This window comes from the organism of the source record quoted next, unplaced genomic scaffold (assembly GCF_019419815.1).
Source record: "Pyrus x bretschneideri cultivar Hongxiangsu unplaced genomic scaffold, Pyrus_bretschneideri_v1 Contig49, whole genome shotgun sequence".
In the NCBI taxonomy this organism is placed as follows: domain Eukaryota; kingdom Viridiplantae; phylum Streptophyta; class Magnoliopsida; order Rosales; family Rosaceae; genus Pyrus; species Pyrus x bretschneideri.
The window spans coordinates 1,052,973-1,124,515 of record NW_025999786.1 but is presented as its reverse complement, the minus strand read 5'-3'; the positions used below and the strand labels follow the sequence as shown (position 1 = coordinate 1,124,515).

The window sequence follows — 71,543 nt, the reverse complement described above, 5'->3', positions numbered from 1 at the left end:
CATGAGAGAAGATGAATCCCTTAAAGATTATTTTACTAGGTTGTTTGATGTTGTGAATCAAATGAAAACTTTGGGTGAAGAACTACATAATTAAGGAGAGACTTGTACATAATTATTAATAAGTTTGACAAGATCCTATGATTCTATGGTGAATGTTATAGAGGAAACTAAGGACATTGACACACTGGATGCACAAGAAGTTATGGTCTCCTTGAAAGCTTTTGAGCAAAAATTAGAGAGGCATGCTGATGTAGCCACAGAGAGGGCTTTTCAGTCACTTAGTGTCAATCCTAGAGAGAGGAGTTCAACAGCTTAATTTTTCTGAAATGAAAACAACAAGAAGGCTAGACCTTCTTACACTAAACATGTGGTGCACAACACGGGGCTTCAAAATTGGAAGTAGACCTGATGTAGCATCACCACTTGCATTAAAAGAAGTCATTAAAATATATTTTTTACAACGTTGCCAACTGGTGGAATCCAACCAAAGCTCCATTTTGGGTATTTTCCCACTGTTTTAAATTATACGCTATTAATGTTCAGAGATTGTGGTTTATATATTTCAAGGAAGTTATATATACATAAAGTCATAAACTGCATTGCAAATAATTAGTAAAAGAGACATCAAATAGGAAAGTTTGACAACGTTAAGCTGTAAACATATATAAAATCTTATTAAACTCCAGTATGTCGTTGGGGTACATAAACGAGTCCGATGTGTGATCAGAAGCTCCCATTGATTTACATAATACCTAGCTAAGAATCTTTAGGCTATCAGACATCAGTTAACATGAATTTGTAACCAAAACAAGGCAAATACCCGCATAGCTGGACACATTGGACAACAACTTTGATAGAGAATCAAAGCTCTTACAGGAACATATGGTATTCTAGAGAAAGAAAAGAGAGCTAGAAACGCTGGCAGGCCAGTCACCAGCATGTATCCACTTCAATTGTCCTTGACGCGCAGGTGATCCAAGCAAGGCATCATGTAGGCAGCGGGGCTTGCCTGAAGTTCCATGAATTTTTCATATGTCATTCCAATGTACTTTGCTTTTTCGCCTTCCTTTTCTAGCAACTCCGAGATCGGTAGAGCAGGTGTGTCCAGTGCCGGTCCATGTGGTACTGCGATCGATATCCTCGTAGCTGTGTTGTTCACAGTTGCTCGATGCCATACGCTCTTGTACTTGTCGTTTGTCAGAATCTGCATTTGATCGCCAACGTTAACAACAAAAGCGCCGGGAGCAGCTTTCACCAAGACCCATTGATCATTGTGCTTGACTTCGAGGCCACACATATCATTCTGAATCAAGAGTGTCACCAGTCCGTGATCGGTATGAGGAGGAATACCGATAGCCAGGTCGGGCTGTGGGCAAGCCGGGTAGTAGTTCGCGGCCAGAATTTGCAAGCCGCGATCCCAGTTCATGGCCTTCGCAATGTAATCGGCCTCCAATCCCAAGCTCTCCGATATTCCATTCAATATTTCGGTTGCCACTGCATGGGTTCTTTTACTGAACTCCAATGACACCTCGCTGTATCCAGCAGGTTTGTAGAGTGAGTTGAACTCAGGGTGTGCTATGACCTTGAGATAATCCCTCCAGAGACGAACTTTGTCAATTGCGACGTTGAAACTGGTGCCGCACTTAATAGGGTCCAGCAGGTTCCTTGTTTGGAACTCCTTCTTCTCCTCCTCCGGCAGCTCAAAAAATCTTCGACACGCGTCGATCATTTCTTTCATCAGGCTTTCGGGTACACCGTGATTAATCACCTAAAAGACATCAAGCGCATGGAAATATTAATTTATGTTTCATTACTAATGACCATTTCATTTTATAACTATTTCACTTTGAAGTTTTGTGTGTGCGCCTGTGTGTGCGCCTGTGTGGTTGGGGGAAGTGTTACTGGCATTTCAAAAATATCATTCTACACTCTTTACAAATGTATTTTTCTTTTTAAATATAGAAAATTTAAAGTGCAAAATGAGAAATTTAAAGTGTCAATGACAATTATATATATATATATATAGGAATCCTTTCCCAAGAGGGATTCCCATTTTTAAAAAAAAAATAGGGATACCCTTTTGGTTGTTAGACTTGACTTTAATAAAATTTTGTGGTTGAGATTCTATGGCATATGATTTATTCTCAACCACATAATTTCATTAAAACTAAATCTAACGATCAAGAGGGTATCCTATTTTTTTTTTTAAATAAGGATCCCTCTTGAGAAGAAGCCTATATATATATATATATATATATTGAAAGTTAAAAGGTAAAAACCTACTAGTAACTATTTCAGTTTTTTATTTTAACCAGAGTGTTTTACAAAAATCAAATGTTTGAGTAATATATATGTACTGCAAAATGACAAATCTGTGAGTACTGTTCTAAAAATTGACCTAGGCGGCCACCTAAGCAGCGTCTAGGCGCTGAGTGGTGGAGCCCTGTTCTGATTTTGGGCAAGGCATTTGGAAAAATCAGTTGGAAGCTAAGCAGCGCCTAGGTGGGGTAGGCAGGCGTAGGCGGCCCCTAGGCGGAGAGCTAGACGGCACCTAAGCGGTCCTAAGAATTTTTTTTATATATTTTTTTTTATTACTTGTGTGCTTTTTTCTTTTTTGGTCTCATGGTGGTATACTAATGAAAATGTTGTAGCTAATTTGCAAATGATGGATTTACTACAAGTTCATCCAATACTTATGGAGATGGTGTACCTAATTTGCATTTTATCATGATTTTATTATCCATACAAATATAGTTATTTTTTAGGTGTAAATAAGTACTTATTTACAAGATATATAATAAATTTACATAAATCCGTCTAGGCGCTAGGTCCCTGCTCACCGCCGGACTAGCGCCTAACGATTTTTAGAATCCTGCATGTGTGAATATACCTGAAAGAAGCCCCATTCTTCGCAAGCTTTGCCTATTTTTTGGATCATTTGTGCCCGTTCATCAGGGGAGGCAGAGGTGAGAAGAGCAAAATCAATGATGGGGATTGAGTGTTCTGGGTCGTTCTCATCTCCCTTGTCGTTGGGATCCATGGTGTAGGCGTACTCGGAAGGTACATAAGTGAGAGCATCTGAGTCGGCCAGGGTTTTGATGCTTGCTACCTTGGGTTCAGATGCGTCCACTGAAGTCACTGTAGGTGCCATCGGTGAAGGGAAAGAGGAAGAAGCTGAGAATACTAGTCTTAATTTGTATATCCAGAAGAAGGGAAGTGAGGGAAAGGAAGGTTTACTGACTTATAGTGGTGTGGAGAAATATGGAAAAAGGAAATGGTATTTATAGAGCAAGATGGCAGGATAACATATAACACTTAGGAAATATTCACACCGCAAGCACTCATGACCCGACAAGGTGGAGGTTTTTTCAATAAGCTGGCCAAAGCTGACCACCTAAGTTTCAAATTTGTTAGTCAAACAACAATAAAATATATGAATACATAACATATATAATTATAGTTAATCTACATGTATATGCAATATAGTAATTCTAGGATTCCAGATTTTGTAGGCCACATCTAAATTTTTTCTTTAAGAAAAATGATAGAAAGTCTAGAATTTTATAAACCACATTTAAACCATTCTTTTAATATTAGTGAGACCACTTCTAAATTGTTGTGCCTCTACTTCAGTTCAAAAGATCATTGGGATGTGATATAGAAAATGTGGTATTTCTAGAATCAGGATCCTCTTCGGATCATTTTTGTGAGGATTTAGATTGTTCTTTAATCTTATCCGTTCATCATAAATCGTGCGATCAGGTTTTTTTTTTTTTTTTTGAAAGGAAACGATAGCATTTTATTCAGAGAATGATAAATCAAACTTCATGGAAGAGGGCCTCCACAATCACATCTGGAGGCTCCAAATCAACAAAAATCACTAGAAAAGGAAACAGCCAACTTGGCCATACTATGTGCCATAACACACCTGCGAGTCCACAAAAACCCGCAAAAGAGCATGGATATCTTCCACCAGAAGATCAATCAATGAAGACCCTTGGATGCGATTGCCAATAGCCTGAACCACCTGCAATGAGTCACTCTCCACAATAAATCGTGCCAAATTCCTATTTGCAGCCCACCGAACACCCTCACGTACAGCAAGTAGCTCCACCATAGTAGGGTTCAATGCATGGGATATTTTACGAACAAAACCTCCAGCATAGCTATCGGCTTCTTCGCGAAATACCCCACCCACATCTCCCATATTTGATTCAGCAAGGAAAGAGCCATCAACATTAACTTTTACCCACTCATGTGGTGGGGGACTCCAACATGACGGTGCTTCAAGAGAACGGGAAGAGGCGACAGGTACAATGAATAGAAAGTTTAAAATAATTTCTGACCGTACGTGCAATCATTTTTTGTCATGCACTATTTGTGTTTAATTTTAAATAAAAAGTTTAAAATAATTTTTGACCGCACGATATACAATGAATAGACACGATTAAAAGATCCCCGAGATCCTCACAAAGAGAATCCTCATCCGCATTTCTAGCATCACCTTTTCTTTAATTAATATAAGTATGGTCTACAATATAAGTTCGACTCACTTCTATTGAAGAAATGGTCTAGATGTAGAGTACAAAATGTACTAGTAGAACGTAGAGAAACCAAAAATTTTCAACAAGGGACTGCCTATGAACATGTTATATAATACATTCACTATCAAATAGTGAGATATGCAACAAGAAAGACACAACATCATATTTAGTCGTTAAATAGTAGTGAAGAAAATAGACCAATATATTTTTATAAAGAACCCAAAATCCATAATCCAACTGTCATCTGGTTTAGATTTAGATAATTTTTTTGTAGACATGACCTTTGAGAAAAGATATGAAAAATAAACGATTCGGATTGTTAAAATACATTAAAAATGAACATCACAAAAACATGTGGTAAAGATGTGTAAAAAATGATATCACGGTCTATCCCTATTAAGTAAATACATATAAACTAGTGAAATGTGGAAAATATGCTTTATTTTGTTTTGTATTCTTAAGATGGAGGAGAGATGGGAAGGATGTATGCATGTATGTAGTTGATGAGAAAATTAGAAAATTGTAGGAATTCATTTCAATGGGCGTGGGATTAGGGAAACCAGAACCGTGTTCAGTTGGAAACTTTGACAACGGAGGCACCGACGCAAACCAATGAAGCCAACACATCATCGTCATGTGCCTCCCCCCTTTGACCAATTAATAACACATGCCTCGTGCTCCTTGAGGTCAAGGCAGCCACCAGAGCCAATTAAAAAAAAATTAATGCGCACAAAGACATGACAAGAGGCTACTGACTGATAATAACTATAGCTTTTACATAATTTTACTTTCTCAAACATTAAACATTGAACAAGAATGATGCAATCCGTATCTCTAAAAACCTCTCTTTTGTTGGTGAACCATATACCTAAAACCTTTAGAATCGGAATGTATACGTATATTGGATTCTTGAATTTTATTTCCCACAATAAACAGTACCTTAAAATCTTTATATATAAATCTGACAACTTCTTTTGGAGTCCTAAGCTTCACCAAAAAAATAAAAATGTCCCCAAAATAAAAAATTTCAAAAGCAATCCAAAATAATGCACTAAATAATGCAAGAGTATTTTCGTCATTTTAGTAGTGTTTTTTTAATAATTAATTCTTTTTGTACAATTTTTTTTTAATTAGTATCTCACAATAGGCTAGCAATGATGTGATTCAATCAGTTGTTCATTAAATATTATTTTATCTATTTTTAAACATATTCAAAACATCTTAAGATGCGTGTAATGCTGGTTATAAAAAAGGTCATTCGCACGCGCATAATAATGTGATTAAATAAGTTGTCAAATGATTTTTTTTTTTTTAATAAACTATATTATCTACACTAAGGGGAAGGGGTGGGCTTAGCCTCACAATAGGCTAGAAATAATGTGATTCAATCAGTTGTTTATTAAATTTTATTTTTTTCTATTCAATTAGGAATTTGAGAGATTTTAATGGAAGATTTGTATTATTTTGAATGCATTTAAATTTGAAGATTTGTATTGTACACTACACAGATTTCGAAATTTAAACTCATCTAAAAATGAAAGATAGAGTGATAAGCATCACTATCACTTAGTATGTCATTTCCTTTGGATCTATAGCCGGATTTCCTTAGCTATGGCGTTTTCTACTAGAGTAGTCACCTCAAGTTTCCCTCCAGTGCCCTTTTCTTCCCTAGAAAATTGAAATGGGCAAACAAAATCAGTGGTGGTGAGCAACTTTTGGAGATAAAGGACGAACACCAAAAGAAATCAAAGTCTCCCTCACTTGCTGAATGATGTTTAATTATATAATTAAGTAGCAAACGGATTCTAGGTAAATGACTGAGTGATGCAAATTTGACTCTCTGATCAGTCTTTCTTTCCGATGTTTATTTATTTGGATATTTTTTATACAATGGTATTATATAATTAAAAGGTGGAGAAATAATTACTAACTATATATCTAACCCACTAACGCTATAATTTTATTAAAAAATAAAATAAAAAAATTATTCAGTATCGAACTCATCATTCACGATATTCAAAACTAGAACTTCACATACTATTGAAGATGAATAAACTATTTTTTTCGTTCTTTATAATAATATATAAGAGAAATTTCAATACATTTAATAAACTATTAGCCTTTTCATGCACACGCTTACGCGCATACAAAATGTATTTTTTGAATCAGCGCGTGCTATTCACGACTTACACGTTTTAAATGTATTTATATGCGTAAATTAACAAAAGAAAAATCAAACATTTGAAGTAAATGAATAATCTTAAATCATGCTAGAAAAAAAAAACCCCTCATAAACCAATTAAAGCAGCTGAATTCACATAATAAAATCGGTCTTTATTAAATTTATATTAAGAGTAGAGAAAATAATATTTAATAAACAATTGATTGAATCACATTATTGCAAGCTCATTGTGAGGCTAAGCCCACCCCCTCCCCCTTAGTATAGATAATATCGTTTGCTAAAAAAAACTAATGTGAAATCCCATTCCCGGATTTCACTGTTATAATCTACATATTTGTATTATTGAGATTTTATATTAATTTATTTGAAATTAGATTTCAATTAAACTAGTAACGAGAAGTGAAGTTTGGAAAATTATTATTTACTCGTTGACCTTTTCAAGTGACAAGTAACGTTTTCGAATAGACCTCGAACCCATGAACGCATAGGCGAAAACCGTTTGCAAGTCCGAATTATAACGGTATAGTTACAGACGTTTGAAATTGTGAACTAGAGATTGTGGGAAATATTTAATTCCCACATGTGGGTTAAAGGTTAAGTTAGTTTAATAAAAAGGGAACCAATCAGATTTTTAAAGAGGGGGAGGAGTGACCAATGGGGGAGAAGAGAAAGGAGGGGAAAGGAGAGACCCGAAATGGGTCATTTTTGACCCGAGAACCACCATTTTTGACCCGGCCATATCTCCTCCATCCGACTTCCGTTTTGGGTGATCTTGGTGTCCATGGAAAGCTCTTGATGAGCCCTACACCTTTGTAGTGTTAGATTTCCCAATTTCTATCCCATTTTTCCAATTCGAAGCCACAAACCCACGGGTGTTCCAACAGCTTTATCCCTTTTTCCGGTGCCTCCAGCAAGTTTCACCGTCCATGACCACCACCAAAAGACTCCCCTCAACCCCAGGAATAAAGCCCAAGTGGTGTTGGAGGCGTTGGAGTTCGATTGGAAGCCGAATTGGAAGCACACCCACCTTAGGGTTTCGGCGGTTTATGGCCAGTTTGGGGTGTTTTATGGAAAAATTGGCATTGGTCGCAGGTATAAAGTTTACTCTACTCATTGAGATCTTCATTCCTGTAAAATTTGGTAATTTTTGGAAATAGTTAGATTTTTTCCGACAAGTCGGGGCGGCCGACTGCCACCCACGGCAGCGCATGCAGCGGTGCATGGCCAGGGGGCCGTCAATGTCATTATTAGGCTACATTATATGCCTTGAGCTCAGTTTTGGTAATTGTATGATATAAGTTGATGGTTGGAACCTAAATTCTCAACGATACGTTAACTGGTAAAAGTGTGAATCGACGATCTAACCATTGGATCGTCACCAAACCTTAATGCGTGATAGAACTTAATATTTGTGGATCATAGAAACTTACGGATCAGGAATCTGACGTACGGATCTTCCCTAATTAGATTTGTAAGTTTGTAAAATAAAATGTCTACCGCCACTAGAATTGGTGATTGGCGAAAATCCAACCGTTGGATCGTGATGAATTTTAGTATGTTGTTCTAGGAACATAATGTGGACTGTGGGAAGTTATTGATCCAAAATCCGATGCACAGACCTTCAGGATCAAATTTCGCGGAGTTGTGGCCCCTAGTGTTGACCGAGAGTTGACTTGTGGTCAACCCATCTCGGAGCGTTCTAAATATTAAAATTAGTACTACAAGACTAATTGAAAGTTAGTGGGTCTATTTTGGTAAGTTAGCGACTTGAATATATGAAATATGATTATTATCTTAATTTCTTATATTAGTATCATTTGTGAATATGAATTGGTCTTATAAATGTGATTTCTATTGAAATGTGAAATTTATATATTTAACCATAGACCTACGCTAATAAAATATGATTTGGCTTGTGTAGTGATGATGTTTGTGATATACATATGTGTTTAATTAACTTTTTAATAATGTGAATGATAATTATGATGAATGTTATGATAATTATGGGATCTAAATATTGTTTGATAATTATTTGGATATGATTGCCAACTAATTACCTATTTGAACTTGGCACCATTACCTAGCATGAGATGGAGATGAAAGCCAGGAGATGAGTTAGGTACTTTAGTAGATCTTTAGTAGAAATAGTAATTGAGGGAATTCCTCGTGTTGTGCTCCATATGACTAGATGCTAGTTGATAGGTGGAATCAATAGCAGGTATACGTATAATTATGTTTAATGTGTGATGATGAGATTGCACCACATAGTTATGGTACATGGATGGTCCTGCTGGGTTTATCCATGATAGGGGACCATATGTATTCAGGGGTGATCATGTTTGGTATATCCGCTATAGATGATCACTACATGCACGACGAGTTTATGCCTATGGTCTTGCTTGGTTTATCCATGATGGGGGACCATACGCATTCTAGAGGTGACGACGATTGGTTGTACATGGTACATTTTTAGGCGATCATATTTGGTTTGGTTCCGTTGAGTAGTCCGGAACCCGAGGTTGTTGAATTTCATGGGGTGGCCTAAAATTCCATTGCTTGGAGAAGTAGGCTTGGCCTAATTATGTAACTCTGGCCCTAGTTATATATATATATATATATATATATATATATATATATATTTATGTCAATGGTTTCGAGAGTCTTGTAATTGAGTTAGAAAAGATGTTGGATGTCTGAGTGACTCCTTCAGGATTTTGATGATTCGATTATGATTTCATAAGGTATGAATTTAGAAGATATGAGAGTGATTGTTTTACTTTGATCAAATTAATTAATTAATGCAGCTAGAGGATGGTTTTGTGTTAGTCGGCTCTTAAATATGATGTGCCTTGTGAATTGCGATGTCATGATGAGACATAATAGTTTATATGTTGGATGGGAGAGATATCATGTTTTCATGGGGATTGGTTATGTAGCTGAGTCCAAGAATTACATGTTGTCAGGTTATATTGAATGATTGAGGAATGCTATGCTTTTCTGCTGGAACTTAGTGGGATAAACGTCTAATTTTGTGAATGGTGAACTACAAATGGCTTGATCCCTATTGAGGGTACGTAGGCAGTCTAACGAGGAGGTTAGATGCAGCCATAAGGTAAAAGAAAGATTTCTTTGCACTTTGATTCTCAAATTGTGATTGCCATATTCCTGAGATAGGGTATGCGAGTTATACGAGTTTTTGGGTGACGTCACGTGTCGATCCTGGACGTATGTCGGGATCGGGTCGTGACAACTAATAATAATCATTTGACAACTAATTTAATCACATTATTATCCACTTGTGAAAGACCTTTTTTTATAAACGACATTGCAGGGCTCTTAAGATGTTTTGAATGTGTTTAAAAATAGAGAAAATAATATTTAATGAACAACTTATTGAATCACATTATTGCTAGTGTAACATCCCACATCGCCTAGGGGAGTGGATCCTGTAAGCCTTATATATATATATATATATATATATATATATGCCCATCTCTTCCTAGTATGAGGCCTTTTAGTGAGCTCCCAAAAGGCTTCATGCTAGGAAGAGATGGGCATATACATTTAAGGCTTACAAGATCCACTCCCCTGGACGATGTGAGATGTTACAGCTAGCCTATTGTGAGGTACTAATTATTAAATGGGTAGTGTTTGCAACCATGGTTATGTGTAGGGGACTTCAATGAGGTTCTTAGTCAAAGTGAGCAGTTGGGAGGGAATGCATAGGGTGAAAGGCATATGGTAATATTTCGTGATGTGGTGAATCATTGCAATCTGGTGGACCTAGGGTTTGAAGGGAATGAGTATACTTAAGGTCAGAATAGTGAGGGAAATGTTAAGTGTTGCCTTGATTGTGGTCTTGCTACACAGGAGTGGCGCAATGCACTAAAGTTTTGCATTTGAACCCCTCAAAATCTGACCATTTGCCTCTAGTGGTGGAGGTTCATACGTCTATCATAGTGGGACAACGGAAGGAGAAGCGATCTTCTTTCAAGGATATGTGGTTGCCGGGTGAAGGTTGTGATGAGGCTGTCCAGAAAGGTTCGAGCTGCGAGATAGGAAGAGTGCATCTTTTCAGAGTTTGTTCCAAAGTCAAGGCGACAAGGATGGCGTTACTCAGATGGCAGCGTAGCTCCCTTGATAACACTATGAGGGACATTGGTGTAGTTCGTGACAACTTGGGTGTTCTTTTCGAACAACCCTATATGGATCATTTTGTAGTGAAACGAAAGAACTTAACGGAGGAACAGGATAGCCTACTCTCTAGGGAGGAAACTTATTGGAGGCAACGTTCACAAGCTACATGGTTGAGGGATGGAGACAGAAATACAAAATGGTTTCATCGGAGGTCTTTTAATAGGAAACAGAATAACCATATTAAAAGGCTGAGGGATATGGCTGAGGTTTGGCAAGATTGTCCCTAAGGTATTGAGGATACGGTGTTGCACTATTTTTCCAACATTTTTACTTCATAGGGGGTGTTGCCAAATGCCCTTCACTCCGTGACCGACGCGGTTAAGCCCAGTGTTACTTTCGAGATGAATGAGATCCTCGTGGCCTCTATCACGGCTGAGGAGGTTAGATGTGCTCTTTTCCAGATGCATCCTTCGAAATCACCTAGTCATGACGGTATGTCATCGCTATTTTATCAAAAGTTTTGGAATATTGTAAGGGAGGATGTGGTGTATGCAGTTCGTGAGTTTTTCTCCACTAGGAAGCTTTTTAAGGAATTGTGTTTTACATATGTCGTTTTGATTCCAAAGGTTAAAGAGCCTCAGGACATGACTCAGTTACGGCCAATTAGTTTATGTAATGTTCTCTACAAGATTTGTGCGAAGGTGATTGCCAATCATTTGAAACACTTTTTGTCTAAGTTGATTTCACCCTTCTAGAATGCTTTCATCCCGGAACGATTTATCTCTGATAACTCTCTGGTGGCGGCGGAAGTGGGGCATTTTTTACACAATAAGAAAAGTAGGAAAGATGGTTTCCTAGCTCTTAAATTGGATCTTAGCAAGGCCTATGATTGTGTTGAGTGGCGTTTCTTGGAAGCGAAGTTGTGTCATCTAGGCTTTGAGAAAGCATGGATTCGTCTTGTTATGGCCTGTGTCTCTTCAGTCTCATATTCATTCTTGGTTAATGGTGATGTGAAAGGGTATTTGGTATCGTCTAGGGGCCTAAGACAAGTAATTCCTTCTTTCCATATTTTTTTTTACTTTGTGTTGAAGGATTATCAACTTTCATTGCGCAGAAGGATCGGATAAGGGCGTTCCAAAGGATTCATATTACAGAGTCGACCCCGTGTTTACACCATCTTCTCTTTGCAGATGATAGTTTTATTTTTGCCCGTGCTTCACTAGAGAATTGTACGGTTGTCCAACGCATTTTGGATGTGTATACTCAAGCATCGGGTTAAGCCATAAACTTCCATAAAAGTAGGATTGCGTTCAGTGCTAATGTTGGGCTTACCTTTACAAGAACAACTAGCTTCCTTCTTAGGGTACAAAGGGTGGACAAACATGATCACTACTTGGGTCTCATGTCCTTTGTTGGGAAGAACACGAGGCAAACATTTTCTTTCATCAAGGAAAGGATTACTAAAAGGCTCAACAGTTAGAAAGGAAAACTCTTAAGTAGTGTAGGGAGAGAACTACTTGTTAAAGTTGTCACTCAAGCTCTTCTGGCTTATGCTATGCAAACTTTTCTACTTCCGAATACCTTTTTGTGGAGAACTCCAGCAATTAATGGCCAAGTTTTGGTGGAGTGGCAATATTGACGCTCGTAAAATTCATTGGATATCATGGAATAAAATGTGTAAGGCGAAGTCTGAATGGGGGGTTTAGGTTTTTAGGATCTCTATGCTTTCTATCTTGCACTACTATCTAAGCAAGGGTTGTGCTTAGTGCAGTAGCCAGACTCCCTTGTCGCATAACTATTAAGAGCTAAATATTTCCCAAATTGTTCTTTTTGGGAAGCAGTGGAGCACCCTATGCTTCATATTGTTGGAAGAGTATTTTGAAGTCCTATTTTGTTTTGGAGGAAGGTACACAGTGGGCCATTGGCGATTGGGCCTCAGTGTCAGTTTGGTGGGATCGATGGATTCCTCGTCCGTGGACATTTAAGATCTTTAGACCACCACCCTCGTCTATGGAGGATTTGATGGTGACTGAGTTGATTTTACAAGAAGACAGAGCTTGGAGTTTTGAACTTCTAAAAGAGCTGTTTGATGAAGAGGAAGTTCGTTTAATTAGCTTCATTCCATTAAGTTTTCGTTAGCGCCAGATAGGGTCATGTGTCATTATGATAAAAGGCTGTTTTTAGTAAAAAGTGCATATAATATGGCTTTAGGGAGGTGTGCGCCAGTGGATCGTCGTCGTCAAGTGATGGTGGGGCATATCATGATCTTTGGCATGCTATTTGGAGGGCTCGAATTCCACTTAAGGTTAAGATTTTTGGATGGCGTGTTAGCAATGATATTCTTCCTACACGAACAAATCTTGCTACAAAAAGAGCACAGATCGAAGCTTCGCGCCCTTGTTGTGATGCCCCGCGAGAATCACTACAGCATGTACTCTGAGATTGCAGCTTCACTCGAGCAGTGTGGTGTGCAGCCTCATTGGGAATGGGTGTGTCGATTTCCTCCACAAAAGCTGATAAAGAGTAGTTGTTGCACCTGCTCGAACAGAAAGGAGTTGATTTTGATGTTATTTTGATGTTATTTTGATGATGTTATGAGCTCTTTGGATGGAAAGGAATAAGTTGTGGGAAAGGCAACTCTCAGATCCCATGGAAGTTGCCCAACACACTCTCAATTGGTTGCAGGACTTTCGCCATGCTAACCTTCAGCCCAGCCATGTGCAACTTCCAAGACTGCTCAAGTGGATGGCCTCTAGCGATTGGTGGTTTAAATTAAATGTCGAAGGGTTGCGAAGGTGACGGAGGGGGTTGGTGCTGAGGGTTTTATAGTGGCTGGTACGTGGCATTTCAAGGGATGTTTGTCAGTGAAGCATGTTGAATTGCTTGCTGTTAGGGAAGGGTCAAGCTTGCATCTCAGTTTGGTTTTCTTCGAGTGCAGGTTGAGACAGATTCTGTTGAAGCTATTGAGGTGCGCAAGAGTGATCTCATGGACCTCTCCAACATTGGGTTTTATAGTTACTGAATACAGGAGCTATTGACAGAGTTATTGACTGAATACAGGAGCTATTGACAGTGTGGCTCATTGCCTTGCTAAATTAAGTTTGGTAGAAGGTGCTTCAATTAATTGGTTTGAGGAACCCCCTGATGCTATTAGGGTGTTTCTCAACCAAGATATGTATGCTTCTTAAGTTATTTTCAATAAAATTATCTTATTCACTTTAAAAAATAAAAATTAAAAAAAATTAATAAAAAACTTTCTAAAACAAAAATGTTAGGAAGACCACAATTTACATTTAGGTGTAACATTAATGTGGTAAGTTATGCGTACATGTCACGTCAATTAATGAATTTATCTTATTGAATGTCAGTTGCATGAGTAATGCAAGGCGAACCACATTTATACAACATTAATATAACATCTCATGTGGCAAGTAATGCATACAACCAACATTTAATGAGATAAATTTATTAATTGACTTGAAATGTATACATAACTTAACAAAACAAATGATACACTAATATAATACAAATATGTGACCTTTCTAATTTTTTTTATTGTATACACTATTTGTCACATAAGATAACATTCCTAATATAATATAAATATGTAGTTATTCCTTGTTGGTGAGTCGTGACATAGCATAGCATAGAGGATTTAGTTGTTGCCAAGAACAAAAAGAATACAAAATTGAGATGAAGTCGAAAACGACCTGCGAAAGAAATAATAAATGTTATTGGTTGGTTGATAGAATTTGTCATGGATTAATTCAAACTCGAATATCAAAATACCAATGATGATTTGGACTAGGAGAACTATGTTGATGGAACGTACCAAGAGCGTATTATGATGACTTTGACTCTATAAAGATAGAGTAATACTAAAAAGACCTTCTACTTAAATTATGTTTTGTAAATTATATTGCGTAATTATTAATAATTCAAATTATTATTAAAATATTGATTAATATATTTATTTTGTAGTGGTGACATATCATATAATCACTATTATAAAAATTTCTGTTTAGCTCCGTCTAGGAGTTATGGGCTAGACACCTTCCCGATTAATCCCAAAATATTTAAAAATTAAGAAAATGCGCCTAGACTTGCTTAGGCATCCGCCTAGCCCACCTACCCCATCTAGACCCGCTTAGGTCACGAATCTCACTTAGATAGAAAATCGATTTTAATTTTGTATTTTATTTTTTCAATAAAATGTAAGAGACTTATTGAATACTTGAATGACACACCCCATATTTTCAATATGTTATGTTCATTTTATTTTGTAATTTATGTATCCCAACACAGCTATGTTTTTTTTTAAGTATAAATAGACTCTTATTTATATAATATGTAATGAACTTACTTAATCCGCCTAGGCGGCTAGGCCCCAGCCCACTGCCAAATTAGCGTCTAACATCTTTTAGAACCTAATTTATAAATTTCATCTAAAAAATGGATCTACCTAATTTCAGTCTCCATCTTAAGCCGGATTTGGCTTTTATCCAAACAAAGAAATTTTATCAGAACATATAGTATGTAAGTGGTATCAGAAATTTTATCTGCAATGATCTAACTTTCTTTTATGTTTCTCCATTCGTTCATGATTTTTGTTTGGTTTTTTTCTTTGTTGAATGGTGATTCTTATAGCCACTTAATACCTTCTTTTTTAATTTCGTATTTAATTTAGGTTTGTTGATTTGATGTTTTATGTACTAGTCAAATGTGTTTGCTTATCCTCAGCGAAAGATTCAAACCTAATTAGTCAAGGAGAGATGGCAACAATGTAAGCCATATAAAAGTAGAAAGAAGAAGGCAGCAATATGAACAGGAAATTAAAATGTTGCAGCACTTCTATGTTACTATTAGAAATCAAATCAAGTCAACGGTGCATGGTTTTCTGACGAAAGCTGTCATCCTCTCTTGGTACATGATCAGTCGCTGGTCTAAGAGGATGATCAGCGACATTGGGACTGAGACAAGGCCCAGACTCTTACGGGAGGCAGCATTGGGGTATCTTCCGGGATTTGAAATTAGGGCAAAGAGAAATTGTTTGAGCATATGTTCAGCCCCTCCCTGGGTTTCTTACGAATTCAGGCAAACATTAGAACCCACTTTGACTGGATTTTTATTGCAACCTGAAGGATTCGTGCTTAAAGGACAAGAAAGTAAAGCATGCAAATTGGTTAAGTCATTATATGGACTTAAACAAGCACCAAAACAATGGCACAAGAAATTTGATCATACTTTGTTGACACATGGGTTCAAAATAAATGAATCTGATAAATGTGTCTACATTAAGAGTAATGATAAAACTTGCGTTCTTGTCTGTTTGTATGTGGATGATATGCTCATAATGGGAAGCGATAAAGATGTAATAAACAAAACAAAGAAAATGTTGAATTCAAGTTTTGACATGAAAGACTTAGATCAAGCCAATGTCATTTCAGGAATTCAAATTAAGAGAAATAGTGAAGGGTATGTCCTTACACAGTCCATTATGCAGCAAAAAATATTACGAAGGTTTGGTCAATTTGACTGCAAACCTGTTGCAACTCCTTTTGATGATGGATGCAAGTTGGAGAAAAATAAAGACAATGCCATATCTCAATTTGATTATTCTTAGGTAATTGGAAGTCTAATGTACTTGATGAATTCAAGTAGGCCCAACTTAGCTTATGCAGTAAGTTGGCTTAGTAGATATACAAGTAATCAGGCACCAGAGCATTGGGATGTTTTAGTAAGAGTGTTAAGGTATTTGAAAAATACACTTGACTACGGATTACACTACACAAAGTATCCACCTGTTGTAGAAGGCTTCAGTGATGCCAATTGGATTTCTGGCACTATAGAATCCAAGTCGACAAGTGGATATGTTTTTACCTTGGGAGGTGCAGCGATATCTTGGAAATCTTCTAAACAGAAATGTATAGCTCGTTCCACCATGGAGTCAGAGTTTATAGCTTTAGACTTGGCTGGAAAAGAAGCCGAGTGGCTCAAACATTTTCTGGAGGATATTCCAGTGTGACCAAAGCCTGTAACTATTATATGTATACATTGTGACAGTATGGCTGTGCAATCAAAGGCCAAAAGTCATGTATACAATGGAAAGTCGTGACACATCAGGCGTCGGCATAATACTCTTAAGAAGTTGCTCTCCAATGGAATAATATTCATTGATTATGTAAAGTCAAAGGAAAATATAGATGATTCTTTGACAAAAGGCCTACCAAGAGAGCAAATATTATTTACATCGAGGGGAATGGGTCTCAAGCCAATTCAATGAATCAAACTGGGCAGAAACCTAACCTAGCTAATTGGAGATCTCATGATCTAGGTTCAATAGGTAAACTGGTTGAGTTTGATTTAAAAGTCCACACACAACTTACCCATTCTTATGATAAAATGTGTGTTGTCTGTTGAAGTTCGAGGGCTTACGTTTTATACATTTAATGACATTAATATCTTGTTTTCAAGAGGAATATGGCAGACTAGGAGTAAATGGGGCCGCATTTATGAGAATTGAAATGGCTAAATTCTCTAAAGCTCTTTCGAAATCTGGGATCTGTTCAAGGCCAAAAAGAATACAACCGTATGAATTGACGTGTAGCAAACATGATATGTGTGTAGCATATTGTCTTAGTTAACTACTGCGGTGAACAATCCAAGATCTTCCACATCATTGCGTCACCAAGTGACCCCAATATGTTTTCACTAAGGTAAGTTCAAGTCCAAAAGACAATTCATCTAATGCATATCATGTCTATTCTCTCTCAGTTTTAGGCAGCCTAATCATACATTTACATTCAAATGTGGGGTATTGTTGAAAATTTTGAGTAGAAATTTCATTGGCCATTCCCAAAAGGTTTACTCACTTTATAAGGCTTTGTCCCTTATAGATAGTGATTAGAGTGATAAACCATGAAGAATGAAATTGGGCTCAACCTTAAGGTTGGGCTTTTGACACACCCCAACCGAGATCATGGCATGATGGCCGTCACGTGGAAGTGACGTAACCATATGCACAGTGCGGAAGCTAAAAAAAAATAATAATAAAAGTACGAATAAATAAAAACCAGCTATACACAAAGTAAGAACATACATGTGCAAACGTAAGTGTGAGAAACAAAGTTCAGAGCACGGAAGACCTAGTGCAGTCCGAGAGAAACGACACTAAATAAACACACCCAAAGGTGGTCCTACACTGGTGATAATCTGTCAGATATGCGGGGAAAATCCTCTGGGGAGCCACCACAAGTGCTAGCCAACTAGAACCTGGAGGGGTGCAAAGCAGAAAGCGTGAGTGGGCAAAAACAAAGCTTTTCAAAAACCATTTCATAAACAAAGTTCTAACCTCTCGCCGTAAAACCTGTATACTTCCCAGCAAATAAAATATATATATATATATATATATATACACACACACATAAGTCATGCTCAGAAATATGCCGTGTCAAAAGCCTCTAAATAGAATGCAAGTACTCAGGTAATGCCAAACAATGCCATGTAATCTGTCAGCCGGAGTCACCTAACATGACCTGTACTGCTGAATCTAGAGCTCAAATCTCCAACTCACTAACTACACCTGCACACGAGTCGGAACCACCTAAAGTGGTCTGTACGACAGGACTGGGTGTATAATAAATACGCTCAAGTGCTACGATCACGTGAAGACTAGGCGAATAATCGCGGGTCACCTACGAGTCGGAACAACCTAAAGTGGTCTGTACGACAGGACTGTGCACCTAACTTGGATCCAAGATGAGCGTGTGGTGCGGGAGGTGAACATCACGTAAAGGACTGTGCCCAACTCTGGGCGGGAGCACTAACACCGGGGGTGCAGGTTATGAGCTCTCTATGCATCTCATATCACCACTAAGCAATAAATATAAACCATAACTTACCTGGCACTTACATGTGCGTCCGCAGCACCAAACACACATATAGATATGCAACTAATAATGCATAAGCAACGGCAAACATAATGCATGGCATATAAACGTATAAACATTTCATTTCACTTTCTGGGAAAAATATAAGTATATAGGTATATACGGAAAACCAAAAACCCACTCACTGGTATGTAGAAGGGTTGTAACCCCCTTGCCTCGAGTGACCGCGCTCGTCCTCGGGATAGGTCTCACCTATATGCGAAACAACTATAAATACGTTAATTTTAAAGCACATAACCAACCATACGAAATAACTTCTCATACAATGCTCAAATGGGTTGTATGAATACACCAACATGATCTACTAAACCTCAGGAACATCCCCATATTTTCAGAAAAAATTTCCGACGCCGCACGTGCCCCCACGCGCCGGCCAAGGCACAGCCACACGCGCCGCCCACACGCAGGCACGTGACTAGCACACTGACGACGTTAGTTAACGCCGTCAGGAATATTCCGTTAACTCTGACGGATTTCGTTAACGCCGTTAGGAATATTCCGTCCAAACTGACGGAATATTCCGTCATCTTCTTCGGCCAAACTCTGGCGCCGTCGCCGGCACCAGAAAACCGGGAAAAATTTAAAACTTTGTATCTTCTTCGTTTTTCAACCAAATTTCACAAAATTGGTACCAAAATGAAGCTTACAACAAGAGGAACAAATCCATACCACTTTCAAGTACTAAAACCCACGAAATCTCGCCAGAAAAACACCACCAACTCTGGCCAAACCTGCAACTCACGATCCCGACGTCCAAAACCTTCAAACAAACCACCATGAGCCTCCTAAGGACCTCACCAAGCTTCTTACAAGCTTGAAATTCCCAAAAACACAAGAATTAACGTGTGCATGAACAGTGACCAAATCGGGGGATCCTGAGTTCGACGTGAAAACGAAGGTATCCTTACCTGAAATGGGTATGGTTGAACTCCTAAGGACCTCATGAGCACAACTGTGTAATTTGTTTCCTCGATCTGTGAAGATATCAAGGGTTTTGGTTGGTGTCCGTACAAAAAGAATAGGAAAGGGAGAGAGAGAGAGGGAGAGGGACAGATAGGGAGAATAGGAGAGAGGGATGAGGATGATGATGAATGTGTGGCTGGAATGCAACCAACCAAAAACCCAAAACAACCACACAAACAACAATTATCCATTAGGGGCAAAACCGTCATTTCACCCCTACGGTACAAAAAGTCTGGGACGGGCTGTCAGAGCTTTGGGATGTACTAATTAATTGTATATTAATTAATAATTAATATATAATTAATATTAATTAATATACAATTAATTATCAAAAGATGGGCCTTGGGCCTTGGGGCTTTGAAAATTAAATTCTTTAATTAATTATTTTTAATTAATTTCGAATTTAATTAAATTATTTTTTATATGAATAGACTCATCTTTTCAGATGAAGTCTGAGAGCGTATGAAAATATATGAGAAACAGATGGAGCAACACACCCCTTGCGTTGAACAGTCGCCTCCCAAAAACATGTATGTTGTGAACAAACATATGTTCACTATAAATACATGCATCTGCATATCATTCAATGCACTGAAAATCAACAATCCTTATATACCAAGCATATTGAGAGTACCACAAATAAATTCGCCATAAGTCTAGTTTTCCGGTGCTGGAATTCTAACTTAAATCGTTGAATCCTGGTGAAGCAGACATCCATAGAACTACAAGCACTGAGTAGGGATGAAATTTCTGTTTCAAGGACATTGCAGTACATAAGCCTTGATCTTCTATTTCTCTGCTTAAATATTATTTCATTCTGTATATTCTCTGTACTATATTTATTTGCATTTATTATTAGTATATATAAGTTTATCACAGATTATTGGCATATTTCCAACAATCCACACCATTACAGAATTGATCTAATCACTAGCAGCACATGGAAAACGTGATTTTAATTCAAAATCTCCAAATCGAAACCTTAATTTTAATTCAAAATCCCCAAATCAAACCCTAATTAAAATTCAAAATCTCAAACCAAAACCCTAATTCACTTTCAAAACCCCCCAATTTCGTGGAATTTCGAAACCTAATCCCCACTTCAGAATCCCAAATCAAAACATTAATTAAATTTGACAAATTAAAGTTAAATTTCTTATGTTGTGCACTGCAGCCATCGGAGCCTTGGAGGGGAAACCGTGAAAGACAGAGAAAAGTGTCGAGAGAGAGACTCGAGTGAAAGGAGTCTCAACAAAGAGAGAGCCAATGTGTGGTGAGGTGTCTCGTTTGGGACTACTTTAAAAAGCAGTTATGCTCAAAAACATTTGCAATAAATGTGTTGTCACATTAAGTACTTCAAGTGTTTTTTGAACCCGAAAATACTTTTAACTTTTTCTACCAAACATGAATAAAAATCCTTTGCCACTTAGTACTACGGTCTAGTGGTATTCCTCTTTTACTTGTAAGTGAGAGGTCTTAGGTTCGATTTTCGCCAAAAGCGAGTTTGAACCACATCATTGCTAGTCCATTGAGAGACTAAGCCCACCCTCTCCCCCATAGTGTAAATAATATCGTTTGTTCAAAAAAATTAAAAAATAAAAATCATTTGGACATTTTAAAAGAACTTCTAAATAGACCTTTAAGTTTTAGGAATGATATTAAACTGTTTTCTCTTCTCGACATTATAATCTATAGTACAATACCTTGGCATATAAAATGTGCAGGATAAAATGGTTTACGGGCACCATATATTGTCACCCTTATTACCAATTTCCAACTATATTTAGGGAAAACAGCAAAGGATCAAAGTTAATGCAAAGTCCAATTCAATTCTTTATTATTCAAATTCTATATAACGTTTATATATAGGATTTGAAACTCAAGCTCTCTTACAACAAAAATAGAGGTGGAGTGCTACTGGACCATTTGATCATTGGCAATCTAATTTATTTCAAGTCATGAAATATGATACAAACTATTAATAAAGCGTTCATGTCATAAAAAAAGAGGCAGAAATGGTTATGGAAGAGGTTGAAAATCTTCCAGAGGTTGTAGAAAGCGTGGCAATTTTCGGAAGAGGTAGCATATGAACTTCCTCATGATAGCAAACTAAAAGAAACTGTTTTGACCGTAGAACACGCTTCCAAAGTGGCAGCTCACGATATAGATGAAAGCGTATACGTGACATTTCATATTTCTGACGGTGCATCTGCAAAAACATATAGAGAGATGGAAGAATTGAAGCAATACCTCGGCGACACGAACAAGACTCTTGTAGCAGTAGAGCGGCAGCTAGAGCCTGTTATCGATAAGACTGCAAAAAAAAAAAAGCAATGAACAATTCCAAAGAAAGAAAGTAATCCAAAACAAAAGCTCCATATCCATGCTATTTCTTCCAGTACAATTTCGTGATCAGAGACATTGACAAAGTGTTAGGGTAAAATTGGCAATTCCTGACATAATGCCTGAGTCTGTAATAACTTAGACTTGTTATACATTTTCAATTGTAATAGTTTAAGTCTAGGAAGGGTTCTCACACTTTCGATGCAAAGATGTTACCTACACGCGATAAATATTCAGGTACGTTTGCATGCATACATCCAACTACATTCATCTATATCTCATGTTATTGTTTTTGAGATAGGACTCTTAACCATTGTGTGGTTTATCTCTTTAAAATATCTTATTCCTTTATATTCGAGATTTTAAAGCATGCAAAATAGTCTAATTGCATTAGGACTAATCTGGTGGTATTGAGACTTTTCAAACCGTGTTATCAAAACGTGTTTGGGTGTTGGTAGAGTTATTGATCAATATGGATTGTATTGTAATCTTAGACAAAACGTCTATGCATCAGATAAGAAGGAAGTGTCGTGCTTTTTAGTATATATATGAGAAGTCATGGACGTGTTCGGGTCAGAACCATTTTATGCATAGAAACTGATTTTATTGAAAAGGATTTTTGAAGAAACATTAGTTGGGTTTTTCGTGTGCGTGGAAAAATAATTGAAATACTGTTGTTTGCTTATGGTTCCAATAGCATGGGTTTTTTAAGAGAAGATATTATTTTTCATGCTGTTTTTCTTTGAGGTTTTAAATTGAATATCAATTATGGAAATGAGCCTTGTGATTTTCGTAATTGATTGTTTTCCAAACAAACACTTCATCATATAAACATTCTGCATGATCGAGTTAGCATTGTGCAAAGTTCGAGGGAAAGGTGATTAACGGTCGCGTTAGTACCGTGCCACTTCAACTCGAGGACTGAAGAAAGATCGAGTAGCAAAGCGCGGAGACAAAGCTGCCAACTGGTATGAGTGTCTAGTTGATGAGTTTTGTAAGTCTTTATGTATTCTTTCTTTCTTAGTGCTTCCTGGTTTTGTAGCCCGAGGATTTTCCCAGTGGTGGGTTTTGCCTCGTTAAATCCTACATCATGTGTGTGCTTTTTATATTCATGTTGAATATTTGTGTAGGATTAATTTAGCATAACTGATTAATCGAAACCATAATTTGCTTTAGCGTTAAGTTGTCATTTATAGATTAAGTTAGTATCCATCCTAGGACTTTCACAAAGGTATGATCAAACTCGATCGTTCAACTTGTCTAAAATCATCTGCTATTCTGACTGCGCAAGACTGGGTAAACCACCTTAGTCTGGGAGGGGGACTAGGAGGGGTTTAGGCCCGATCCAAGCAGAAGGAATGGCAGGTGTCGCTAAATGAATATCATGTTTTCTAGAAGTCAATATACATCCTTTTGGATTTATATAGGCCCTTTGCAATTCCACTTAGTAAAGAAATAGTCAACATATAATTAACAAAGTCAGCAGTGGATAATAAAATTTGATGCATGGTTTGGAGAGACATATTTCACTAGTATATTTTTCTTCAAATTATCACCTAGATTAGCAAATGGCATATTCGACGTAAACATGAACGGTGGGGAAGAGATAATCAAAGTTCCCAACAGCTTATGTGTATATATATATTCGTACCGGAAAGGAGAAAAAATGACTGGTAGCATTACAGTGAACATTGGTGAATGTCCTGGTGCTTTTGCAAACTCTTGAGCATGGTCACTTTTGTAAATGGTGAACCGGATATATCTCACTGCAGGGATCCGAATTTACAGATATTGATCTCAGCAATCAATCCATCCATAAAGCCGCAGAGCTAAAAAACCGCACTTCTCAAGAGCAATTGCTTGAGTACGATTCCATCTTTAAACAATTTGTTTTCCTCATCCAGTCGGGGCATTCTTCTGCAGTCCCTGAAGGGCGAGCAAGCTGCCATGTAAGTATCTTTTGTTGCTGCCAAGTAAAGGATACATTAGCATTTATGTATCCCAACACAGCTATGTATTTTTTTAAATATAAATAGACACTTATTTATATAATATGTAATAAACTTACTTAATCCACCTAGGCAGCTAGGCCCCATCCCACCACCCAACTACCGTCTAACATCTTTTAGAACCTAATTTATAAATTTCATCTAAAAAAATTGATCTACCTAATATTTATACGTATTTATGGCATAAGTTCGAAAGGTTTAAAGAGGAACTGGCCCATGTCGACCCTAGCTAATTAAAGAGGAGGTGGGGAGGTACGCAATAAAAATGAAATGTCACCTTCCGTGCATGTTGTTCTTTTCTTAATTTGGGTACCCGCCGTTGGAGAATAGACTTTTATACCGTATTTGAGATTTTACACTTAATGTTATCGATGTTTTTTTGTTACAAAAACTTAATATCTAGTAGCATGTAGTTTTTTTTTTTTTTTAACAAATAGTAATAGGTAGTTAAGTTGAGTAGCTTGCCTTATGTTTCTATTTGGATCCAAATTTACACCATCGATCCGTGCAATCAAGGCCGTTGAGTGAGCATAGCTCTCAATCGTCGGATGGAAAAGTAGAGATAATTTTTGTCATTATTAAAAGTTAATATTATGGTTTTTATCATAATAATTATCTTTTAATAAGAATTATCCTAACATCTTCTTCAACCAGATAAATAGGGTGCGAATTATATCCCGAAGCAAGCGGTACAGTTTAAATTGAGTTGAGATGCGTGTGGACGTGTGGATTGGATATGCTGCAAGATGATATTAAAGATGCAGAAGCCTAGATAGGCTTGGCTTTTGGGGGTGATATGATAAGCCTAGGATTTGATGGTGATGGAGTTATGATGAGGTAAGAAGCCTAGATAGGCTAGACTTTTGATTATGAGCTTGAAAAGTCAAGATGGGCTTTTATCTTGTTTGGAAAGCCAACTATTTGGATGAAAGGTTGCAGACTTTAGATGAACATGGAAATAGTGACGTGATGTAGCAGGAGGTTTACCATGCATGAAGAGATAAAAGATTATGATGGTGGGACTGAATATCCTTGGTAGGATGCTAAGAATTTTAGTCAGATGGCAACACCTGTAAGACTTGGAGATAAAATCACAGTATATCAGGTTGCTGCAAATGAACACATGGCTTCAGTTTGCGTGAGATGGTACGACTAAAGCATGGGCTTTGCCCTGCGTAACGTAAATTGCTTTATGAGTTTGAAAAACGATTGGATTCTGCAACAGGTGTCCAACAAGTGTCATCCGCCAAAGCTAGTATAGCAGTACTATAAATACAAGGCAATGTGCACCATTCGAGGGACCTCCAATTCAACACACAAATTGCCCTGCGCAAACCTCTCAAACAACTTGAGATTTTTTATTTTCTTTTTTCCGCCGACACATCTACAGTTTGGATAAACAACACTGTGAAGGCAACCGGCGAACACCTTCAGTTTGGATAAACAGCACTGTTGTCGTAGAATCAACCGACCGCGAAGCACCTTCAGTTTGGAGAAACAGCACTGCGTCGAGGCCGACTGGTTATCTATCCAAGTCTCGGTCGAGAAGGATTTTCGAATCCTTATTGGCAGAGGTCATCTCATTAGCCCTCTCGGCGAAGTGAGGTGTTACCAGGTTACTACATTCGGCACCCTGGTAGCCGAATTTGATATTAAACTTCGCTGAACTAGCAACCTTGTCTTCAGACTCTAGAACCCAAATGCCGAGATTTGTTCCTTCCTCAGCCGCAATCGCAAGATAAAGAAGTCAGCAACGCAACATCAACAAATTTTACTCCTCGGCCAAGCTCAGCCGATGAGTTGGCAGGCCCCACATCAACCGAATGACGTAGTTAGCTCATTAGTTACTCGGCCTGCGCGCCACGTAGGCTTTGTAATTTTTAGGGTCAACAGTTTCATACATGAAGAATTAGTATTTGGAAAAACCTGCATTAGTTGAAGTTAACGAGAAGTGCTACAAACCTAATCTAATTTCAGTCTCCATCTTAAGCCGGATTTGGCTTTTATCCAAACAAAGAATTTTTATCAGAACATATCGTATGTAAGTGGTATCAATATTGAATTTATCTGCAATGATCTAACTTTGTTTTATGTTTCTCCATTCATTCCTGATTTTTGTCTGTTTTTTTCTTTGTTGAACGGTGATTCTTATAGCCACTTAATACCTTCTTTTTTTAATTTCGTATTTAATTTAGGTTTGTTGATTTGGTGTTTTATGTATTAGTCAAATGTGTTTGCTTATCCTCCATGTTCAGAGAAAGAGTAAAAGATTCAAAACAATTGACTGGATATATATCTTAATTTCTCTAGGTAGTTAAGTTCGCAATCCCACGTAAAGTTGAATGGATTAGTTTTGGACCTATAATAAGGATGAATTTGACAAATTTTAATAAGTTTGAGGACATCATTTTCACCTCGCGCAAAATTTATGGACCAATCGGCAAGTAGTATTTTTAAGCAGGGACGTGCTCTCCTTTTCAACAGTCACAATTATAATGAAATTGTCAAAGTATTAACATTTGACTTGTCGATCACGTTATACTCCAAGTCGTTCGATAATGAAATTTTATTTCCAGTTTTCATTTTATTTGAAAATTAAAAACTTTTTTTTTCTTTTTTTTTAAGTGAAACGATAGTGTTTTATTAAGATAGCAAAAATCAAGCAATGTCAAACAGGGCCTTCACAATCAAGTCCAGAGACTCCTCAAACCAACAAAAATCAAAGGAAGAAGAAACAGCCAATTTGACCATACAATGTGCCGCAACATTAGCAGTATGACGCACATAACAAACCTGCGAATCCATGAAGCCCCACAAGCTAACACGTATATCTTCCACTAGAAGATCCATGGGTGAAGATAAGTCCGGATGCTAACAGCTTGAACAAGCTACAAAGAATCACTCTCCACAATAATTTGAGCCAAATTATGTTCCAAGGCCCAACGAACACCCTCACAAACAGAAATTAACTCCACCATCGTGGGATTCGATGCAGGGGATATTTGACGAATAAAACCCCTAGCATAACTACCGACTTCATCACGAAATACCACACCTACACCTCCCACATTCGACTCAGCAAGGAAATAACCATCCACATTAATTTTCACCCACCCAAACCCGGGGGGGGGGGGCGGGGGGGGACTCTAATGAGACGGCGCCTGCAATGGACGAGAAACTGATCTGGTCTGGCCTTAACAAATTGTACAAGTTGTAGCTTGGAAAGATGAGAAATTAAAGCTGGATTAGCCACTTTGTCCTCCCAAAGCAAAGAGTTCCTAGCACGCCAAATACCATGCAGGATCATGAGCAGCAGAGCTAATTGGTTTGTGGATAACTGCTCCACACATAGCGACATCCAATCACACATTAAAGCATGAGCCGAAAGCCTTAAACCCATATTTAATTGGGAAGAGGCGAACACCGAACGAGCAAATGGACAATCACTGAATACATGTAGCACCAACTTCGAAGAGGAACTACAAAAAAGACAAATATTGTCCACGGCTACTCCCTTAAGCTCCAGGTTGGCACGGGTAGGCAAGATATCATGACAAGCCCTCCAAACACACATTTTCACTTCCAAAGAGCTTTCCACAAAGGTACACTACTCAAACTCTACTGCGAAGAGGAAGCCTCAAATCATCGGTTGAAAGTAACTTTATAAGCACTTTTTACCGAGAACAAACCTTTCGAATCGTAGTGCCACATTAATTTATCTGAGTGAAGTCTACAGCTTAATGGAGTAGCAAGAATCCACGCTACCTCACACGGAGGAAATAATTCCTTAACAAAATTGAGATTCCATGAAGCCAATTCCGCATCAATTAGATCAGCCACAAACTCCACACCACTAACCGAAGAAGGAGGCATGAGAGGATGAAAAAGATGGGGTCACTCAAGCCACCGATCATACCAGATCCTTATCAAATTACCATTCCCTACCCGATAGCGCAATCCTCTTTCAAGGATTAATCTAGCTTCCAAGATGCCTCGCCTGTGGATGCAAATTTCCGCCTTCTTCTTCTTGGACGAAAATGCACCTGCAAAACAATTAACACATTAGGTCAAGGCCAAGAGCCTCACGCACCCACGCTAAATGAAGGGCTTTGGCCGAAAAACCTCTAATGCTAAAGTTAGAATTTGAGGGAAAAGTGTTTAGAGAATTTGGAGAATTTTGCAAGAGGATTCAACTTAGGTTTTTGGAGAAAATGAGGTAGTATTTATAAGGGTGCGGTCGGCCCCCTTTAGAAAGATGGGAACCGGCCACATATGGTGGTTTTTGGGTGTAATTGCAAGATATTATGTCAAAATAATATCTTGCAATCAATTAGGAAATTAATTAATTAATTTAGGTAATTAATCATATTTTGAATGAATAATTGAAGGTTACCTTGTGAGGAGGATTTGATGAGGATGGATGAAATAGGTTTTGAATAAATACCCATTTTGATCACTTTTAACCTTGATTGTGTCATGATTGTCCGCCGTTTGCGCATAGAAGTTCCGGTGTGCCTTAAGGGTAATATTGTCCTTTTTCACCCCTAAAGTACATGTGTCGCCTCCATAATTTTCTTGATTAATTTTTACTCCACAAATGCCCCCACACCTGTAGGGTTGCTCGTAAAAAAGGGCAGAAGTGTAGAGATCTCCAGCTTTGATGCATATTCTCACTTGGAGTTGGAATTAGATTCTTCTAGGAAAGGGAAATAAATCGCCTCCAATGCCTATTTAAGCCTACCTTAAGTAGGGGATTAAATCAACTTCGGAGGGAAATTATTTTTCCCTACAAGAAAGAAAGAAAACTAGAGGATATTTGTTCCCCCTCTCCTAGCACTCTTCTTTGCTTGCCTGTGCAAAGAACCATCTTCCATTGATTTTTTTTATCTTCTCTGCACCGCACCAATGTAAGAAAAACTTAATTCTCCTTATCTTTTTCTTGGGTGGTGCTGCCACGGAGCAGCCGTCGAGGTGGTACAGCACGTCGGCTGGAGTCGGCTCGGTATGGGCTGAGGAAGTGGTGTGGCATGGGCTACTGCTTGTGCTGCAAGGCTTGACTGAAGCCAAGGGCTGGCTCGGCATGGGCCGAGGAAGTGGCGTGGCATAGGTCACGGTTTGGGCTACCTCATCTAAGCTGCTTGCCAAAAATGAGGAAACTGTTTGAGTTTGATTTCTCAGCTGTCTTAAATGGAGCAGTCAAGGATGAAGCTACCAAGATCAGAGCTATTAAAGATGAAGTATCGGATGAGCGAACTGTTAAGTGCAAAGTGGTTGTTGCCCCCTGATCATTTGATGCCTAGTTGGTCTTCAAGCATTCGATCTTTTGGGCTATGTGGCCTTCTCGCACCAGATAGCTTACCCATATGGGTGTTGGGGAATTGGTTTATCTTCTCGCACTTGAGAGCTTACCTAAATGGGTGTCGGGGAATTAGTTTACCCTCTCGCATTGGAGAGCAATTAGTTTACCCTCCCGCACTAGAGAGCAATTAGTTTAACCTCTCACACTGGAGAATATGGGTGTCAGGGAATTGGTTTACCTTCTCGCACTGGAAAGCAATTAGTTTATCCTCTCGCACTGGAAAGCGGACCCATATGGGTGTTAAGGAAAACTGGACTACTGGACAACTGAAATAATCTTTAGCTTGAGAGGTCTTGTTTGGTAATCTGCTTAAGACTTCGAACTGCTTGTGGAACTTGCATAAAGGTGCAAGTGGGAAGCGCATCGAGCTGCTACCAAACTTTCTCCAAGTATTGTGCCATAGTTAGATTTCATCGTGTGCCATTCTGAGGCTTGGTTGGTGAACAACTGGAATCAGAATCTCTAGCAGAGGCTGCTAATAAAGCCTTGTCTTCTGCTCCGTCATTTGATTCTTTGAAGTTTGGAATGTCATGGGCTTGGTCGGCACGATTAGAAGCCACAGGGTAAGATCGACAGGGTTGGGAGCCGTGGTGCAAGATTGGCATGGTTAGGAGCCATAGTGACAGATCAATGGCTACCGAGAGCCATGGAACAGGTAAGCACGGCTGTGAGCGCAGAGCTGGGGCTGGCTTGGGCCAGGTTGTGCGCAGCAAGAGGAATTAGACTACTAGGTTCATGATGCTCGACTACTGGTGATATGCTGCTTTAATATTGAATCATCTAAAGTGTTAAGAACAAGGTCTGCCCCCGGTTCTTGGTGCTTGGGCTGGTGTGTCATTCTGGTACTCGTCTGCCCCGGTGCGCCATTAGGCTGACTGCTGCATTTATCGGAACAGAATTAATCTTTGTATTCGACAATTTATGTGGAATAGTCTCATCCGCTTGATCTTGTCAATGAAAGGTGACTCGTTTATGTTCATCATGTCTCAGTGGAGCACCTCGTCAGTAGCTTCATTACGCTGGAAATCAAGCAATTGTTTGGTCATGAGCCTCTCAACTTCTTCCTAAATTTTCCTCTAGTGGGGCAGCGGAGCTTCATGCTCCCCCTGTCATGACCTATTGGTCTTAGCCTTCTTTTCCATGTGTTTGGCTCTTCTATGTCGCGACTACGATACATATGGTACGTTCCTAGCAGGCGAGGGAATTACTCACAAGCTGCCGGTTGAACTTAAGCCAGATTGTGTGACTACTTTTCTCCACCCTTCATGCTGCCCACTCCAATGTGAGGTGGTGGATGCTCTATGCGGGCCTAGCTACAAATGAACATTTCACCTAAAAGGTTGCTCATGTTGTTTATCGGAGCGTGGCCCCAATCGTGAGTGTATGCTTGCCCATGGGCCTAACTAAGAATGCACGTTCCTCTGTGCACTAAGACGAGAGTATACGAGATCTCGGGGGCCTAGTCGGGAGTGTACATTACCAGAACGCTCGATTCATGACTGGTCGAGTAGCTGCTTGCTGGGACGCTGCTGGAGAGGTTCTTCGTCTACCTTTGTCCTACTTCGAGACACCTTGTCTGGGGCACTTTATATCTTAGTGAGCTGCAAGAGTTGATTCACCAAGGTCGTCTGCTGTGCGGAGGCGCTCGTTAACTCTATGACTTGTTGAGACAAGTGTTGTTCACCATTTGGGTTGGAAGAGCTTGGATGGAATGCATCTCCTTGAGTAGTGGAAGTGTGGTTAACTCGGGGCGTGAGATTTGAGTTGGGAAATGCCAAATCGGAGGAAAAATGGGGTGGAAATGTCCGTGGTTCAATTGTCGGCCCAGAAATTTGGAACCAAGACAGTTGAACCGATCTTGGACCGACTTGGGCTGCTTGGGACACCATAGGAGTGGGCTGGACCATAGGAATGGGCTGCGGCACACGTGCATGTTGGGCCTGGGCTGGGCTCATAAGCACGCCAAGCTTGCACTGGCCTTGGGTTAGGCCTGGCAATTATTGACACGACCCGATAACCTGACACGACACGACACGAAATTAACAGGTGTTCGGGTCGGCACGATAACGAATCGGGTCGTTATCGGGTAACCCGATAAGCACCTGTTAAGATAACGGGTTGGTTCGGGTATACACGTGAGTAACACGATACACGATAAGCAAAATATTAATTTTATAATTTTATAATTTTATAATCCTAAAAAAATATTATAATAATTATATATTAATTTAACAATTTTATACCCCTAAAAACTACAATAATTATATATATATATATATATATATATTAAATTAAATATTAAAAATTGGTGACCACTAAATCGGTTTAAATATACATACCATTTAATTTCTTAAGTGTTATACGTACAAAATAAATAAATTTAAATCTACTTAATAAATATATATATATATATATATATATATATATATATATATATATATAGACACCATTGAACTTGATGGGATACAAATTCTACAAAACTAATTTGAACAATCCAACCGTCAAACTTGTTTGTATATGCATCGAGATCGCATCAGCAAAAAATCGCAAACAACAAACATTCAGAGATCAAGTAACTGGACAAAACTTTTCGACGGTTATCAACGAAAAATCACGATTTAACGGTTATTTTAACTCCGATTTTGATGATTTTTTATAGCTACACTCCTTAACCCTATATGAATACAATTAATGAACTCGATCTTCAATTTAAAATATTTACACTAGTGGATACCACAAAATCTTATGTTATATTTAATGAAAGTATGAATAAACTCTTAAGTGTTAGTGAATCTATTATTTTGATGGGATACGCATTCTACGAAACTAGTTTCAACGATTCAAACGTCAAACTTGTTTGTATATATTTCGAGATCGCATACGCCAAGAATTGCAAAAAATAAACATTCAGATATCAAGTAACGGGACAAAACTTTTCGACGGTTATCAACGAAAAATCAAGATTTAACGGTTATTTTAACTATGATTTTCATGATTTTTTATAACTACACTCCTTGACCCTATATGAATACAATGAATGAACTCGATCTTCAATTTAAAATATTTACATTAGTGGATACCACAAAATCTTATGTTATACTTAATGAAAGTATGAATAAACTCTCTAGTGTTAGTGAATCTATTGTTTTGATGGGATATGCATTCTACGAAACTAGTTTCAACGATCCAACCGTTAAACATATTTGTATATGCTTCGAGATCACATATGTCAAAAATTGCAAAAAACAAACATTCAGATATTAAGTAATGGGACAAAACTTTTCGACGGTTATCAACAAAAAATCACGATTTAACGATTATTTTAACTCCAATTTTGATGATTTTTTACAGCTACAGCCCTTGATCCTATATGAATATAATGAATAAACTCGATCTTCAATTTAAAATATTTACACTAGTGGATACCACAAAATCTTATGTTATACTTAATAAAAGTATGAATAAACTCTTAAGTGTTAGTGAATTTATCCTTTTGATGGGATATGCATTCTACGAAACTAATTTCAACGATCCAACAGTCAAACTTGTTTGTATATGCTTTGAGATCGCATGAACTAAAAATCACAAAAAACAAACATTCAAAGATCAAGTAACGGGACAAAACTTTTTGACGGTTATCAACGAAAAATCATGATTTAACGGTTAATTTAACTCCGATTTTGATGATTTTCTACAGCTACACTCCTTGACCTTATATGAATACAATGAATGAACTTGATCTTCAATTTAAAAGATTTACACTAGTGGATACCACAAAATCTTATGTTATACTTAATGAAAGTATAAACAAACTCTTTAGTGTTAGTGAATCTATTGTTTTGATGGGATACGCAAACTAGTTTCAACAATCCAACCGTCAAACATGTTTGTATATACTTTGATATCGCATATGCCAAAAATTGCAAAAAGCAAACATTCAGAGATCAAGTAACGGGAGAAAACTTTTCGACGGTTATCAATGAAAAATCACGATTTAACGGTTATTTTAACTTCGATTTTGATGATTTTTTACAACTACACTCCTTAACCCTATGCGAATACATTGAATTAACTCGATCTTCAATTTAAAATATTTACACTAGTGGATATCACAAAATCTTATGTTATACTTAATAAAAGTATGAATAAATTCTCAAGTGTTAGTGAATTTATCGTTTTGATGGGATACGCATTCTACGAAACTAATTTCAACGATCGAATCATCAAACTTGTTTGTATATGCTTCGAGATCGCATACGCTAAAAATCACAAAAAACAAACATTCAAAGATCAAGTAACAGGACAAAACTTTTCGACGGTTATCAATGAAAAATCACGATTTAACGGTTATTTTAACTCCGATTTTGATGATTTTTTACAGCTACACTCCTTGACCCTATACGAATACAATGAATGAACTTGATCTTCAATTTAAAATATTTACACTAGTGGATACCACAAAATCTTATGTTGTACTTAATGAAAGTATAAACAAACTCTTAAGTGTTAGTGAATTTATTGTTTTGATAGAATACGCATTCTACAAAACTAGTTTCAATGATCCAACCGTCAAACATGTTTGTATATACGTCGAGATCGCATATGCCAAAAATTCCAAAAAACAAACATTCAAAGATCAAGCAACGGGACAAAACTTTTCAACTGTTATCAACGAAAAATCACGATTTAACGATTATTTTAACTCTGATTTTGATGATTTTTTACAGCTACACTCCTTGACTCTATATGAATACAATGAATGAATTCGATCTTCAATTTAAAATATTTACACTAGTTGATACCACAAAATCTTATGTCATGATGATCGATGAAAATTGAGGATTTTGTAAAAGGAATAACATGCAAGCTTTGAGTTCCATTGGCAAGGTTTAAACTTTTGAGAAAGGTTTCACAACCTTGAAAACAAAAACTCTTTCATTTTGCATATCCTTGCACATTTAATATTTGTAATAGATTAGTAGTGTATGAATGTTTGTTTATTACTCTTATTTTCAAGTGTAGATGTAGTACTTAAACGACAAATGTGTTTTAATATTTTGAAGTAATATTTATGTGGCAATGTGTGGTATGTGCAAATTTAAGAAGAAAAAAAATACATTTTTCTTAACGGGTCATAGCGAGTCATAACGGGTCGGGTCACTTTACCCGTTGGGTAAAGTGACCCGACCTGTTAAGGACCCGTTAAGATAATGGGTATGACACGACACGACCCAGTAAGATAATAGGTGTTACACGAAAACGACACGAGCACGACAGACACAACCCGTTTGCCAGGCCTACCTTGGGCCCACGAGCGTTGGGCTGCTTCTCCTGCCGCACCTACTTTGGCTTGCGTTGCTGAGGTAGTGGCGTGGGCTTGAGCTCGTGGCTACCTCATTGTTCGCTGCTCACTGTGGGCTTGCTACCATGGAGTTGGCTTACTCCCTATTGCCATGGTGGTCCCCGTGGCTACCATGGTATTGGTGCTTTATGGTGGCAAAGTTGCTCCTCTTGCCGCCACGTTGAGCCTTGTGGATCGTCGTGGTGGGGCTACATCGCAAACTCTATCACTTGATTCGGATCTTTAAACGTAGGAAGTTTCGTTCGTTGTGGTTTCCAAATTTCTTGTCATTGTACTTTTCTTTTACGTTTATTCAAAGAATTTTTTATATGAAAAAATTCTAAGAATAAGAACGTACGAAAAATCTACGGATGAACAAAAAATGAGAAACCTTGAATGCGAGAGTCTTCTTCGAGCATGTGAATCAAACTCTCAATGAAAGCACCAATTTATGGATGCAAATTTCCGCCTTCTTCTTTTTGGACGAAAATGCACCTGCAAAGCAATTAACAACTTAGGTCAAGGCCAAGAGCCTCACACGCCCACAATGAATGGGGGGGTCTTTGGCCAAAGAACCTCCGATGCCAAAGAATTTGATGGAAAAGTGTTTAGAGAAATTGGAGAATTTTGCAAGAGGATTCAACTTAGGTTTTTGGAGAAAATAAGGTGGTATTTATAGAGGTGTGGCCGGCCCCCTTTGGAGAGACGGGAACTGGCCACATGTGGTATTTGCAATCAATTAGGAAATTAATTTAGGTAATTAATCGTATTTTGAATGAATAATTGACGATTACCTTGTGGGGAGGATTTGATAAGGATGGATGAAATAGGTTTTGAATAAATACCTATTTTGATCACTTTTGATCTTGATTGTACCATGATTGTCCATTGCTTGCGCGTAGAAGCTCTGGTGTGCCTTGAGGGTAATATTGTCATTTTTCACCCAAAAGTACACGTGTCGCCTCCATTATTTTCTTGATTATTAGCCTTTAATAATCGGGACACCAAAGAGTCTGGATTCTAAGCCAGCCGCCACCCTTATTTGGCAAGAAGCGCAAGATTGAAATCATAAAGAGAGCAGAAACCAAGACCACCTTCATCCTTTGAACGACACGTATTTTCCCATGATATCCAATGGATGCGTCGGGGGCCTTCACAATCACCCCACCAGAAACGGCAAAAGATACTCTGCAGATCCTCACAAAAGGTCTTCAGAAGGAGGAAACAGTTCATCGAATGAATGGGTAGAGACTGCCTAACTACCTTTATAAGGATCTCCTTTCCCGCAGCGCTAAGGAGCTTTGCTTTCCAACCTTTCAGCTTTTTCCAAAGACAATCCTTGATATAAGAAAACCATTCAGAACGATTGCGCCCTAGCATAATAGGCAAGCCAAGATAACGGTCTTGCACATCCACACGAGTTACACTTAAGAAAGCAGCCAGTTGATCTTGACTATCGCGTCTAATATTAGGCGAAAACGATACCGCACATTTCTAAAAATTGATGCATTGACCAGAGGCCAACTCATAGAAGTGTAATATTTGTTGAAAACTAAAAACTTATTCGTTAACTAGTTTTAGTTTTTTAATGAAAAATGTAAACTGAAACAAAAAAATTAAATGTTACTTTTGTAAGCATTATTATAATAAAATATTAGCAATTTCCACGCATGTTATGTATGTGATTAGTAGGACGTTATTGTAGTAGCTAATCATGGTGCCACGAGGGTAACCCTAGTACTATAAAAGAAATCCCTTTAAGAGGAAAGCCGCTCATTCCAAACTCTATCCAGTTTACTCTCTCAACGGCAAAAGAATTCTTCTATATTGTAACCTACAATTATATAATGGAAACTGGAGACTACGCCAACGTGAACCTAGCCTCAATTCAGGTGAACAACGATATATTCATGTGTTCTTGTGTGTGTGTGTGTGTGTGTGTGTGTGTGTGTGTGAGATTTACAGTTAGATCTTGTATCAACAAAAGCTATTACATCTAATTTCCATTAGTTTAAGTTACGTGACTTGCACAAGACACTTTAAGAATAGTATTATCATTTTCTTACCCATAAACCCCTAATATTGCATATGGACTTCAAATTTAACTTCAGGTTTACCCTTCAAAGTTTACAATCCCAACTTCTTTTTTTTCAGTATATGCGCCAAAAAGCTTCGACTATATAAGGGCTACAACATCTCATGACGACAATTAGGCACACAAAAAAAAAAAAAAAATACAAACTTAAGGGCAGGCGGTGAGAAGGAAAAGACGGGTGGTAGAGATTGATTTCCTTTGCGGAAGAGGATTCTCTACCCTCCTAATATCTCTACCCTTCCATCTCCTCCTATTTGAACAGTCACGGTTAAGCCACGTCAACATCTTATATTAATTTTTTTATAAGGATAATAAGACAAAAAATAATGTGTGAAAGGAGGGGATGGGAATAGGAGGGTAGAAAATTATTCTCCTTCATTTGCTTTTCTCTCCTGACGGCTTGGGTTTATGACCGCCCACCACCATTCATTAACAAAGAAAGATTTGTTATAAATAGGCAAAAGTTAGAGAGATAACATTTCTAAGGACATAAGCGAAGGAGATGCAAAATATCACACTATAACTTTAGTAGCTATAACACAAAAATGATGATAGATAAAGAGAGGAAATGATACTAATATTATTTCTCTTGCTTTCTTTTGCAGTGCATTTGATAACAGACGGGGTACTCTATTTATAGAGAGACTCATGTAATTACAACCATCCACAAAACAATGATGATACTTTTGAAAGTATCAAATATTATTCCTTAAGTCTTGTTCTTTTTAAGTGGGCATTCATTCATCTATCAATCCATCAATTTCACAACAAGATTATCTTTTCTTACGTTGTTGTTTAGGAGGGAGTGGAGAATATTTCACCAGAATAGTACAAGTCATAACAGCTAGAAGTCTCACTTCATACCGACAAAGATCAAGTACCATAGCTGCCCTAATGGACTAACCTGTGTTTCTGGTTTCTCTTACTTTTGACAAAGTCCTAACCGCTAGAAGTGTCACTTCATTCCGACAAAAATCATCAAGTGCCCGCCTTAATGGACTAACCTGTCTTTCTGGTTTCTCTTACTTTTGACAAAGTCCTAACCCCAAGAAGTGTCAATTCATTCCGACTAAAATCATCAAGTACCATAGCCGCCCTAATGGACTAACCTGTCTTTCTGGTTTCTCTTAGTTTTTTTTTTTTTTTGAAGAAGACGAAGAAGAAGAACTCTGGTTTCTCTTACTTTTGACAAGAAGAAAACAACTTTTTTAGGTTTCACCTGATATTGATACTCCTCACAAGCATTTGCAATAAATGTGTTGACACGTTAAGCACTTCAAGTATTATTTTAATCCAAAAACAGTTTCAACTTTTTTCACGAAATATGAATAAAAATCATTTGTCATTTTGAACTACATTATTACTAACTCATTGTAAGGCTAAGTTCATCTTCTCCTCCTAGTGTAAATAATATCGTTTGTTAAAAAAATATAAAGAAATAAAAACGCTTTGAACATTTTAAAAGCACTTCTAGATAGAACTTTAAGTTTTAGGAAGGATATTAAACTGTTTTCTTGATATTATAATCTATGGTAAAGTACCTTGGCATATAAAATGTGCAGGATAAAATGGTTTATAGGGACCATATATTGTCATCCTTGTTACCAATTTCCAACTATATTTGGGTTAAACAGCAAAGGATCAAAGATAATGCAAAAGTCCAATTCGTTTCTTTATTATCCAAATTCTATATAACGTTTATACATAGGATTTGAAACCCAAGCTCTCTTACAACAAAAATAGAGGCGGAGTGCTACTAGACCATTTGATCATTGGCAATCTAATTTATTTCAAGTCATGAAATATGATACAAACTATTAATTGGGTGTTCATGTCATAACAAAAGAGGCAGAAATGGTTATGGAAGAGGTTGAAAACCTTCCAGAGGTTGTAGAAAGCGTGGCAATTTTCGGAAGAAGTGGCATATGAACTCCCTCATGATAGCAAACTAAAAGAAACTGTTTTGACCGTAGAACACGCTTCCAAAGTGGCAGCTCACGATATAGATGAAAGCGTATACATGACATTTCATATTTCTGACGGTGCATCTGCAAAAACATATAGAGAGATGGAAGAATTGAAGCAATACCTGGGAGATACGAACATGACTCTTGTAGCAGTAGAGCGGCAGCTAGAGCCTGTTGTCGATAAGACTGCAAAAAAAAAAAGCAATGAATAATTCCAAAGAAAGAAAGTAATCCAAAAGAAAAGCTCCATATCCATGCTATTTCTTCCTGTACAATTTCATGATCAAAGACATTGACAAAGGTATGATCAAACTCGATTGTTCAACTTGTCTAAAATCATCTGCTATTCTGACTGCGCATGACTGGGTAGACCACCTTAGTCTGGGAGGGGGACTAGGAGGGGTTTAGACCCGATCCAAGCAGCAGGAATGGCAGGTGTCGCTAAATGAATATCATGCTTTCTAGATGTCAATATACATCGTTTTAGATTTATATAGGCCCCTTGCAATTCCACTTGGTAAAGAAATACTCAAAATATAATTAACAAAGTCAACAGTGGATAATAAAATTTGATGCATGGTTTGGAGAGACAAATTTCACTAGTGTATTTTTCATCAAATGATCACCTAGATTAGCAGATGACATATTCGACGTAAACATGAAGGGTGGGGAAGAGATGGTCAAAGTTCCTAACAGCTAATGTGTATATTCCTACCGGAAAGGAGAAAATATGACGGGTAGCATTACAGTGAACATTGGTGAATGTCCTGGTGCTTTTGCAAACTCTTGAGCATGGTCACTTCTGTAAATGGTGAACCAGATATAACTCACTGCAGGGATCCGAATTTACAGATATTGATCTCAGCAATCAATCTATCATCTTTAAACAATGTGTTTTCCACATCCAGTTGAGGCATTCTTCTGCAGTCCCTGAAGGGCGAGCATGCTGCCATGCAAGTATCTTTTGTTGCTGCCAAGTAAGGGATACATTAGCATTTGAAGTTCCATATCAACTTTTTTCGGTGCTGGAATCAGAATTATATTGCTTACCCATTCTCGCACAAGTGGTCCTCCAGTTTTGAGCTGCAAAACATTCATAATCTCCTTCCCATTCAGTAGTGGTTTTACATCCCAGACTTTAGCAAGACCTATTGCACCAGAATAAACATCAGAAATGGCATCTGAGCTGTTTCCCAAGGATTAAGCAAATCTTAAAGGCAATCTACTTGGGACTAAACAAACTGGTTAGGCATTGAATCCCAGGAAAAGATCTACACTATATCCTACAAAATATCATAAACACACACACACATAGTCAAGCACATTTATATACCACATTTGAGGCCACCTGAGATTGCCATTTAAGTTTCCCCAGTGATTTTGGGACATTTTTACGGGAAATATAGAATGAGTGGAATTATACTATATAAGAGAAGAATAGAGATTATTAAAGTTCATCCTGTTGAATTTACTCTCTCCCAATGACAGCACATTCTGGCATAGAAAGAATGGAGATAATGTTTAACAGTTAATGACACCGACAGATCTCTACTCACGAAGCGTTGTTTTCAAATTGAAACCCTTAGCGACAGCAGAAGTCTGGACCAATAAAATCAGGTAACCTGAGTAAATTAAAGTAGATTGGAAAGTTGGCAGCGTCCAAAATAATTTCAAAACTAATAAACATAATCATATCAAAAATAAATGTTTGGTTAAAAGAGCCTTTCGATACCTAGTTTAAATATGGCATCTTCAGCTGCTTTAAATAAGCTTCTTCGTCTTTCCAGTTCAAAGTTCTTACTTAGAAGATCTTCAGTACAATCGATGTTGGGCGGATATAACAATGTAGACATTAGCAAGGCAACTCTCCAAAAATCTTTAATTTCTCGTAGAAGAAATCCTGGATGGTTGACAATGCAAAATGAACAATAAGAACATTAAATGACAAAAGAATCAAGCAGAGTACATGTTAGTCCATAATCAAAGCAAGAAGTGCTACATAAAAGAAATACACAGATGGTCGAGCTATAATTAAAAAGCTTCAAATTGACTTTTATATTCATAAGGTTCAAGACACACAAATCTATCTCCTGTAGGATTTCCCAAAGAATTAATCAAATTATGGAAATTGCAGTGTCAGCCACATATGCAATCCCTCTATTAAGCATCTACCAGCATTTCAGAGAAATTGTTGTCAAAAATCACAAGGGAGAACAACATCTGTAGTTACAAAACAAATTCTGAAAGGACCAACAAAACAAACAAATTTTGAATCTCTTGGGGTTAGCCCAAGTGGTGAGGGAGGGTAACAGGTTCAGGGGTTCGATCCCCTGTGAGTTGAAAACCCACAAATAGTACAAAACAAAGGACAGTTATGACTGTCAATAAACCTAGAGAGATTATATTCACAGACCCCAAAACTCAATGCAGATTGATGAAAGATATATCACAATGCATAATAAGGATTCAAAAACGACCTTAACTGTGCAGTTTATTTTTCTAACAAAACACAGCAAGGACACAGAAACCTCATACCTGTTAATACCCAGGGTTTTGAAGTAAGAGGTGCATCAACAGATTCTCTTGCCCAATTAACATCAGAAACGCGTGCATCCTCATTTGATGCAAAATAAGGAATCAAAAACAAAAACTTTTCCATGGCAAAGTGTACATTAACAACCTGTAACAATGAAAATCGGCAAACATATTTATATAAACGTGCAGATCAAGAAGTCTTGATATAATTACCAGCTTAGTGTTTCCACATAATGTGTAAAAAGGGGGAGAGAAGTGGACTCAAACACACTGTTTCAGCATCACTGGCTTTTCGCTTAAGGGAGTCCCGGAAAATGTAGTTCACCATGGAATCTGAAATTTGAGAACAGATATTTAGAATCAGAATTCAAGGTTGACGAACAAGTGATGTGGACTTGATGCGGTATTACAAGTATATACATGTTCCAAGAATAGTCATGCTAACTTTCAGACATATTTATCCCGTGATGATTCAAACTTAAATTTTTCTACTACAAACACTAATTATAATTAACCCTTAACTTTTTGTGACAAACAGCTAATCATTAACCCTAAAACTTGACATCAGTAAGATTATACATATATACAGGCCAACATAAATGCGCCAAATGGAGAAGTCAAATTTAAAATGAAGCGATTCCGTTCACCAGTTTGGTCCAGTTTTTCACCAAAATGCAAAAATAAAAATCACACCAAGCTATCCCGTCCAGTTTGATCAGTTTTTGGGTCTAAAACGCTCAGCCCTAGTTGCCTCTATTGGTAGTATCTCCAATAACATTCCTGATTGCACATTTTGCTACAAACTACCATGCCGTCTTTGCACAAAGTTGCACAACTGCAATGCAAAAGGCTCAATGCTAGTATGCTTACAATCTCATACACAAAACATGGATAATTATCTCAGGAAACATCAAACACATGATATACCAAACCAAGGGAACCATACCTTTTTTCCTCTGTTATCTTTATACATGGTCTTCCTAAGTGGAAGGAACATAGCAGCATACAAAGAAAGCCTTCTTTGTTTATCCTAAATTCACAAGTCAGACGAGACGGTATTAAAAACAATACGCAAGAAAATAAAATACACAAGCGGAATTTAAATTAACAAACTGACCACTGCACGGTATATAGGAGAAAAGCAAGAATATTGTTGAATTTTAGGTCCTTATCACTCACAGTAAAGTTAGACAGGCCAATTAATTGAATGAGGTTCCATGTTGCCACCAAGTAAGAAACACAAAGCCTACATTGGGTGAAATAAATAATGAATTACCATTGAAAGATTTATTTGTCATTCAACCTACCCACCCATGCATGATGTTATAGAAATAACCATGCTTGGAAACTATCTTTTTCCTTGAGCAACCATACCTGTCCCATCCTTCCGATACTTCAGGCTCATGCTTCGTATGAAGACTGAAGACGACCCAAAATAACTTCAAATCACTAATATAGGCCAAAGCTTGGACAGGTTGATTCCCAGAGATCATTAGGTCAATCTGAAAAAGGAGAAACAAGGGAAAAATGAGGAGATGATTCCCCTGTACCTTTGGGACCCAGGATAAGTTTTCCCAGTAAAAGAGCTAGAACAGTGTTATCATAAATCAAATTATAATCAAACAATCACCACTTGAGGCATGCAAAAACAGGAATTTACTTCAGTGCCAATGCGCTCCCTGGTAATTTTAACTGAAAGAGCAGCTTTCACTTCATCGCAGGCAGCTGCTTCCTTTAGTTCTTCATCTAATATGAATCCAAACCTTGCACCTGAGCTCAAGACCAGATATTTCAATTTTTTGGAGATGTTTCCAAGTGATCAGTTCTGTGAAAGAGAATCTTGGTTTACTCGGAAAAGTTCACGCAGGATGTTGTTGCTAGCAAACATGATCAGCTAAGAAGCCACGCCAATATGAACTTCAAGAAGGCAGAATAGGGTAAATACATACTTAAGACTACTAGAAGATGCATGAGAATCTCAATGTGCAAGTATATATGACAACATATCCTCTGCCTAGTATGCAACAGTTAACAGAAACCTTCGATGAGTGACTAGTAAAATTTAAGATCTTCAATGTTTCAGGATATATAACAACTATTATTACTAAAACATTCTAATGTTACAAATAGAGTAGGCAAAATGCAATAATACCACCCTATGAATGTAGAGGAGCTGTTAGAATTCAGTTTTATACCATAATGTTAATGTAGGCAGAAGAGAAAGTCAAACCAATTGGGTAAGACGAGAAAAAGTAGCATATAAGGCTCTATTATGACTAGTGAACACCAACAAATACCAAAGACCAAACAAGGTTAGCGCAAAATAAATCTGAAAAATCAGCCATGGAGAGCTGAATGTGCAGAAAATTTAGAAAAAGATAAAGAAACAAGTACCGAAACAGATAGCTCTAAGAACTCGAAGCAGATCATCCATAAATGTGGCCTTTGAGGGTAGAGGAGTCACTATTACACCAGATGTAAGATCTTCAATTCCTGGAAAATACAAATGAACATCAAAATAACTTCGATTCTAGGTAATAGGACAAAACGGTAGAGAACGCGCCATATGCAGAAAACAAACCTCTTTTGGTATAATCTTCAATTGAGCTTGTATTTAAATTGTAGAATAAGCTGTCCAACAAAAGGAAATCCCATTAAGAACCAATGTTTTAAAAGGCAAAGCCAATGCGTTCCATGGATAGCCTCAGCCAGGCCATTGCCTCAGGCGCCCTGGGCAAAGGAGTTTCTTGATAGCCCCACCCAAAAACCGCCTAGGCTAGTCTCAATACTAGTTTTTTAAAACATTAACAGAAGTCTACCAATCAAATATACAAAAAATTGTAGCAAGAGAAGTAGAGTTATTAGTTACAAATAGATGCTAACAGAGCAGTATAGTTCTCATTTAACCATCCTATTTCAGTTCCAGAAGATTCTTAGGGAAGAATTCACCTGTTAATAGTTAAATCCCTCCTATATGCATCCTCTTCGGGTGTCCCATACTTATGCTGTAAAAACAAAGTACATTATAAATTATAAATTTAACAAGACTAGGCTAGACTAGACTTCAAAGTTGATTCAACAAGTTTCACTAACTGTTTGTCCAGCTAATAGGGGAAAAACTAACAAGATAATAAAGTTATTCCTAAAATGAAAGGAATACATAGAGACCAACAAACCCTAATCAATGCAAAAGTATTTACCACGGTAGGAATGCGGCTATTCTCACAATACTCTTCACACCTTAAGTTGACAAAATCAATCCACCTATCACGTATGTGCATCCTCGCGGTTTCCAAATGTTTGGATTGATCAGGATTGCTACACCAAAACATTAACGATTTTTACATCAAATTCTGAAAAGAAAAAAAAAACACTGAAATGGAGTCTACTGAGATAAGAAATGGTAAAGCCAGAGCCACATACCATGGAATTACAGCGATTCCCTGAGCCTCTTCCCCGACGTGCAACACATAGTCTTGAACCTTGTCTACAAATTCACTCCCCAACATGTTGTCCAAGGAAATATCAATGTCATAGCACTCCTTTCCCAGAAGCTGCAGAAACCCCAATTCCCAAACACGATTTTCAAACCCAAAATCTATTTATACACACACACACACACACCACATATATATATATATATATATATATATATATATATATATATATATATATATATATATATATACTGACGGGATTTCATGAATAGGCACGCACGCACCTTATCGCGGACCCATCCGCCGGCAACGCGAAGCTGATTCTGTAGGCCGAAACGGCGGAGCGTCCCGAGTAGCCGGTCAAATATTTTCTGCTCTGTTTCATTGAGTTGGACGTTGTCCCTGACTTGTACGGGCGGGCGAGACGGCACCGCCATGATTGCTCTGCAAGGGTAAAACCCGAACCCTAAGGTTAGAGTTTTGGTGGGAAGATTACGGGTGTGGAAGGTTCGACGGAGCGCGGGAAGAAAGATCGGGTGGCAGCAGGTGAAAGCGGTTTTGAAAGCTAGTCTCATGCTTTGGAGTTTAGAGCTTAATTTAAAGCGTTGGAGGCGGGTGGGCTAATTTCATTGTTTGGAGTTCGATTGCGATGTGGGCAATTGTCTGTGCCAAACCTGTAGTCTGATCAGGTAGCATCTGTCCCTTGAATCAACCGTCAATTTTGGTCCTCACAAGCGCAAAATATAAGTTGTCAAATATTTTAAATTTTTAAATCTAAACTAATATTATTTTGTAGTTAATATACATTTGATCTTCAATAATCTTCAAAATGAGGACCTTAACTCGTTGTAGGTATCCTGTTTACTAGTATAATTAGTTGACATCTAGTGGTTTGCTTTGGTTGGGATATGAATGGGACGAAGGAATTAGTTTGGAGCTCAGAGTTTACAATCTCGCATAGGGATAGGGGTGGGCATAAAAACCGTGGAATCGCAAAACTGAATCGAACCGCGACAAAATAAACCATAAAAAATCGTGTTGATCAAAATAAGTCTTTTTTTTTTTTTTTGGGTTGAAGAAACATTCCATTAGTGTAAGAGAAATTACAACTAGTGAAAGATGGGCTTAGGTCCAAACAAAACACAAAACCTTACATAAAACAAAGCAGGACATAAAAGATAAAACAGACCCAAGCAAAGCAAAGCACCAACCCAAACACACAAAGGGAGGCCTATACATCATTAGGCCCGTAGGCAGCAAAAGCAAAAAAGCAACAAAAACCCTAATCTTCAGCATCCAAAAGACCGTCGTTGCTTCCACTGTGAAAAAAATCATCGCCCTAAAAGAAAAAGAGACCTCGAACCATAAACTAGATCTGAGAGTATACTACAAAATCCGCCCACAAAGAAACAAAGCCTCCACATCCACACCTGCAAGGAAGGTCACAAAACGTAACAAGAGGAAGGGCAGGGCAAAGGGGGTGTGTAAAACACCCTTATTCCGAAGTGAATCGTTCCACACTTCGCCCAAATTTTCCGGCAAATCGGTTCAGCAGTGGGCTGGGAAGGTTGAGTCTTGTGTCAAAATAGAGCCTAAAACTCCAAGATATAAATCGTGATTATGGGTTGGAAAATAAGACCGGGAGCAAGATGAAGGACGAAAAAATGGGTGCAAAGGTGAGGGGAAAAGGGGGAGGTAGTGAGCAGCTTCTGGGTGAGAAGTAGGGAGAGATCTGAGCGGCGATGAACACCGAAAAGGCATGCCAAGGACCACAAATCGGCGAAGCCAATTTGTAGCGGTCGGAGGCAGAAAAGGGTGGGGGAAAGGAAGAAAGAATATGTAACAACCCGTCTCAATTTTATCTGAACAAAGGGAGTATTTTCGTGAAATTTCACCTTGGGCTAGATCTTTTTCTTTTACAATTGGTTTTTGGGTCTTAATTGGTGAGCTCAAGGGGCCCACCCCCTGTTTTGTCCCCTGGTTCCCTTTCCCCTTTTCTCTTATTTTTTTCTAAAAAGTCTCTCTCTCTCTCTCTCTCTCTCTCTCTCTCTCTCTCTTTTATCGCACAACTCCTTCACCTTTCTCCCTCTCTTCACTCTCAGACTCCCTCTCCTCGAGCTCTCATCACTCTACAAACCCACCGTCCTCCTCTTTGTGATCACAAACACGCACCACCACCTGCACACCTGGATGGAAAAGCCCCAAAAAACCCCAAGTCGTGCATTGGAAGCCCCACAGTGAAGCTATTACTATTCATCGTCTTCTCCGACGTGTTTCGTATTTTTCCGATGTTGGTAAGCTTCTAGAAACCTTGGGTTGTGTTTTAGGGTTAGATCGAAGGTTGTTTTAAGTGGTGTATACGTGTGAATAGCAAAAAATATCTCAGAGTAGCTTTTCCAAATTTTCCGACAAGCACCGCCCCTTTCGAGGCAATTTCTGGCCAAACCATGGCGAGTTGGCCGGCGTGCAAGGTATCAATCTCTTCACCTCGCCGAGTACTACAACTTTGCTTTTGTTTCACCCAATTTCATTGAGTATTGAAGAAGTTATATCCATTTGAATCTTACCCAATTTCAAGTGACTTCCGAGGCTTTCGAGGTGTTTTCCGGCCAAACCACGGTGAGTTAGCTATCATGCTAGGTACCATTCTCTTCGTCTCTTCGAGAAATATGACTTTCGTTTTTGAATCACTCGATTCAGTTGAGTAACAAAGAAGTTATGAGCCTTGGAAAATCAACCTAGAAACCGACCAAGAGCTTGGCCTGAAAACAGGTCAACCCAACCCGTTTGCCTTGAAACCCAAACGCATTTGGGCTGAGACCTAACCCAATTACCCCAAACCCAAATCCTTTTAAGTCTAAGGCCTTTGAGCCATTCCTGCCAAGCTCAACCCAACCTCCTTTTATTTTATTTTGTTTTTAGTATATTTTTATTATTTGTTTTAAAGGTCTTGGGCTTCATCTGTGAAGGCCCTGAATCCAAACCCATTTTCCCATTTCATTTCTAAGGGCCTTGGGGGCATGTGTTGTTGAGGGCCCTAAGTAAGCCCTAAACCCATTTCTTTTTAAAAAACCCAAAAGGCCTTTGGGCCATTTTCCTTTAGGGCCTTAGGTCAGTGCATCCTAAGCTAACCCGTTAAACCCTATAATCTTAAACCCCATACCTTTTAAACCCTAAAACCCATTAGACCCAAACCCTTTAGGCCTAGACCTGTTAACTTTGACCCGATCTGACCGTTGACTTGGTCAGCGTTGACTTTGACGATTAACTTTTCAGGTTTTCATCTGGGACCTCTCCTAGGCTAATTTCGACGTCCTGAACTCATTTCTGACATCCATTTTCCCAAATTAAGTTGTTTGAGTAGAGTTGACTAAATGTACCCTTTTTATGTGCATAGGTGAAATTAATAGCGTCATTTCCGTTATTCTTGTTTGGTACAGCTTTGCACCAACGGTGTACAGTGAGTGAACCCCTTCTAAAAATGCATGTTTTAATAGTAGAAATGCATACATGAAAAACATGATTTAATGATTACGTTTTACGAAATGTTTTACGAGATAACATGCTTATTGAGGCTAATTTGAATTATTACTATTTTTCTTATAACCCGTGTTCTTTATAGAATATCTGATGGATGACGATATAATATTTAGAACATGTTTCGAACACTTCTTTATAGTATAGATGATGGATGACTTTATACTATGAAGTTGCTGTTCAATATATGTATGTTCAATGGTTTTGTACTTACCTAGTGGTCCCAATTCTGCTATGGGATGAGGGATAGATTCTGGTCCGTCCCGGACAACGATTATGGTGTTGGCATATGGCCTGAAGTGTTTTTCCTCTGGCAATTAGCACAAGGACGGGGAGCTGGCACGGGGCCTGGGGGTGATTTTCCTCTGGCAAATGGCACATAGGCGGGGAGCTGGCATGGGGCCTTGAGGGTTATCAGACACTCACTAGTGATTATTATATATACGAGATATGTTTTGAGACATTGCACGGCATGCTAGGTTTCAGAAAACCTATTTTATCATGATATATGTGTTTTCATAAAACCTGGGGGTTAGTATGTTGATAATTGTTTTATTATATATATATACATATATCAACTTGGTCCACTCATGTTTGTTTTGCGCCCCCTTTAGGACTTAGAATCGAGACATAAAATCCCGGCATTAAGGCACTTCCGCATCGGCATCTTCGAGTCCTCTCGGTGTAGGATCCATCCTTTGTTTCATTCAATTTTATATTATTTCTTTTAGTGTTCTAGTTAGTTGTATGCTCTGAACACGTTCCTTAAATGCACATTCATTATTCTTTTATATTTAAGTCTTTTCTACCCCTTGTTTTCAGCATTTGCACTCAATAAATGGCTTTCGTCACCCTTGGGTGTCGGCTAACACGTGCCGGTATTCGGGGAATATTGGGATCAGGGCGTGTCAAAATAAGAAGACAACAAGAAAGACGGTTGTGGAAGGTGTAAGAGGGTGGGGAAGAGACTAGGAGGAGGAGAGGAGAGGGTGCCGCCAGCCCAAGCCATAGTAAGGGCCATCGGCGGCATTGAAGCTAGGGTTTGGTGCTCTTTCAGAGAGAGTTTTTTTTATTTTTAATTTTATTTAATTTTATTTTTTTATTATCAAAATAAGTTAATTTAGGTTCAAATATTAGATCGACCTATTCATACCGGTTTCGATTCTTATCTTTACATAACTGCCAGAACCAAACCAAATTGTTTAATTTTTTTTAAGTACCCAATTCACTTAACCCATTTTATATATAGACCCAAATGAAATTTAATTAAGTCCAAGCATGAAAGCCATAGCTATACCCTGATGTTTAAAGCTGGCAGTATTGGTTTTTTGTCATCTCTTCCTCTCTTCTTTTGCGCCGCACCGCTTTTTCATTTTCTTCAGTTCTTCTCTTCTTCATTTTTCTTTCTTCAGTTCTTCTCCTCATCCATTATCCCAACATGTAACCTCCATCTCATAATACCCCAAACATGGGTTTTTTCTTTTTTATAAGCTCTGCTTGATGTATTTTTACTGGTTTACCAATATTAGAATTTATTTTATTTTATTTGAGTGTTGCAAGAAGTAGTATTGTTAGTCATTAGTTGAATTTATTTTTCTTGCTGGCACAGGTTTGTGTACATATGGTATGCTCAAGATCGATACTGGGATGGAGTAAAACTAACCTTTTTTGTTTTTTGAGTACATCGATATTTTTACACTAGGGAAAGTGGGAGTTCGGCTAAGCTACACAATGGGCAACCTAATTTGGTATCGAATTTGGCATCCACAAGATTCGAACCTAAAACCCCTCTCACTTCCAAATGAAGGGGAATACCACCAAACCGTAGTGTTGAGCGGCGGAGTAAAACTAACTTGGGGTGGGCATAAAAACAGGGAAGTAAGAAATTTGAGTGGAACACACCGAACTAAACCGTTGATATTTTTCAACTCTAGTTTTGATTTGAGAGATAACTAGGCCTAACCGGACACTGCCCACCCCCCACATAGGGATATAATATCAACAAATCTTCTAATTATTAATCATTATTATAAATAACGTATAACTGGTTGACATTTATAATATTTGCATAGTAGTAGCATCTTCAAATAATTTACAATATATTAATATTAGTAAGTAAAATAATAATTAAAAAATATATAATTGTTCAATTTGATTTTAATTAATTTTAAAATTATCAAAAGTCAAAATTAAACCAAAATTAAAATAAATCAGTTCAATTTGATTTTTAAATTATTCAACTAGATAAAAATTCAACAAAGTGTCATTTAATGCTACGGACTTAATACTACGGTTTAGTAATATTGCTTTTCGATTATAAGTGAAAGATTTTAGATTTGATTTTTACTAAATATGAATTTAAACCACATTATTACTAATCAATTGTGAATTTTAACCCAAAAAAATCCAACCAAACGGTCCAAACCAAAGCCATCAAAACCGTTGAAATCAATTGATGCCCACTCGATTTGGGGTTAGACTCCTTTAAACTTTTACATATAAGAAAAGGGCATATAATAAAAAATAGAAAGAAAAGGAAAATTAAAATTAAAATTAAAATTAAAATTCCGTTGAATTCCCTCCTCACTCACATGAGGATCAGATTCAGATACGCAGTGCCCTCTGCGTCTCCGTCTCTTTCTCTCCCGCCCTTGGAAGCTCCGCCCTTCTCCCACAAAATACACCAAATCCTCTCTCTCTATCTCTCTCATTCCATTTCTCATTCATTGCTCTCTCTCTAAAGAGTTGGCGACAATGGAGAGCTTCGCCCTCCACTCTCTCTCCTCCTCCACCTTCCCTCTCTCTTCCCGCGCTTCCTTATTCCGCCGCTCAAAACCCCTCGTCAAATCCCCACCGTCCATCCATTCATTTTCCTCACTCCCCACCCTCCGATCACCATCCCTCTTGCCCTCAAGACCTTTCATCTCCTTGTCTCATTCCCCAAAACCCAGAAAAACCCATTTCCCAATCCAAGCCTCTCAATCCGCACTGCCCCAAACCACTCTTGCACCACCGCCGGCGCAGCCGCTTCAAGGCGCCAAACCAATCCCCTTCATCATCTCCATCGCCATAGGCATTGTGGTCCGCTTTTTCGTCCCCAAACCAGTCCAAGTCACCCCACAAGCCTGGCAATTGCTCGCCATTTTCCTATCCACCATTGCTGGCCTGGTTCTGAGCCCGTTACCCGTCGGCGCTTGGGCCTTTCTCGGCCTCACCACCTCCGTTGTGACCGGAACTCTGTCCTTCCCGACGGCCTTCAGTGCTTTTACCAATGAGGTGATCTGGTTGATTGTCATTTCCTTCTTTTTCGCTCGCGGGTTCGTGAAGACGGGCTTGGGGGATCGGATTGCAACCTACTTTGTCAAGTGGTTGGGGAAGAGCACACTGGGATTGTCTTATGGGCTGACAATAAGCGAGGCACTAATTGCTCCGGCGATGCCGAGTACCACGGCCAGGGCTGGCGGTGTTTTCTTGCCCATTATCAAGTCGTTGTCCCTCTCCGGCGGGAGTAAACCCGGTGACCCCTCCAAAAGAAAGCTTGGTTCTTATCTGATTATGTCTCAGTTTCAGGTTGGTGCTCGTTCAGTTCCCTAATTTGTAGATATATGAATTCTACATCTTTAACCAATGGATTTCTTCAGTATTTCATATATGGGGTACGGACTCGATAAGATCTTTCATTGATTGTCTCTTTGGATACCTGTAGTATTGTGACTGATCTCACTTTGATAAACTCAGTTAGGAGGAGATTTCTTTTGCACTTTTACTTAAGCTGTTGTTTGTATATCTCAATTCAGTACTTCTCTTTATTTGAACCAAAAGTTGTGGTAAAAATATGGAAAACGAAATGCTCTTGATGTACAATACCCACGGATGCAGGACGAAGAAAACTAGAGCTCTGCAGGGGGAGGAGGAGGGTGGGGAGTTATTGTCTAACTGTTCTTTGCACTTTGCCTTTAGTTTATGCTGAATTTGATGGGAAGAGAACTTTTCCTTTTTCTTCGAAAAACAACTGCGCTTCACTTTATTATTGTTGAATTACCGGAGAATAGCATTTTCGTCATTGTTCCGCCTTTCGTTTCAAACAGATACCACCTCCTTTGCTCTAGTCGTTGTTGAGTTATACACTTGAGAATTTCCTTTTCCCTCTCTTCGTTGCTGTACTATGCTTTATATTTTTAACTTTTGTCTCCTCCTGTGTGTTTGTTTGAAAAAAAAGAGCTTAAGTTCCCTGGTAATTAGCCAAAGTGCAGAGAAGAGCATAAAACTCTTTCTAGTCATGCCCTACATCAGTGGATTGTATTTAAAAATATAGATCCTTTAACCTTTATTTCATAACCTTCTGGCTTCTTTTTCTTTACTCTCCCTAAAAAGAGTTCTGATAGGTTCTTAGTAGCCAGTAGTGAAATGTTTCCTCCCACTTGTCAATTAATCTTTGGACTTGTAAATGGTGGATGTCCTTTTAAAATAAAAAGTAAATAAAACCACTTCTGGTCTAATTCTTGGGCAATCATTGAGTTGGGGCCTACTATAAAGTAAACCTCGGCTACATAGCACACTAGCTTCTCTAATTAAACTTGGATTTAAATCTTGCTTATTATCCGTACAATTGTTTGTTGAAAGAAAGGTAGGAGCTCTCATGTGTGAATTCAGAGATCCAATGTACTAAACAACAGTTTTTTATATTTTCTCTATTGCATTAATTCAGCATAATGTATTACTGTATTAAATATTCTTTCCTTGCTGATTCTATTAATATATGTTATTTGTGTCATCATGTGACTCATGCATCTGTGTTTTCTGATGGGTGACAGTCCGCTGGTAATTCTAGTGCTCTTTTCTTAACGGCTGCAGCTCAAAATTTGCTGTGCCTTAAATTAGCTGAGGAACTTGGGGTGATTGTTTCAAGCCCTTGGGTTTCTTGGTTCAAGGCTGCTAGTTTACCAGCATTTGTCTGCCTTCTAGCTACTCCGCTAGTCTTATACAAGCTATTTCCTCCAGAAACCAAAGACACACCTGATGCCCCTGCTATGGCTACAAAGAAATTGGAGAATATGGGTCCCGTCACAAAGAATGAATTCATTATGGTTTGTACAATGCTTCTTGCTGTCTCTTTGTGGGTCTTCGGGTAAGTAGCTTTTCTGGCTTTGGACTATTTACTATTAATTTTACATGTCCAGTGGACCATAATTGCATATCCTTATTTTTTGCAATCTGATAAATTTTCACCAAGAATAGGACTTTGCTTGGGATACTGGGATGTTTCCATGGACTGTATAATTACAATCATTGAGATTTTTAATGGAGATTTTTATCTTTCATTTAATCTCCTGTTTCTGTAACTGTCGATTCTATTCCCAGCAATGGTTATTTCTCAAGGGCATCTTTAGTTGGTCAAACATAATTTTGTAAATATGACTCTTTTGGGGGAATTTCCTCGACCTGTATCTCCACAAACTTATTTACAGTTTGAACAGGATGAACTTTTTTAAGTGTTATTATCCTTAATGTTACTGGTTGTAGTCACCAGAGGTGAGGTGACGTTTTTTTATCAGAGAGGTAACGTTTCTTAATAGGATAAAACCTACCTATTGAGGTGCTTACTTCAATATGTTTCATCTATCAATATAGTTGTTTTCCCTTAAGAAAGTGACTCTTCAAATGTTACCTACTTTGGCATAACATTATGAAATAGGAAATAGCCTCTGTACAGTTGGGTACATTTGACCTCTCCAAACCTGGTGCACTTGGCTACCCTTTCTTGAAGAATTTCTTGTTCAAAATTTTGTTTCAAATCTGAAATACTGTGTTTATGCGTAGACTCTTTTTCTAGGGGTTTTGTCTGTCCATTTCACTTTGCCAGCTGTGTCTTTTGGTGTCTTGCTAATCATATTGAGTAGAATATTCTGTAACTATTCTTCACATACAGCAAAGGGAAAAACAGAAGATAACAAGAAAGCATGCACAGTTCTTTCTTTAGTTTCATTATCTAGCTGTATTTCCATGGTTACCTATTCGATGTCTTACTTTCAAAAGCTTGCTATTACCAAAGAATTTGACTTGTGAGTTCAAGGATGATGGCTAGTAGTTTTGACCATATGACCTTGATTGTTTGGACTTATAGATGTATTGCGTGTGCCCTCATGTAGTCCATACAATGTCGAATTATGTCATTAGTAATGTTTATTTAGTTTTTTGTTATATAATTTTATCCAAAGAGTCCTTTAGTGCAACATTTTCAACCAAACCACATATTCTTATAGTGATGGTCGACAGTAGCAAACACATTGTGTGTCTGTGTGTGTAACTTCTGTTCATGATTTCCCTGGGAATGCATTTTGTTCTACTAGGGTTCTAAATCTTCTGATTCACCAATTCCTTTCTTTGTTCCCTTGCAGAGATGCTCTTGGTTTAGCAAGCGTTGTAACTGCAATGATTGGCTTATCTGTACTCCTTTTGTTAGGAGTCCTTGATTGGGATGACTGCTTAAGTGAAAAATCAGCATGGGATACATTGGCTTGGTTTTCTGTTCTAGTCGGTATGGCTGGCCAGTTGACAAATCTTGGTATTGTAAATTGGATGTCTAGTAGTGTAGCCAAGACGCTTCAGTCCTACTCTTTAAGCTGGCCAGCTGCATTTGGCGTTCTTCAGGCAGCTTACTTCTTCATCCATTACCTCTTTGCAAGTCAAACCGGTCATGTGGGTGCTTTATACTCTGCATTTCTTGCCATGAACTTGGCAGCTGGGGTACCTGGTGTTTTGGCAGCGTTGGCTTTAGCTTACAATACAAATCTGTTTGGGGCTTTAACGCATTATAGCAGTGGTCAGGCTGCTGTATACTACGGAGGTATGCCCCCTTCCAACATCCCATTCATAAGTTTGGAATTTTTTTTCCCTAAACAATTACATTTCTGTAGTGTTCATTTTCCTTTTTCAGTCACAGTTGCTTCATTTTATTATTTTATGGTCTTTAAAATTAGGGAAAATTGTCTGTATGTCTCTTGAATTTATGTACAAATTTCATTGTCACCTCAGAAAAAGAAATTTAAGAAAGATGTCCTGTTAATTTTTCAAAACCCATGACAACCTCACCCTGTCAAGTTCTCCATTCAAAACATGGCATGTGTGTCGCTCATTCAGGGATATTTTTTATTTTTTAAGGCAAATTTTAGGATTATTCAGTAGTGAAAGGACTCGGTTTCATTTTTTGGATAGAAAGTTTGAAGGTGTTAGCATGAGGTTACAAAATGAAATTGGCGTGTTGTATAAGTTGATGTGACATTGAAATCTTTTGCTTACATTTTGATCGCCTCAAATTTTTTTATTTACCTTCCTCTATTTGTATGACCCTTGCTCTCTCCCTCTCCCCCTTTATTGTTTTGACAAAAGCGCTCAGAAGTCAAGAACATGAAAAAAAAAAAATGGATTGTCTTTATCAGAATCTGTTTCGGGCGACTACTGATAAGATTTTGTTTGTTGTTTCCAACAGCTGGTTATGTTGATCTTCCTGATGTGTTCAAAGTTGGCTTTATAATGGCTTTTGTTAATGCTGTCATCTGGGCAATAGTAGGATCCTTCTGGTGGAAATTTTTGGGCCTCTACTGATTTTCTTCAGTTTCCTTGTAAGTAGATTATTTGGTCTTCCCTGTTATATCATTATTTTCAGGGCAGAATTGAGGCCGTCATTGAGAGGTGAACTTTTGTTTTGGCGGAAGCCGATAATAAAATGTGAAACCATAGGTTTACAGATCATGGTTACCCTTTCTCATATTGATGTTGTTATTCGAGTTCCTTGCAATCGAAACAGGAATTCCAGTGAAATGCTTGCTATGGTCAATGAGATTCCGAGCATCATTCCCGGACTTGAAAAGGGCTAGCATTGCTACAAAGTTATTTACATACCTTTCTAAAGGTTTGGAATCCTGAGTTTCTCTCCTGCGCATGACCAGAATTCAATACATGGAGCAACTCGAACGATACGAATGACTATTGAAATTGAATATCCAGATCGTTTAACACGTTATACTGATGTATCGGTATAACAATATGTGCAAACTATTGATGCAATATCTAATATATGAATGTCGGCGTAACCAGGAGCATGCTGAGGTTCATCGATTACAAGAGCCACTTGCGCAGGAGAAAAAATTAGTCAAAATCGTTAGGGGACAGAGAAGGGACGGGTGGGCAGACAATACAACCTTCTTTAATCCAGCAATGACCCCCTTCAAATGTGGGTTGACGCGAAGGGATCTTTTGATTGCCCAGTGCAAAACTATTTCCCTCATTCAAAGAGATTTGCAAAACTAGGTATTCGAGAGATTAAAAATACACCATATACGTATTATAAAAACACGTGAAAGAGATTTGCAAAAGACTGCTTGGTAGTTATCACGTGGTGTCCTTCCTATCTAACTCTTCGTGATCCATTTCTTCATCCCTTTCTACAAATTCCCTGGAGTTTAAAAGTATCTCACCCAAACATACCCTGAAGGTTCTCTTGGATGGAGGATTTATATTAAGGAATTTGCTGATGATGGGACTAGAGAGTGAAGGGATTTAAGATGATGAGATTTTGGAGTTCCTTGTTTTGGGTATTATGGGATTAATTGGTGTTGAGTTTTTAGTTTTTTATTTTTTATTTTTATTATACATTCGATATTACTAATTTAAACTACACATGAGGGGAATGATTTGAACGCAAAAAACAGTGTCCAACAAGGCAATCTATCACTAGCAGTTGGCGATGAGATTTAAGTTGATGGGGTTTCGAAATTACTAATTTTGCTATAGTAGGATTAATACAAATTAACTAAAAAATTGAAATCTATTAGCAAATTACTATTACGGTAAAATCTCTTGATAATGATACTCTATCTAGTCTTAAGAAAAATAGAGTTTTAACGAAATACTTTCGGTACTGTTCACTTTTAATAAAAAGGACATTTTCACTCTAAAAAGTCATTCCTGATATTATTCACTTGCAACACATTTTTTTTTCATTTTGATTAAAACTCAAAGTTTTAAAGTTTTTTTCATTAGTTTTCCTTACGAAAAATCCAATGGTGGATTGCCTTTGGTGGTTTGGGAATTCATTGTCAACCTATTGCGTCTTCTGTTCAAACCCTCCTATTTCCCCTCTATTAATGTAGGGTCTTTTCGGACCCTGACAAGGCCAAAGAAACACGGGCCTAAAGGAACACTAAAGTTAAGGCCCAAGGAGTATAGAAAGGTGAAGCTGAGTACTTCAAGGGGACCCAAGATTTGGTCTCCGACTGTCTTGTCAACAATCAAGTTGAGCACTTCTCCATAAAGCGCCTTTCGAGCACCAAAAGGCAAGTTGACCGTTGACAGCTTTACGGTACGAGGTCCCAAAAATAAAAGGGGCAAGCCTAGTTAGACGTCAACCTTAATCCACATGGTGGCTAGAATAGAGGCTTACGAAGGAACATAAAGGCTGACATGTAGGACACTCGGGTACAAGTTCCTACTAACTCTAGGCTAAGCAAAGCGCTCGACCGCATTATCCCAAAAAAGGACACAAGTGAACCTGCTCCAATGTCCCCTTATTGCCATATGTCTGCCAAAGAATGAAGGGACAACTAGCAAGTCTAATATGTAGATTTGGCACATTAAATGCAAAGGAAGTAAAAGATTCGAACCTAAAGGTTTCATGGGACAACTTGTATAAGAAGGATAAGTACTCTTTAGAATGGGTCGGACGAATTGAGATAAAAATTGTACTATTCTAGCCGAGCGCTATTTGTAACCTTATTCTCAATCTATAAAAGAAACTCAGTGGATCTAACCTAATTTTGAGGGGTGGACCACTTAAATCATGTGTCTATTCACATTTGTTTGCAAAGCCCAAATCCATCAAGGACAAACACTTGATGTATTCAACTTTTGTTAGCCTCACCAGTTACACGCTCACGTAAAGTTTTTAATTTATTTTTTAAGAAGCAAACTAGTGCAATTCTTTCAACTGTTGGTAAGTACTGTAATTATCAACCCCAAGGGGCTAGTATAGTAAAAAACAAAACAAACAAAGATTTAGAATCCCCAACCTTAGTTCGAATTCCTACGATGCATTCCTTGAGGTACCGATGATATGCTCTAGCACCGTTTGACCTAGAGGCCAAAATTACGTTGACACCTTATAGTGTATGGGGAGGAAGATTAATTTTTCATCAATTATGTTGAAATACCTTTTGTATTAAAATTATATTATTTTGACAAAAAAAAAATATTAATAATCGAATAAAAATATTTGATAATTAACTTAAAATAAGTTTATCTTTTGGAAAAAAATAAAACAACTTAAAAGAAAAAGGTTCAAATAAAAAAAGGATTAAGTACCTAAAATCTCTAACCTTTTAGTGTCATTCGAATTGGTTTCAACCTTTTTAGACATTCCAAACAAGTATCTAACCTATTGAAAATGTCACTTCCATTAAGCCTCAATTAATTTTTGAACATAGATTTTAGTCAAAACCCACCAACTTGATATATTATGGTCAACATTAATAGTTGCCTCAATATCTAATTTCAAGCATAGATTCCATAATATAGAACCCAATGATCAAATTGGTATTGAATTGAATAAAAAATGGACTCAACTTGAAATTACATTAGGAGGGCAATCTTCTAACAAGGGAGAGGGTTAAGAATTTAGATATGGTTTCACAGAGCTTGTTTCTGCTCATGTGTTTTTCCTCATACGCCGATTCTCAACTTGTAAAGCTTGCAGTTCTTCTTTGTGGGTGGTGAATAGGGTGATGGCCGCATCATGACAGTCCATACCATTTCAGCAACCTCCATGACCTTCTTCTTGATGTTAGAGGCTTGAGTTGTACGGTGGAGTTCATAGCCAGCTCTGGCTCAATGTAAGCAAGGTGACTATCTGGGGCCCCAAAAAATTGGGGGCACCAAAAATATTAGAGTACTTTTATATGAGTTTATGTTATATTCGTATAAATAGAAAATAAGATGAATAATAATAATCAAAGTGTTTCTTTAGCGTAAGTGACCCTTTACTACAGTGGTGGAAAAGTGTTGAGCCATTGCATGACAGTGTTAGTTCAAACCCCATCAATGACTAATTTAACATCTAATCTAATAAAATCTTATTGTTTGACAAAAAAAAAGTGTATGCGATTGCGTGTTTGATCCCTTGTAATGTCTCTCTTTTCTTTATTTTTAATTATTTAAAAAAAAAAAACCAACAAATGAACAGTCTTCCCTTTTTTAAGAAAAATAGTAAATGAACAGTGCCACATTTCTAAAAGAATTTAAATTTAAACTTTCTTTATTCATCTCATTAGTGATTCAACACCAATTTTTTTTTTCATGAATCATCAAATTAACATCCAAACTCAAAACCTTGTCATCTTGATTTTTGTATTTGAATTAGGCTTTGATTTTATAAATTAAAAATTGAAAATCATAGAAGAATTGATTTAGTTGATCAATGAAGAGAGAAGATGGAGTATGTTGCTCCTTTTGGATTCGATTACTCAACAAATAGGAATAAGTAAGATGACCATTGCAAATCCACTCGCACCTCTGACATGACTCAACTCATGTGCACAACCCCTGCACAACTTAAGACACATAACATAAGAACAAATAAACACATAAATCAACATTAAAACAAAGGGTCATATGCACAAATGCTTATATCTTTTGTACAAATCTAGGTTTTGAGCGTTAGAAGGTATTCATCTATCAACCTGTAGCTCTCCAAATTATTTTATTTTCTTTTAATCTTGGCATTGTTTATGTATTCAGTCGTGCTCTCTAGATTGCATAGGTTTCCTCCCTTCGATTGTAATCCTTTTTTAGTCCACATATATTATTTTCTAATCATGATATTTTATCATTGTTAATAAAATTAGAGAACTGTAATTAGCACTTCAAAAATCTCATTCTACACTCCTCACAAGTATATTTTTCCTTCTAATTATAGAAAGTTTGGAGTGCCAAATGAGATTTTTGGAGTGCTAATAACAATTCCCTAAAATTAATTAATTTGTAAAAAGAATGTTTATTAATCAATCTACAAAAGGCACCATAAATTTCACCCTGGGCATTTGAAAACTCAGAAACGGCCTTGGTGGAGTTGGTGGCTTTGTGTTGAGTTTGGAGGTGATGACATGTGGGGGTGGTGGTGCTAGTTAGTTGGTGGAGGCTATGTTTCCATGACTTCTATTTTTTTTTTTTTTTTTGAACAAACGATATTATCTACACTAAGAGAAGGGGTGGGCTTAGCCTCATAATAGACTAGCAATAATATGATTCAAATTCACCTTTGGTGAAAATTGAACCTAAGACCTTTCACTTACAAGTGGAGAGGAATACCACTAGACAGTAGTACTAAGTGGTTACTTCTATTGATTTTGGAGACAAAGTAACTCCTAGTTAATTTAACTGATTTTTAACTGGAACTTAATGGATGTGACATTTTAATAGGTTAGTTACTTGTTTAGAATGATCAGAAAAGTTGAGACAAATTTGAAATGACACTAAATGGTTGGGGGGGGGGGGTGGGGGTTAGGAACTTATTCTAATTTTTCTAATTTGAAATAACTAAATTTGGGCCGGCCCGTTGAGTGACATGACCCAAGCCTGCGGAATCCATGTCAAAGCAGGGGTATTTTAGTCATTTGAAGACGGAGCATGAAAAGCCCTAGACCCACATGCTAAAACCCTAGGCCATTCACTAGTTCATTGTATTGGAAGCCGAAGCCACTCTTCCGCCAAAACCAACACTCTCCCTGAAAGCTCCTCCTCCTCCTTCCTAAATCACCCAAAAAACCATGCGACCTCCCAGAGGCGGCGGAGGGTTCAGAGGCTCCCGCGGGCGCAGTGGTGGTGGTCGTGGGTTTAACAGTGGCGGTCGCGGTTTCTTCCGCGATGAGGGCCCTCCTTCCGAAGTCATAGGTCTGTTCGTTTTTCTTCCAAAACTTATTTATTTCAGCTTCTGTGTTTCCGTTGAATGGAAACTTATTGATTTTTGTTAAATTTTTTGGGTAGTTCTTCCATTTTAGTGGGGGATTTGGGTTTCCGTGGAGGTTTCAATTCTTTGGTAAGTTTGTCATGAAACTATATGTTCAACTTCTGTGGAATTTCTAAGTTAAACAGAAATCTTGGTTGGTAAAATATGTCTCACTCTCCGCAGAAGAAAAAACGAAACACCCAATTTGCTGTTTTAAGTATTATAATGCGATGAGTTCTGTTTGATTTTATTTATTTATTTTGAATTCCTCAACCAACATGTTTTGTTTTCTGATTTATATTTGCGTTGTTCGGTTGTTATTTGGAAGGCATGTAGATTTCAAATTCTGTTACTTTTTCTCATTAGATGGTTTATTGATTTTTGTAATGTTGCCTTTTTTGGTGTGCAGAGGTTTCAACATTTGTTCATGCATGTGAGGGTGAGGCAGTCACGAAGCTCACGAATTCGAAGATACCCCACTTTAATGCCCCAATCTATCTGCAGAACAAGACTCAGATAGGGAAGGTTGATGAAATATTTGGTCCGATCAATGAATCTGTGAGTCCTCGTGTGCGCTGTTTATGATGCCAACTCATTGAAGCTTGTATTTTAGGTTTGGATGTTTAATATGGTTTCTTTTGATGCAATTGCAGTACTTTTCAGTTAAAGTTATGGAAGGCATTGTGGCGACTTCGTATTCCCAGGGAGATAAGTTCTATATTGACCCAATGAAGCTTCTTCCTCTTGAAAGATTTCTTCCACAGCCAAAGTATGATTTCTTACTTTCACATTATTTACGTTGAATTTCATGTTTGAGTTGTGATAATGACAAGGTTCCGTACTTTAATTAGACAACACGTGCCTTCTAATGAACAACTGCAAGTAGTAATATCATTCCGTGTTACTTCGTGCCCCCTTTATTCTTGGAAGGGGTTTATTGTTAAGATGACAGCGCCGTAAGTTATTTTTAAGTGTGGCAGCATAAACTCGTGTTGTTACTAAGATGACAAATTCAGTCTTCTATACTGTCAACTTGAGGTCAACCTTTGTTTCCAAGCTAGGACAAGCGAAATGCTAATTCGTCTACCTTAGTTTTGGTCACATTGCTAGACCAAATTCTACTTATTATAGATAATAGATATCCCATTGGTTCCTTGGGGAGTTTCTCAATGAACTCTTTATTCTTTTTCTTATCTTCAAATGTTATGTTTGATAAAAACAGGAGTTGGCTGATGGAATGTTTTTTATTTCAAAATACGCATGGCTTTCAAGATTTTTGTATGATCTTTCAAAAGGCTTATTTTGAACTCTGTTATTTTCATTTGACATACAATGTCGGAAAATACTCTTCAAAATGGTCTTGTTGATGGACTTAACTATGCCATTCAGTGAACACATGAGCTAATTTTATGTGTGATCCTTGTCTCTGATATATTCATATTCATCAGGTCCTTTCCTTGTACTGTGTCGAGTGACAATTCCTTGTCCCTAAAAAATTTGGACAGTTTCCTTCAGTTTACTTTAGTAGATGCTTCTTGAAGAGTTCATGCTCGGCAGGGTATGGTGCTCTCATGGAAGAAAAATCACGAATTATATATTTAATCTCGTTGTTGTCCAATTGTCCACAAAGAGGAGCTTTCGTCTCAGATGTACAATAAATAAATATTCAATTTTTTTTTTAAATAATCCTTGTGATATTGAGATGCCCTCTGTGAGTTTGCTTCATTGTTGATGTATTTAGTTATTTTTCTCCCTCTAAAAGTTAAATTTTGGTTCTTTCTATGAACATGGTTTTTTTGTGGTAATCTGTTTTTAGTAGTGTTAGAAATGTCTTCCATTATTCATCTGAAGTAATTGTCCTATTATTCTCATTATGAATTCTTGCAAGTGACACATGTATGGGTGGTTTTGCTGCAGGGGACAGAAGCCAGCATTTTCTCGAGGCGGAGGCCGTGGAAGGGGTACTCCGAGGGGAAGAGGTTTTTCAAGGGGAAGGGGTCCTCCAAGGGGAAGGGGTCCTCCGAGGGGTGGTAACCGTGGTGGCTTCAGGGGGAGAGGGAGATTTTAGATTAACATTTTGTAATATTTCTAGTGCCCTACCCACTTTGCGTCGTGGTTTTAGCATGCCTAGGGCTCACAAGAATCACAATTTCATGCTGATTATGGTGGTTGACATGCGGTTGATGGACTATTTATTTTCCTTTTGTATTGTAGTTTTATGATCCTAGGCTCCTAGCTGCAACCGCGGTGGCTTCAGGGGCAGAGGGAGATGTTTGTTTTGAATTTAAGAATTCTTCTATTAAAATGATCCTCGTCTACAATGCCTTAGTAAAAAACACAAATAGATTTCTTTCTAATGAGGAGATTGGATAATTTGTAAGGATTGCAAAGTTATAATGGGGGAGAGTATGGCTAATCAACATTGTTGTTGGTGATGGATGTACATTTTGAAAGAGATAAAAGAAAGAACAACACCCTTTAAAAGACAAGGTACTTGCTCAATGCGTTTGGGATGTAGAGGGGAACACTAATCAAATGTGAGATTCTCGTGGCTAGTTGTATCTGAGAAGTAGTTGGAAAATGGGTATTAGGAGAGCTTGAGAGCAGTTCCACCAGACACAAAATTGCCCAGCATCCTATCAATTTGCTCCAGCCCGCAAAACAACCTGGCACCCAGCCCAAGCTAGGCAACAGACCAGCCCATTTCGGATAGACTCAGAGGCCGGTCTATTTGGCTGGCACATGCAGCACACTCGCGACTGGGCCTGAATAGGAGACAAGGGTGCAGGCGGCGGGGCCCGCTTGTCAGCCCACTTGTGTTCACCCGGATTAGAGCTACGTGGCCCTCCTCAGTGCTGTTGGATTTCCAACGGCTAGTTTTTGTAGACCATTGGATTTTCAACGGTAAAAAAAATTTAAATTTGACTTTTAAAATGGACCATTCGATCATAGATCAATGGTCAACTTTTTTTCACCAAAAATAAAAATAAAATAAATAAAAAAAAGGCCCAACGGTCCAGATTAATTAACTATATTAAAATTTATTAAAAATTATGAAAAAATACAAAAAAAAAATTAAAAAATACAGAAAATTTTTAAAAAAGTTATTTTTTTTTCTATAATTACCTAACCCTTATCTTCCACCTTACACCACATTTCAATATTTTCTGCACTTTCTACCAAAGCTTTCATATACTTTTTGTGTGAAAAAAATACCAAAAAGCTCATCCTTAATTTTTTTTGTTCATATAAATCATACATCCCTACATCCATCTTCATCGTTTTCAAATCTTGAGTTTTTTTTACAATGTCTTCTTCAAGAAGAGTGCATAAACAATTTGTGGAGCAACAGAAAAGATTGTTGGCACAACAAGAAGAATTGATCAGTCTTGAGGAAGGTGGAGGTGGAGATGAGGCTTTCGCAATGGAGGAGGACTCGGATGATGACCATAGAAGGCAGATGGCCTCACATTCCCGCCGTGTCATGGAAGCTGTGGCTCAGATAGCCAAACCCAGACGTACCGCAAACTTCGATAGAAAAAGGGAAAGACGAGGTAAAGATCTCTTGGAAGATTATTTTATTCCCAACAGTGTATTCCCTGATCATGTTTTTAAACGTCGTTTTAGAATGCAACGAAGTTTGTTCAACAAGATCATGAGTGCTATTTGCAACCATGATCCATATTTTGTGCAAAAAGAGGATGCTTTTTGTGTTCTAGGTCTTCTTCCAGAGCAAAAAATTACGGCTGCCTTGCGAATGCTTGCATATGGACTGTAGATCAAGTGGATGAGATCGCGAGGATGGGAAAAACAACTGTTCTGGAGTCCCTGATGCGATTTGGCTCTGCAATTGAAGCCCTGTACACCAATGAGTACCTCCGAACACCCACGCCAAGGGACATGCAAAGGCTTCTGAGGAAGGGTGAGATGCGATGCTTCCCTAGCATGATTGGAAGCATTTACTGCATGCACTGGACTTGGAAAAACTATTCAAGTGCGTGGTAAGGAGCTTATGGCGACAAAAAATGAGTCAAAAGTATCATTTTGGAAGCGGTGGCTTCATTTGATACATGGATTTGGCATGCTTTTTTTGGTGTTCCAGGAGCTCAGAATGACCTAAATGTCCTTGCTCAATCTCCAGTGTTCGACGATCTGCTGCAATGAAAATCGTCCAGATGCACATATTGGGTTAATGGCACTAAATACGACGGAGCATACTACCTTGCAGACGGATTTACCCAAGGCGATCTACGTTTGTCAACAATGCCACATCCACAGACTGAAAAAGAAAAACACGTCGCAAAATGTAAAGAAGGGTGTAGGAAGGATGTGGAGCGTTGTTTTGGTATCCTGCAAGCTCGTTGGGCGATTGTCAGGTCTGCTGCTATAATGTTTAATGTCGAGGCTCTTTGATCCATCATGATGACGTGTATTATTCTCCACAACATGATTGTGGAAGATGAGTATGATTATGATGCCATCGATGAATATGAGCCGGATCCGATGAACAACTCAAGAACACGTATCTACTGTGCTCATGACCGGACCAAAGATCTCGTGCAACACGAGCCGTTGGAACAGGATTGACGTTACAATGAATTGATTATTCAGCGGTACACTGATGTGCAAGAGCCATACTGGCACGTAACCCGGCAGAATGACTTGATTGAGCACCAGTGGAGATTGCAAGAAGGTGAAGATAATTAAAATAAGCTTGTGGTTGAAGAATAAAGTGTATTTTGATGAGTTTATGTAATTTTATTTTAGTCTGTTTGTTTTTTAAGTTTATTTGATGAGTATGTAATTTTATTTTAGTTTGTTTTTTTTAAAGTTTATTTGAAATTTTATCCAAAATTGGTTAAAAATCTTATCCGAAAATAAAACTATTTTTTTAATTTATTCTTTTAAAAAAAATATAAAATATTTTAAATGGGTTGGGTGCTAGCGCATTTTGTAGGGGTCGAGATCGTTTGTGCGATCGCATTTTTAGACTGGGTGCCAGGGCATTTTTTTAGGGGTGGAGATGCTTTGGCCTATTACTGTTCACTTGAGTGGATAAATGCACTGGGTGCTGGCGTAAAGTCTTTAGGGATGGAACTGCTCTGAGGCTTTTGCTCCACATCAAAATGAATTTGGAAAAGGGGTATTAGGAGAGATTAAGAGTTTTGCTCCACATCAAAAGGAATCTTAGTAGTGGAAGGTGGAGGTACAAAAAAAAGCTTGGGCTAAGAAGGAATTTTGTAAAGCCTTATACAAGGACAAAACTGATGAAAACTATGAGATGTATAAGATATCAAATAAGGAAGCAAAGAACGCTGTGAGAAAAGCAAAGCTAGTGGCTTTGGACGACATGTATAAGCGATTAGATACCAAAAATGAGACATGGATATCTATAAACTGGCTAGAACAAGGGAAAGGAAGACAAGAGGCTTGAACCAAGTAAGATGTATCAAGGATGAAAATGGAAATGTTCTAGTTAAAGATAGATGGATAACTTATTTTCATAATCTCTTCAATGAAGAATAAGACATGAGTACTTCTTTAGGTGAGTTGAATAACTCGGAAGAGTGTAGAAATTACTCATTTTATTGTCAAATTAGGGAAGAGGAAGTGGTTGTAACTTTGAATAAGATGAAACAAAGAAAAGCATTGGGTCCCAATGATATACCGATTGAAGTGTGGAAAGTCTTGGGAGAGACGCGTATAACATTGCTCACGTATCTTTTCAATAAGATTTTGAAAATAAAGATGCCTAATGAGTGGAGAGAAAGCACTTTAGTGTCTATTTACAAGAATAAGGACCACATACAAAATTGCATGAACTATTGCTTATTAAGTTAATGAGCCATACAATGAAGCTTTGGGAGAGGGTAATTGCGCATAGATTGAGGCAAGAAACACGAGTGTTAGAGAATCAATTCGGGTTCATGCCATGGTGATCAACGATGGAGGCAATCTATCTGTTACTATCTCTTACGAAGATTGATGCAACGATTAGAGATATGAAAAAGGATTTGCGCATAGTCTTTACAGATTTGCAAAAAGCTTATGATAAGGTCCCAAGAGAAATTCTTCAGAGGATTCTAGAGAAAGAAAGGAGTACAAGTAGCATATATCCAAGCAATAAGGATATCGAGGTAAAGTAGAAGGGACCACAATTAAAGATAAGATGAAAAAAACAGTTAAGACGGTTTGGACACATGAACTGAAGACCTATAGATGCTCCGATTAGAAGATGAGACTATGATACGAAGGCGGATGGTCAAATGGGTAGAGGAAGACCTAGGAAGATTTAAAAAGAGATTATAAGAAAAGATATAGAGTACCTTCAGCTAACGGAAAACTTGGCACAAAATCGAAAATGACATTCTAGGATTAATACAGCCGCCCCGCTTAGTGGATAAAGCTTGGTTGTTATTACCATTGTTTGTCGTCTAGTTAGGGTTTATGTTAAGCTTGCGATTAGCTTAGTTCCAATATCCTTGTGGATTTGATATCCTTACTTGTGTACCACTAAACCATCAACTCTTGTGCACTTACAAGAATACAAAATTTTTGGTCGAAAACTCAATACGAATTTCAAGTCTTGAGGGCATTATATTGAAAGAAAAATCTCCATTACATTGGAGATATTTTGCCTCGTATTGGACTCGACTAGTTAATGGCAGTCGTAACTTGCAAAAGACAATGCATACATGCTTGTTTTCCCAAAGAACAACATGTTACTCTGCCACTGCATATACAGACTGAGGTTGCAAAACTTTATGAGAAACCAAAAATTGAAGGAAGGCCAAGTTTAGGGAACATTCTCGATACAAGGAGTCCTGCAGCTAATGCAGTTCCAAATAAAGAATGCAATCTCACACAGTATTACTTTGCTATGAATATCTTATGCTTGTCCTGTAACAAAAAGAAATTTCTTATAAGCTTGCAAATCCACAACAACCTAGAGCAAAATGAGCAGATGTTGTCATCCCTGTCACTACACCCTGCGTATTTTTTAAGCGACAGGAATGACACCATGCGCCATTTTGCAGTAGAATCATACAAAACGGTTACAACAGAACCCGGAGAAATTTCAAATCTGGGCATCCTGCATTGTACGCAAGTTTAGTACTCACATTGTGGTTTTCTTCAACAAAACTAACCACCAATCTTGCAATTGGTAAGGTCAAGCCAGATAAATGTAAGAATCTACTAGGCACATATATACTAGGAACTTAGTTCTAGGGCACCCTTGATGGTAGTGTGCCCACTTGGTGCCCAATGTTCAATGGGCACCTTTAAAAGGTGCCTAAGATGCAATAGGCACACTTTCAAAATAGTGCTCTATGCCAAGATTTCTAGTAGTGACTTCACAAAACAGATGTAACTTACGATACAAGAAAGAGGAAGAGCGCTGCTCAGACCAAAACTGAAAGTAAGAACATATAGTCCTATTACTGTCAATTTCACTACCCCTGATCCTCTTTTGGTGCCAAGCCTAACCTGTATACGAATAGACATACAAATTAAAAAGATCAACGGTATGTTTATTTTGTAAGGTTTCAGTTAAGTGTACCTACCAGAAGGGACATTTTTCCTACAGCCCGGTCTCCTTCGATCTGAGTTGCATTGCACGACATTCATGTCAGTTGACACATTGACATGCATAAACCAGGAGAGCTCAAAACTTTCTCAATATAGCAAAATGAAAACTACCTGATGAAAGTGACTACAGAAGAGGATCAAGGCTGTTGCAACGCCAATAAGGAGTGATGCAGAGAGAATCGGAGCAGTGAAAGGTAGATGGATAACTTCCCTGTCAAGACAACCAATATTAATCAGGGTATTAAAGACTAGAAAAACTTAAATCCAGATCCATGACATTATCAAAGTTAGTTAACCTTGTGCTGCCTTGCAACAAATAAAACGCGGTAGTAGCGAATGGCCCAAATACTGCATAACACAACAGCTCTCCCAATCCCTTGTAACTTAACCGAAATGGTGGGCACTGCAACCCAACATCAGAACAGATATGAACGCATGTTGTCCCATGCATAGAAAGAAATGTATGCTATCACTGACCACTGAGCAAGGAACGAATACAAATAGGACTTGGTTGTTACATGTATTAGTGTTCGACATGAGCAAAGAGTGAAGATCGGTCATGTTGTATTTTGAATAACTTTTTGTATTTAATCACACAAACATTATCAAACATGCTTAGGAAATTCACACCGAAAACATGCTTTGAAAACTCAACTAATGCTTACCCCCACCTATAAAATTGTAATTTTCTAAGGATTGGCTTGAATTTTCATTTCCTAAAGAAGATAATCAAAGATATATACATATTTGTTGTTCAGATTCATTTACTTGGTCTCACATGCAGCATTCTACTCACCTGATATATATAACCAGAAATGACTGCACAACCGAGTAATAGTATTGCGCGCATATTTCCTGCCTTAACAGGTACCCAAGCAAGCCCCAAAAAGCCAAGAGCAAGTAGCAAGTATGCAGAAACAAGAGTGCCTGTACGGCTTGCCAAGCACATTACAAAACAGAATCGGAAATTAATCATGACCACGACACATGATTGCAGGAAAACACAGACAAATTGTATTCATCAACAGAGAAGAAAGAAGAACAAAACTTACCTGCCCAACAGATTTACAACTGATTCTTTCTTATTTACGTCTGCTCCTGTATCAAAATCGTATACATCATTGCTGCATATTGAAAAACGAAGATGAGATTTTTTGACCGTCCAGAAGTGAAGAAAGGAGTTAACACATTTCGAATATCAACATGATGAGCATGCAGTCTGCCAATAGTGGAAATCTTAGAGTGTAATAAAATCTTAACGAGACATTCAAGTGCTAAGAGTCTACTTAGTGTTCATGTGTAGGTTGACATACTTTTCTTGCAAAAAGGGAGCTGGAAAAAGAAAAGGAGCCCCCAGTCTGAAGGCGGAAAGAGATTCTCCTCCATACCATAAAGAGAAATGGAATTGTGAGGAACACAATATCAACAACAACAAATTCATACAGAGAGCCAGTTCCAAGTTCCTTGGAAATTACCCATCGATCTAAACCATATGTAATGAGACAAGTCATCATGTTAAGAATATATCATATCTTCAATGTCTCAAGAAAGCTCATATGTTTTGCACCTTGTGAAATGGATATGACATAGCTACTACATTAACCTAACCGTGTATGTAACTTTGTAAGTATGCATCCTCCAAACATAGCATGTTTGTGTGGTAGATGTAGTACATAAAATTTGTGCGTCATGAAAAAACAACCCACTCATTGGATATAATCTGCCAAATTCAGATCTATGCTCAAGCTTAATGAGACTCAAGATATAGCTGAACGCTCGCACTCTGGAAATAATTACTATGTATGTATACCTAAAGTTGAGCCATGTGATGATAAGAACTGAGGAAACCAAACGAATAGAATAACGCCAAGCTGAAAACATGCCTGTCTGCAAATAAGCAGCTGCACTACCTACCTGTTTAAGAAAGCAAGGCATGGTGAAGTGAGTCAGTAAGAGGCGGAGAGGTGTATATCATTTCAAGCTTTGTGAAAAAAAAAACAGCCAATAGCGTAATAGAAATGACTGCATTAAAATGAAAACAATATATGTATATATATATATATATATATATCTCTATATATATTTAAAACAGGAAACCTTAATATGATGTTTGGTAGAACCAGAGAGCTGTATGCATCAGAAGAGCTCACCGTGAGAGGAATCAAAGCAACAGAGTATATTGGTAACTTTATCGCTCTCCATATCAAGGTTGCTTAAGAAATATCCGCTTCCTTATCCTCTTCTTGGTGGATGGTGTTGTTAGAACAATAGCTAGACTTATTGCTGACAAAAGCCTGTCCACAATGTTGCCACTGCCGCCTGATTTCTAATTCTCTTCTAAGAAAAACTTTTCGAGCATTACAGGAGAGACATGACAATGTTGCAAAGCCACGATAATGCTTGGGAAATGAGTAATGTCAATACAATTATAAAGAGAATCCTTGGAAGTTTCATCCATTTTTTTTCCCATTGTTTGATTCGTGATTTGATTTGATTCGAGCAATATTCTAATCTAATCTAAACAACGACGAAAAGGATTCATGTCAATACTTATCAAT

At 37.9% G+C, this 71,543-nt stretch overlaps 5 protein-coding genes and 1 pseudogene across 5 annotated transcripts; 3 read left to right on the top strand and 3 right to left on the bottom strand.

The window, feature by feature from the left end:
• Nucleotides 1-653: 653 nt before the first annotated feature.
• Nucleotides 654-3,249, bottom strand: LOC103956132 (2-oxoglutarate-dependent dioxygenase 19-like). Its single transcript, XM_048568748.1, has 2 exons — nt 2,891-3,249; nt 654-1,768 (listed from the first exon to the last, which is right to left on the bottom strand). The coding sequence occupies exons 1-2, from the start codon at nt 3,149-3,151 to the stop codon at nt 950-952; spliced, it is 1,080 nt and encodes a 359-aa protein (XP_048424705.1). The 5' UTR covers nt 3,152-3,249; the 3' UTR covers nt 654-949.
• A 35,316-nt stretch (nt 3,250-38,565) lies between these two features.
• Nucleotides 38,566-45,576, bottom strand: LOC103956091 (tRNA nucleotidyltransferase cca2). Its single transcript, XM_048568825.1, has 16 exons — nt 45,146-45,576; nt 44,848-44,978; nt 44,625-44,742; nt 44,374-44,429; nt 44,006-44,055; nt 43,819-43,917; nt 43,085-43,194; nt 42,799-42,926; nt 42,604-42,670; nt 42,352-42,454; nt 41,696-41,757; nt 41,425-41,569; nt 40,622-40,789; nt 39,940-40,037; nt 39,605-39,859; nt 38,566-39,075 (listed from the first exon to the last, which is right to left on the bottom strand). Exons 1-15 carry the CDS (start codon nt 45,434-45,436, stop codon nt 39,758-39,760), a joined length of 1,728 nt encoding a protein of 575 aa, XP_048424782.1. The 5' UTR covers nt 45,437-45,576; the 3' UTR covers nt 38,566-39,075; nt 39,605-39,757.
• A 5,495-nt stretch (nt 45,577-51,071) lies between these two features.
• Nucleotides 51,072-56,166, top strand: LOC103956131 (dicarboxylate transporter 2, chloroplastic). The gene is made up of 4 exons (XM_009368075.3): nt 51,072-51,968; nt 53,213-53,526; nt 54,797-55,245; nt 55,888-56,166. The coding sequence occupies exons 1-4, from the start codon at nt 51,153-51,155 to the stop codon at nt 56,001-56,003; spliced, it is 1,695 nt and encodes a 564-aa protein (XP_009366350.2). The 5' UTR covers nt 51,072-51,152; the 3' UTR covers nt 56,004-56,166.
• Nucleotides 56,167-61,130: 4,964 nt separating this feature from the next.
• LOC125470136 (putative H/ACA ribonucleoprotein complex subunit 1-like protein 1) lies at nt 61,131-63,716 on the top strand. The gene is made up of 4 exons (XM_048568661.1): nt 61,131-61,340; nt 61,805-61,953; nt 62,049-62,164; nt 63,313-63,716. The coding sequence occupies exons 1-4, from the start codon at nt 61,217-61,219 to the stop codon at nt 63,461-63,463; spliced, it is 540 nt and encodes a 179-aa protein (XP_048424618.1). The 5' UTR covers nt 61,131-61,216; the 3' UTR covers nt 63,464-63,716.
• A 986-nt stretch (nt 63,717-64,702) lies between these two features.
• LOC125470153 lies at nt 64,703-67,536 on the top strand (annotated as a pseudogene).
• A 988-nt stretch (nt 67,537-68,524) lies between these two features.
• LOC125470125 (2-carboxy-1,4-naphthoquinone phytyltransferase, chloroplastic-like) lies at nt 68,525-70,887 on the bottom strand. The gene is made up of 6 exons (XM_048568626.1): nt 70,796-70,887; nt 69,782-70,109; nt 69,282-69,388; nt 69,097-69,196; nt 68,961-68,999; nt 68,525-68,883 (listed from the first exon to the last, which is right to left on the bottom strand). Exons 2-6 carry the CDS (start codon nt 69,959-69,961, stop codon nt 68,725-68,727), a joined length of 585 nt encoding a protein of 194 aa, XP_048424583.1. The 5' UTR covers nt 69,962-70,109; nt 70,796-70,887; the 3' UTR covers nt 68,525-68,724.
• Nucleotides 70,888-71,543: the final 656 nt, after the last annotated feature.

Bases quoted from the DNA above. Each gene is read 5' to 3' on its own strand.
- LOC103956132 (XM_048568748.1), bottom strand. From the start codon at position 3,151: ATGGCACCTACAGTGACTTCAGTGGACGCATCTGAACCCAAGGTAGCA. The intron at 1,769-2,890 runs GTATATTCACAC...GATGTCTTTTAG, and splicing joins AAGAATGGGGCTTCTTTCAG to GTGATTAATCACGGTGTACC.
- LOC103956091 (XM_048568825.1), bottom strand. From the start codon at position 45,436: ATGAGACTAGCTTTCAAAACCGCTTTCACCTGCTGCCACCCGATCTTT. The intron at 44,743-44,847 runs GTATGTGGCTCT...GTTTTGGTGTAG, and splicing joins GGAATCGCTGTAATTCCATG to CAATCCTGATCAATCCAAAC. The intron at 39,860-39,939 runs GTAAGCAATATA...CTTACTTGGCAG, and splicing joins GACCACTTGTGCGAGAATGG to CAACAAAAGATACTTGCATG.
- LOC103956131 (XM_009368075.3), top strand. From the start codon at position 51,153: ATGGAGAGCTTCGCCCTCCACTCTCTCTCCTCCTCCACCTTCCCTCTC. The intron at 51,969-53,212 runs GTTGGTGCTCGT...GATGGGTGACAG, and splicing joins TGATTATGTCTCAGTTTCAG to TCCGCTGGTAATTCTAGTGC. The intron at 53,527-54,796 runs GTAAGTAGCTTT...GTTCCCTTGCAG, and splicing joins GTCTCTTTGTGGGTCTTCGG to AGATGCTCTTGGTTTAGCAA.
- LOC125470136 (XM_048568661.1), top strand. From the start codon at position 61,217: ATGCGACCTCCCAGAGGCGGCGGAGGGTTCAGAGGCTCCCGCGGGCGC. The intron at 61,341-61,804 runs GTCTGTTCGTTT...TTTGGTGTGCAG, and splicing joins CCCTCCTTCCGAAGTCATAG to AGGTTTCAACATTTGTTCAT. The intron at 62,165-63,312 runs GTATGATTTCTT...GTTTTGCTGCAG, and splicing joins AGATTTCTTCCACAGCCAAA to GGGACAGAAGCCAGCATTTT.
- LOC125470125 (XM_048568626.1), bottom strand. From the start codon at position 69,961: ATGATTAATTTCCGATTCTGTTTTGTAATGTGCTTGGCAAGCCGTACA. The intron at 69,197-69,281 runs GTTAACTAACTT...TTGTCTTGACAG, and splicing joins TTGTTGCAAGGCAGCACAAG to GGAAGTTATCCATCTACCTT. The intron at 69,000-69,096 runs GTAGTTTTCATT...AATGCAACTCAG, and splicing joins TCTGTAGTCACTTTCATCAG to ATCGAAGGAGACCGGGCTGT.